The 72089-nt window shown below is 34.9% G+C and overlaps 3 protein-coding genes across 7 annotated transcripts; 1 reads left to right on the forward strand and 2 right to left on the reverse strand.

Moving 5' to 3' along the window:
* Positions 1 to 24905: 24905 nt before the first annotated feature.
* On the reverse strand, positions 24906 to 28659 carry LOC131657150 (DNA-directed RNA polymerase V subunit 5C-like). Of its 2 annotated transcripts, none has more exons than XM_058926628.1 (4): positions 28365 to 28659; positions 25947 to 26117; positions 25504 to 25617; positions 24906 to 25224 (listed from the first exon to the last, which is right to left on the reverse strand). In XM_058926628.1, exons 1-4 carry the CDS (start codon positions 28590 to 28592, stop codon positions 25099 to 25101), a joined length of 639 nt encoding a protein of 212 aa, XP_058782611.1. In that variant the 5' UTR covers positions 28593 to 28659; the 3' UTR covers positions 24906 to 25098. The 2 variants fall into 2 exon arrangements, with proteins under 2 accessions (XP_058782611.1, XP_058782610.1); XM_058926627.1 differs by having other exon boundaries at positions 25947 to 26123.
* Positions 28660 to 36442: 7783 nt separating this feature from the next.
* LOC131593340 (protein LNK2-like) lies at positions 36443 to 47307 on the reverse strand. Of its 3 annotated transcripts, none has more exons than XM_058865815.1 (8): positions 46970 to 47307; positions 41791 to 42100; positions 41437 to 41566; positions 40539 to 40845; positions 39492 to 40193; positions 39231 to 39388; positions 37580 to 37951; positions 36443 to 36970 (listed from the first exon to the last, which is right to left on the reverse strand). In XM_058865815.1, exons 1-7 carry the CDS (start codon positions 46991 to 46993, stop codon positions 37606 to 37608), a joined length of 1977 nt encoding a protein of 658 aa, XP_058721798.1. In that variant the 5' UTR covers positions 46994 to 47307; the 3' UTR covers positions 36443 to 36970; positions 37580 to 37605. The 3 variants fall into 3 exon arrangements, with proteins under 3 accessions (XP_058721798.1, XP_058721799.1, XP_058721797.1); XM_058865816.1 differs by lacking the exon at positions 36443 to 36970 and adding an exon at positions 37113 to 37481 and having other exon boundaries at positions 41437 to 41563; XM_058865814.1 differs by lacking the exon at positions 36443 to 36970 and adding an exon at positions 37113 to 37481 and having other exon boundaries at positions 46970 to 47306.
* Positions 47308 to 63076: 15769 nt separating this feature from the next.
* Positions 63077 to 69072, forward strand: LOC131593341 (beclin-1-like protein). Of its 2 annotated transcripts, none has more exons than XM_058865817.1 (10): positions 63077 to 63280; positions 64484 to 64809; positions 64991 to 65161; positions 66331 to 66455; positions 66645 to 66693; positions 66857 to 67015; positions 67502 to 67587; positions 67896 to 67967; positions 68343 to 68501; positions 68679 to 69072. In XM_058865817.1, the coding sequence occupies exons 1-10, from the start codon at positions 63133 to 63135 to the stop codon at positions 68914 to 68916; spliced, it is 1533 nt and encodes a 510-aa protein (XP_058721800.1). In that variant the 5' UTR covers positions 63077 to 63132; the 3' UTR covers positions 68917 to 69072. The 2 variants fall into 2 exon arrangements, with proteins under 2 accessions (XP_058721800.1, XP_058721801.1); XM_058865818.1 differs by having other exon boundaries at positions 63079 to 63280; positions 68352 to 68501.
* The last annotated feature ends 3017 nt before the right edge of the window (positions 69073 to 72089 follow it).

Raw genomic sequence — 72089 nt, forward strand, 5'->3', positions numbered from 1 at the left:
ATACCCCAAATTAATATAATAAAAAAATATTCAGAGTAAACATACATATAAACCAGGGGCGTCACATCAACGATTTCAAAAAACTAAAAACTTTTAAAAACCAACAAACATACATCCATAAATATACCATTCATCTGGTCATCATAATAACACATCTTACTTAACATAATTCATTTAGAATATGCATACACAGCGAAAGTAACGAATACTCGTGAATTTCATAATGATTCATGTCCCATACCATGATCATATCACAAATAATATCCAAGACTGAATCATAACATCATATCCAAAATACTTGGCACTAAGGCCTCTCACAACAACAATAAACATCATACCAAATATTAAGGTGGTATCAAGATACAAATCCGAATAAAACATGAGTTCAACACCACTAATCCTAACCCAGTGTTACATGACCAGAGCATCGACTCACTACCTAATCAAATAACAAAACTCGGAGCTCTTCGGCTAAGCCACGAACAAGCGACTACTCGTCTGAACCTACACGTTACCAACCAAGAGCAACATTCAAACAGAAGGGTGAAAATTAAAATTATTATAGAAAACATAATAATGGGAAATGCAAACATAAATAAGCATACATTTCATAATTCATCACTCTTCTCAAAATAGACAATTCATATACTATATATCAATCATTATACAAGGCAATCTCATAGATACAAAAAACAATCACATAGCACACAATGTGACTCGAATGTATAAATGTGACTCAATGCATGTGGTACCCTATGAACCCAAAGTTTCACTGCTTTCCGATTCAATATCTAGAATCCAAGCCACGCTTCCGATCCGGACAAGATCAAAGTCAATACGCCTATCTCCAATTAAGGATCACGTCTTCTACGCCTATTTCCATTCAAGGATCAACATCTCTTACCATGTGAACCCAAGTTTCACCGCTTCCACCATAAAGCCGGCCATGCTATGAATGTATGTACAAATAGCAATATTATATGCAATTAAGATTATCTCATCATTATTAACTTACCGCATACCACAATAATCCAACTCTATGAATAATCTGCCAATTGTACACAACATTCACAACACAATTAACAATTATAACAAAGTACTACTACCATCATATATCCAGTCACAATTATCATGAATATATTACCAAACGTCATACCAACAATTGTTATTCGCCACATACCAAAACATAACGTACACAAGACAATTACATGTTATTTCACATAACAACATCATAATTAATCAATCAAGGGCTAATCAATTTTATTATATCATATAGAACATCACAATAGCTTCCTAATGCTTCAAACAGAGCATAAAAAGGAGTTACGGATCAAAAGTTATGATCATTTGAATTTTCACAAAACATGGCATTTTCGCCCGGCGGAAGAAATATCTCGCCCGACGCTCCAAGGCAGTAACTTGGTCACAAAAACCCTCGCTCGCCCGCTCGACTCGCCCGGCGGAATCCCGTAGACACTGGCTCGCCCGACAAAGCAAAACGCTCGCCCGACGCTTTACACCAGAAATAGAAAACGGTGATGCGTTTTTCAGCATCCTAACACCATACCAAATCCGATTCTAACCATCAAAACTTAGTTCAAACATCATTTTATCACATGTTATGGGTTCCTATTCATTTTTTTAGTCATGGGTCATCCATATAACAATTCAAACATGAACAATTCACAAATTCCTATTGTTTTCACATGAACCCTAACATTTACATTTCATGAAATTGAAAGATGAAGAGATTACATACAAAACATACATAACATTACGCAATCATGCAATCCTATAAGAATTTGGATTCTAACCCTTACCTCTATTTCAAACTCCTTCAAGAATCTCACAATCCTCTTCTCTTCTCCTTTCTACTCTTTCTCCAAAATGAATGTTATAGGAACTAACCTAATTTCTCTCTTACTATCTTTCTCACATAATTGGGCTTAACCCATCAAACTATTCTTTCTAACTAAGCTATTATCTTATTATTCTACTATTTACTCAAATAGCTCAATTAACATAAAAACACACATTTAAATAATTATCATACCATATGACAATTAAATAAAAACAAACAATTACTAAAACACCAAATAATGCTAATTAAATAAATATCTAATAAAATTGGGATGTTACATGTCCCATCTTAAGCTCGCCAAAAAAAGAGCAGGACGGGCAAGCCCGCCAAGTGGAAATGGGCATAAAAATCACGCCTTCCCCACTAAAGTAGCGAGTTGGCGGGCTTTCCCGCCTTTATATTTATTTAATTATAATAGATTAATAGGTTTTTTTACCTTTCAATTAATTTTTTCACTTATTTTTTAGAACAAAATTTGTTAATGCATATTTTAAACAAAATTTACTTAAAAAATTATTGCATATATTCACAAATAAATATATAAAATAAAACCATCAAGAATTGGAATTACTAGAATTAACTAAAAAGGGTGGACTTAAGGCGAGAGGGGTTGAACAAATAGGCGGGGCAGGCTTTGGCGGGCGGCAGGTTTTGGCGAGGCAAACTTTGGTGGGCGGCGGATCCAAAATTCCAACCTAATCCATCATTTTACGGCGGATGCGCGGGCAGGCCTAGCGGGCCACGACCCGTTTTGCCACCCCAACTCTCATGGTTGTCCAAGATTTATCTAACATTTCATTAGTTTCTTGGAAAATAAGAAAGTCTTGGGATAACATTTTGAAACTCATTGAAAGTATTAACTTTTTTCTTTCATATTTATAGAGGGGAATAATTATGGAGATGTTTTTGTTAATATAGGTCTCATAATTAATTCTCAACAGTATTTTGATTTTACCTCTTAAAAATTAGAAATGATTTTGTAAAAAATAGATTTGACATGTCTTTTTTTATTCCAATCTTTTATTATGGGTTTTAGTCTAGACCTCCACTTTTTGTGTAACTACCTTTTCTTTGCCTTTATACCAAAAAAAAAAGTAGTTTGTTGTTATCATTAGAGTGAAAATATTTACAACTAATAAAAAATATAAAATAAGTTTAATCAGTATTCAATGAATTTGGATTTCAATATCCAGAACAAACCTTATAGAATCTTGATTCACTACTACAAATAAGACATTTGGTTAAAAGATTTTATATCAAATACTTATTTCCAATGATGTGAAAAATATTTGTCAAAAGATTTTACATCAGACATTTATTTCCAATGATGTTAAAAAATATATGAAAAAATGAAAAATATATAACACAATAGCAGTATTGTAAATAAAATGAAAAAAAAAGACAGTGGTTTAATTGTTAATAAAATGAAAAAAAACACGCGGTGGCCCTCAATTGTAAATAAATAAAATTTTGTTATAAATGGCCATTACATCGGGCCTTAGTGCCTTGGTACTAACCGATGTGAAAGGTTGGCGCTTGCATCGGGCCTGATGTCCAACCGATGTAAGATGTGATCCTCACATCGGTCCATCCCACCAACCGATGTGAAATTTCTACAATTTCACAAAACCCCTAAACGAGTCGCATTCGTTCTTATTCCCAGCAACGCGCTTCATCTCCTCTGTTTGTTCTACCATATCCTTCTGTCTCAGACCGCCGATACTCCTCCCCTTCGTTGTTTTTACTATGTTTCGCCGTTGGTACTCCTCCCTTCCATCGTTTATCCTCTATTTCTCCGCCGGAACTTCCCCTCCATTATTTCTCCTTTGTTCTCCACTAAGAACACCTCCATAACTCTTCCCCTCCGTCGTTTCTCCTTGTTCTCGTTCAAGCTGAATCCATTCCTCTCTTGCTGAATTGATTTCTCTAGTCGCTCACTTGCTGAATCTGTGTTTGAGGTAAGGTTCTTATATTTTTATGCAATATCTTTTTAATTTTAGCATTGTTCATTGTGATATTGATGATGATTCGGTAGACAAATTGGCTGAGAAGACAGAAAATCTGTCGGGTATTGAAATTGAAATATCATTTATTTTGTTGTGTTTTATTAATAGTTTTGTTTTTGATGTTATTGTTTGAGTCTTGTTATTTTATGTCTGTGAATGAATGAATTATTATTCTAATTAGCTTTTCAATTGCAGTTTCTGAGGGGTTTGATAGTACATTAGTTGGTGCGAAAAAGAAGAAAAAAAAGCATGTAAGTCATTTGAAATGATATTTTTTTAGCATTGTTGATTGTCGAAATCAGAAAACAATATTAACAAAAGTTATTTTAGTGTTTATCTATAAAAAAAATTTGGGTGAGTCTTGAAGATAAGAAAGCCAAATAATTTTGATGTCAATTTGGTTCTATTTGGGTTAAAATTGAGTAATAGAACTTTTATGACAATACCATTTTGTTAGGAATAATTTGTGAGGAATTTTTGTAAATCAATTGTTGATTTTGAAGAATATATATATATATATATATATATATATATATATATATATATATATATATATATATATATATATATATAGGGAGCATATCAAGTGAGAGCATTTTAAAATGAGAGATGAGAGGAATAAATATCAACCATTGGATTCATCAAGAGAGAGAAGGTTAATGCATTAATGTGGCTATTAATTTCTCTCTCTTGATGAATCCAATGGTTGATATTTATTCCTCTCATCTCTCATTTTAAAATACTCTCACTTGATATGCTCCCTATATATATATATATATATATATATATATATATATCTTAACTATTTGGTGCAATGAAATTACTCTTTACTGGTTAAAAAGGCAAAATACCCTTTTTCGTCCCTTAACTTTCACTCGGGGTCCATTTTGGTCCCACAATTTTTAAAAAGTTCACATAACTCCCTTATCTTTTAAAATGGTGTCAGGTTTATCCTTTCCGTCTATTTCATTGAAACGTCTGTTTAGAGTTGCCAGCGTGGCGTATGACCTGGATCTTCTTCTCCTTCATTAAAAGGAATGTTACTTCTGGAAAACGAATTCTTATCAATTTGGGGGCTAGGGTTTGTTGAATAAACACCATCGTGAGAATAATTTACGGGCTGCTAGGGTTTTCCTGAAATCCAGAACAATGAAATCGTCCACTTCTTCGTCAACTATGTTACAAGGAAGCCATGAAAGTTTCATCTCTCAGCTTGGTACGAAGTCGGAACTGCCATGGAAACAAGTTTGCTACTGTGGAGATAAGGCCATTCTAAGAAGGGCAAAGACCACTAAGAGTTTTGGAAGACAATTTTGGGGGTGTCCTCATTTTAAGGTACGTTATTTTTCACAGAGTGTTAGTTTATAGTGTTGGTTTATTAGATTTATGAAATTGAACATGAGGGTGTGTGACATGTAGGGGCCTGATCATCCCGGGTGTGGGTTTTTCGAGTGGTTCTGCGAAGAATCTGAAGAAAACAATGGGCAAATCATGATGGTTAGGTTGGATAAGCTTGGAAAGAATATTGAACACATACAAGAGGAGTTTGTCAAAATTAGATTGTCAACTGAAGAAATAAAGAAAGAGACTGATCACATACAGAGTCAATTGAAGAAGATGATGAAATATGGAAAATGCTGTAGCTTGATGATTATCATAATTTTGTTTGTAACCTGTTTTATTAAGGATTAGGTTTTATGTTAGTGAAATAGTATTGTGTACCAGATTTATGAACCAGTTATGTACCAGGTTTAATCTTCAAATTGAAAGCATTATGTTGTGTTCAATTATGTATCAATTGTGTATCAATTATGCACCAGTCTTATGAACCAATTATAACCAGTTATGTACCAGTTTTATGAACAAATTGAAAGCATTATGTTGTGTTCAGTTATGTATCAATTATGTACAATTATGTACCAGTTCAGAATTATGTACCAGTTCAGTTTAGAGTTGTAATTTTGAAAACAAAGTATCACAACAAAATGCTTATAATGCAACCAGAACAGAGCATCACATTAAACAAGCCATGCCATAGAGGTTCAAAAGATACATTAGACTTGCAGAGTACTTATAATACACCAGTTAGGATTCCAAACATTACAAAAGTGCATAAAACCAGACAAATTACCAGACAAATTACATAAAACCATAATTGTTAATAAGTTCCAAAAGTGCTAAATAACTAATATAAAATCTAAAGTGCTAGACATTCTTCTTGAATGAGGCTCTCTTTGTTGGTGTTGTCCTTCTAGTTGTTGGCCCAATTTTTGATGCACCTAGTCTTGTGGTTGGTCCTGGTGGTACCCAAGGAGTCTGTGGCCTTCTCACACCCAGCTTTTTTGCCTTGCTTGTTGTTGCCTTTTTTGCAGGACTTTGTCTTGTTCTGGATGTCTGAGAAGCTGGTTGACTTTGTTGAGTAGCTGGCTGTGCACTAACTTGTTGAGTAGCTGGCTGTGAAGTTGTTACTTGTGATGTTTGTTGAGTACTTGGTTGTGCAGGCCCTTGAGGAGTTTGTTGTGATGTTTGTTGAGTAGTTGGCTGTGCAGGCCCTGTCACCTTACATGTAGCTTTGTTGTGCCCTGACTTTTTGCATCTACTGCATTTCACAATCAGTCCTGTCCTCCTAAGTTTTCTGCCAGTACCATCAAGCTCTCCTTGTTCAAGATTCCTCTTCTTCTTTGGTCTGCCAGGCATTTTTCTGAACTTAGGAGGATGCACATCTGGGTATTGTGTCCTTGCCCATAGGTTAGAACCATTCACAGGATATATAACTGGTTTGTAGACAGCAATGTACCTACTCTTCCTATAGTACTCTGGAATGAAATCTTCAAATCTAAAGTTCCTACTCTTCATACATGACAATGCATGAACACATGGCAAACCAGACAACTCCCACCTCCTACATGAACATATGTGGTCCTTCAAGTTCACAGTGAACATGTCAGCTGGATCTTGCACATGCTTAACTTCAAAAATATGTTCATCAGACATCCTACACAATAGAATAACCAAGAATCACATTACAGCTCATGCATAATTAATTAAATACAAGAGATCACACTTGTTTATACCTTACAATCCATGAGTTGGTGTAGGTACTTGTTTTCTCCACTTGTTTTCTAATGTTTGGCAGCACTACATCATCAGGTAAATTCTCAAACCGCATCCTATTCTTAGCCCATCTCTCCATAAAATAGGTCCCGATCTCTTCCAGCATTGTTACTAAAGGCTTGGTCCTTGACTCAAGGATCACACTATTGAATGCCTCAGACATGTTATTGAGTAGAGTATCACATTTGTTAGTTACCTAAACACAGCATATGAACAGGTTCTTATTATCAAACATATACATCTTACCAAACAAGTAATAGCAAGTAATAGCAAGTTACCTTAAAGTGTGATTTACTCCAGAATCTTGGAGATGTCTTCATCATATGTAAATATGCCTCATCACTAATAAGTCTCATAGACCTCATTTCTCTCTCCCAAGCTTGTACATAGGTTGACCTTGCAGCTTTCCAGATAGCATCTTTCAACATTTTACCAGGATACTTCTTCCTGAAGTTATTATAAAGGTGCCTCACACAGAATCTTTGTTCAACACCTGGCAAAAGTTCATCCATTGCTGGTAGTAGACCCTGAAAATTCACATAAGAATATAATGCATCAATAAAAAAGTGTAATGTGATACTAAAGACATAATTCTGCACAAACAAAATAAACCATGACCTTTTGCTGGTCTGAGATGAATGTGTATGTCAAACACTCTTCTTGACCACCTAGGTCATCAATCAGCAACTGCAAAAACCAGGTCCAGCTATCCCTGTTTTCTCCTTCTACAACTGCAAATGCAACTGGAAGCATCTGGTCATTTGGATCTCTCCCTATTGCAGCTAGAATTTGTCCACCACACAACCCCTTTAAGAAACAACCATCTAGACCAATGATGTGCCTAGATAACTTAAAGCTCTCCTTACATGCTGCAAAGTAAACATACAGCCTTTTGAAATATGGTCTTTGGTCCTCACTACCATCTGGGACTGGATCAACATTAATCTTGATAGTAGACCCTGGGTTAGCTCTTAGCAACTTATGGCAATAATCATAAATCCTTATATAATCCCCTAAGAAAGATCCATCAACCATGTCTCTAGCCTTAAATCTTGCCCTTATAGCCTTAGTCTTGTTAACACCCACATTCCACTTCCTTTGAGCCTTTGCCTTTATGTCCTTAATCTTCATCCTTGGATTGGTTTTCAAAGAGTTTTGAATTCTCTTGCTCAGCCATTTAGTGGTCAACATTTTCACATTATACTCTCTACTGCACTCATGCTTGTCAACCAATTTCCTTAGTTGCCATGTTTCTTCATTTGGCAATTTAGCACAATATGCTTCCCATTGACATCCATCCTTGCATTTAACCATCACCCTCACTTTGTCATTCTTTGTAAACCTCATATTTCTTCCACTTTGCACAACATATGATGTTATAGCTTCCTTGAAGTCATCCTTTGACCTAAAGTACACTCCTACTTCCCACTTATAATCTGCCATGTCCTTCTTCACATTAAACATTGGGTAACTCTTATGTTTAACATCACCTTCTTCACTATCACAGCCACTTTCAAGTTCCTCACTATCATTTGCTATTTCCTCTTCCAAATCATCTTTATCCAACTGTTGTTTGCTTTGTTCCCCCTCTAGATCTTCAAGAAGATCATCCAAATCTTCTTCATCTAAATCATCAAAGCCATCAGATGAATCATCAAATCCCACTTCCATAGCACTCTCATAATTTTCATCAGCACTATCATCTCCACTATCAGTAGTAGACCCATCATTCACCTCACCCACATTGTCCTCATCCCTCACAGTATGTACCTCTTCCCTCACAATAGTCTCTTCATCCCTCACAGTAGTGCAATCTTCCCTCACAGTAGTGCAATCTTCCCTCACAATATTCTCTCCATCCCTCACAGCAGTGCAATCTTCACTCACAATAGTCTCTTCATCCCTCACAACATTGTCATCATCCATCAAAACATTATCTTCTGCCCTCACAACATTATCTTCTGCCATCACAACATTATCTTCTGCCCTCACAACATTATCTTCATCCAGACCAGCAAATTCCTCATTAATTTTTGACATTAACTCTTCTGCTTCAATAGGAATATCAGAAAATTCTGGCTGAGCTACTGTGTGTTGAATATATATGTCAACCTTTAAGTGCACCCTATAAAGATCAGCTATATCTAAGGCTCCTTTATCATCAACTAATTCAAGCATGCCTTCAGTAGGATCTCTGTACCAAATTCTCTCAAACTCTCTATAACCTAATTCCTTAAGAACACCAACAAATTCAAAATAACCCCACGTATCTACATCTATTCTCAACTTTGCAACGTCTCCTCCTTCATACAGACCATTGTTAATATCAACAAATCCACCACTATGGTGAATGGTTAAATTCAGAAACTCGTCCATTACACCTGAAGCAAAGCAAACCCTAAATAAAATTCGTGCTTTAATAACCCTAAATCAGAACAAACAAACCCTAAATTAACAATCCCTGATTTACGAACCCTAAAAGCGGACCCTAAACACGAACCCTAAAAGAGAACCCTAAAAACGAAACCTAGATACGAAACATAAATACGAACCCTAAATGACATACCTGTTGTGATTCAGTGGTGTCAATCCTCGCTATTCCTTCAGATTGCAATGCACAGACGAGAAGGGTACTCAGAGTTTCTTCGAGCTTTTCGTCTTCTATGGACAAGAGAAATGAAGTATTCTGGAAAATGGTACTTAGTGGAAATGAGAAAATAACCCTATAATACTGTATTTGACACATCAACACTCTTAAAATGCCACGTTTATGATAAAATAATGAGACAACTAACAGAACCAAACGGAAGGATAAACGTGGCACCATTTTAAAAGATAAGGGAGTTATGTGAACTTTTTAAAAATTGTGGGACCAAAATGGACCCCGAGTGAAAGTTAAGGGACGAAAAAGGGTATTTTGCCGGTTAAAAAATATGAAAATAGAGACCTAACTGTGGTCTGTGTGATGAAAAAAAAAATATGAAAAATAGCGACCTAAATGTGGTCTGTGTGATGTTAGAAAAATATGAAAAATTAGGTACCAAAAAAATTTACAAAAAAACGCCTTGATTTCACTAAAAAATAGCAAACATATTACATTGGGCCATTGAGGAAACCGATGTTAAAACCTATATATTACATCGGGCCATTGTGGCAACCGATGTTAAAACCAATATATTACATCGGGCCATTGAGGCAACCGATGCTAAATATTAATTGAATATATATTTTCTTTAAATGGATTTTTTTCACATCAGACCTAACATTCAACCGATGTGGTATGTGGATTTTTCACATCGGGCTGTTTTCCGATGTAAAATATCTTTGATTTACTACATCGCTTGGATTTACATCGGACTCAGACCCGATATAAAATGTACTTTTCGCCCGATGTAAAAGATATTTCCTACACTAGTGATTTCAAATTTCAGACTCTATATTCATGTTGCACAAAATATACCAATTTTTTATATGATGATGAATGATATAATTGTACATTATTTGTAATTCTAAATGATTTTGCACTTTTTGATGTCAAAATGCACTAGAATTGTTTGCAAATAAAAGTCTTAATTAAGAACACAAAGAGATTTTGGAAGGGTTTAAGATTTTTTTGTGTTATGATCATAAAGAGTAATGCCATGCAAGGTAGTGCTAAATTAATTTTTGTGCCTGATTTTTCCATATTCTAAAATTTGAAAGGTGTATCTGAACTTAAGAATCTATTTTTTTTTTTTTACATAGAGTGTGTTTGTGATGAAGAGATTTCAATCTCCGATTATGAGAAAAGCCATTTTCAAATTTTTATATTATATAAAAAGTAATTAATTAAATCTATTTTTTTTTAATATTTTATTTGCTTTGGAGTGTCTATGCAGTGTCTAAACAATTGAGTGAGATAGAAAATGTTACAACAACAATCACTTGTAAGAGATATTAAATAATTAAAAACATTATTCAGTTTAGTGATGAGTAGTATTATGCAACGTACTAAAAACACTCACAGAACATTTGAAATTGTTGTGCTAATCATAGAAAAACAATTAATTTGATTGGTAATTTTAAGATTTAATAATTTCTAACTCTATGGTGTCATTCTATTTAATTATATTAACAAAACATTATATAAATAATGTAGTTTGTGAAACGTTTGCATACAATCTGCAGTAGCACACTTGGTTAAATTCTGCTGTTGAATTTCCGGGTTCGATTCCCGGCTGCGGAAAATGATTTTGCCTAATTTTTATTTTATTTAATTAATTTGTATTCATACAAAGTAATAACAGAAAAAGCTATAATTAACTTTACATACTATTGTTTATTCAAATTTGTCACAAACGAAATAACACTTTCAATATTTAAATTTTAAACTTTTTTATCAAACAAAAGAATCATAAGCTACTATACAAGGTTTCCTTCATATTATCATAAAAAAGTCATGATTAAATTTTGTCGTAAGTGTCAATCATCTTTTTACATACATGTTTTTCACACAGATATATAAAGGAGGGGGCTATTACTTTTATTTTATATTTTTTATATTTCCACAATCATCTTTTTATTTACTCAAACCTATTTTTTTCACAATTTTCAGCTATTGACACGAGAATTTTAGTACAATTCTAAATAAAAATAATTTAGACACACGAAAAACTATTTAATACAAAAATATTTGTTATTTAAGTATATTATTTAAAGTTCAAATAAGTGTTAGCGCTTGACAAGTGACACAGTATTATATTTATTTCACATACAAATACAATTGTAAGAGTTTTATAATTATATCACTATTTCAAATGTAAAGTCTTATGTTTTGATTAATTTGAAGTTTTAGTTCTTAGGTAAGAGTTTACACCTCAATTTTAAGATTAAAAAATTGAATCTTTCTAGAAAGAAAAATTTAAAATAGTCATTAATGTCATTTAAATTAATTTTAATTTTAATTTTTCACCTGATTTCAATAGACATGTTTAATGAATAATATTGTTTTGTAACAACATGATATGTATAGTTAGCTAGCTAACTTAAGTATACACTTTAGCTGCATAGTTATAGCTTAGCCTCTTAATATAAATATAAGGATCCAATGTAACAGTAATTACTTTTTACTGCAATAATGAGAAATTTTACTTTACTCTTTCTCTCTTCTTGTGATATCAACATGGTATCAGAGCTCAACTGAGCTCTGGTGACCGTTCCTTTTCCTTTTCTTGCTCGTTCAAGATTCTGCAGTTTCTTCCATCGATTGTTTCCCTCATCTTCTCCAATCGATTTTCTCTGCAATCTTTCTCTTTCTGATTTACCATGGATCACCAGAGCTATGTTGATTTTGCGACGAACTCTACAAATCCCTTTTACCTTCATCCGAATGAAAGCCCAGCCTTGATTCTCGTTGCTCCACCACTGGACAACAAGAACTATCACACCTGGTCTCGCTCGATGCACATCGCGTTGATCTCGAAGAACAAGGAGAAGTTCATCGATGGATCGTTTCCCAAACCTTTCATCACCGATCCTCTGTACGCTCAATGGATTCGTTGCAACACCATGGTGCTCTCATGGATTCAACGATCTATCTCCGATTCCATTGCGAAGTCCGTGTTGTGGATTGATTATGCTTCTGGTGTATGGAAGAATTTACGAATTAGGTTTTCGCAAGGTGATGTTTTTCGCATTTCAGATATCCAAGAAGAACTCTATCGCTTCCGCCAAGGTACACTCGATGTTTCCGAATACTTTACGCAGTTAAAGATGCTTTGGGACGAACTTGAGAATTATCGTCCCCTTCCGTGTTGTACCTGCTCCTTTTCTTGTTCTTGTGGTGCCGTTGATTCTGCCAAAGCGTATCGCGAACAAGACTATGTTATCAGATTCTTGAAAGGCTTGAATGAACGCTTTGCACACTCCAAGTCTCAGATCATGATGATGACACCCTTGCCACACATTGACAAAGCTTTCTCCCTCGTCATTCAACAAGAACGAGAATTGGACTATGCTTCACCCACTGATTCCACAAACACTGAAGTTACAGCTCTTCATGTTGGCACTCCATAAGGCAAACAATCACAACCTTCAAAGGGTAGAGGTTATTCTTCAGCAAAGGGTGCTCATAGGATTTGCACACATTGCGGCCGAACAAACCATACTGTAGATACATGCTTCCAAAAATACTTCCAATGTTCATAACACTGCTCCTCAATCTCAGGCCAACAATACTTCCAATGGTTCGGTATCTACAGATTTTTCTTCAGGATCTTCGTTTGGTTTTACTCAGGAGGAGTTTTAGAGTCTGAAAGCCTTACTCCAGCAATCAAAAACCGCAACAGCTGCAAATTCCATCACCACTTCCCCTCTAGCCATGAACTCTCACACTCCCACGACAATTGGTAAGAATTCTTCCCTCTGGATTTTAGACACAGGAGCCACAGATCACATCACCTCTGATCTTTCAAATTTTTCTTCTTACCATACTATCGTGCCTATATCTATATCCCTGCCAAATGGTTCTCACATAGATGCTTCCATCTCTGGCAATGTTGTAGTTACTCCTAGCCTTACCCTTCACAATGTTCTATTCATTCCCTCTTTTCATGTCAATTTGATATATGTAACTAAACTCACTGATAACATGAATTGTACTCTAAATTTTACTTCCACCATATGTCATATTTTGCAGAACCTTTCGAGGAAAACGATTGGTACAGCTAAGCTGCAAAGAGGCCTTTATATCATAGATACTCATACTCAATTTCCTCAATGTAATTCCCTTACTTCAAATTCTTTTGAAATATGGCATTTTAGGCTAGGACATGCCTCTGATTCATGTATGCATACTTTAGCTAAAAGCTTTCCCATCATTTCTTGTAATAAAAATTCCATGACAGCTTGTGATTCTTGTCATTTAGCTAAACAGAAAAAGCTTCCCTTCCCTACTAGTGTTACTCTTACTCATGCTCCTTTTGATATTCTCCATGTTGATTTATGGGGCCCTTTTGCCACTGAATCTATTCATGGTCACAAGTATTTTCTTACATTAGTAGATGATTATTCTCGTTTTACATGGATCATTTTTCTAAAAACTAAATCTGAAACAAAACAGAGCATTATTCATTTTGTAGCTTCCTTAGAAAACCAATTCAATACTACTTTAAAATGTTTTTGATCAGATAATAGCTCTTAGTTTCTTACCTTAAGCCAGTTTTTCCTATCCAAGGGTATTGCACATCAGAAATCCTGTGTAGAAACACCCCAACAGAATGGGGTGGTTGAGCGCAAACACCAGCATATTCTAAATGTGGCTAGGGCTCTCACCTTTCATTCCAATGTCCCTACAACCTTATGGAACTTTTGTATTAAACATGTTGTGCACTTAATAAACATGATACCTAGCCCACTTCTTCAAAATAAATCTCCTTATGAAATTCTTTTCAAATCTTTTCCTGTCTTAATACATCTGAAATTTTTTGGTTGCTTATATTTTGCAACCACACTCCAAGCTCATAGAACTAAGTTCCAACCTAGGGCTAGAAAGGCTACATTTCTTGGCTTTAAATATGGCACAAAAGGTTATTTGCTTTATGACATGTTATCTCATGAATTGTTTGTTTCTAGAAATGTTGTTTTTTATGAAAGTATTTTTCCCTTTAAGCCTGTTAATCCTCTTGTCCATGAAACCATGCCTAGTCTGTTGGATAATACACCCAATCTTGAGGCAGATTTCTCTCATGTTTCTCTTAATCTCCCTGTCCCTATTGTCACTCCTCTCTCTTCTGCAGCTGGCCCCTCTCCTACTGACACTAGCCTTCCTTCCACTTGCAGCCCCACTTTCATAGACTTTGACCCTAACACTCTTCCTGACACTCCTATCAATGACACATCCCCTGGCCCACCCAGTCCAGCTGTGTCTGATTGTCCCACTGTCCCTGTGCAACCTACCCGAAAATCTACTAGGCCAAAACACCCTCCTTCTTACCTTCAAGACTTTCATTGCAACCTTTTAACTACAACCTCTCAACCTCTTCCAAATATCCCTTATCCTCTCTCCAATTCTCTTTCATACCAAAATTGTTCCCCTACTTACAAAAATTTCTGTTGCACCATTTCTTCTATACCTGAACCAAAGACATACCTTCAAGCCTCCAAACATGATTGCTGGAAAAAGGCTATGCAGGCTGAGATAACTGCTCTTGAAAACAACCAAACTTGGATTCTTGTTGATCTTCCTGCAGGTAAAGTTCCAGTTGGATGCAAATGGGTGTACAAGGTAAAATATCTTGCGGATGGTTCCATAGAGAGATATAAAGCTCGGCTGGTGGCTAAAGGTTACACTCAACTTGAAGGTGTGGACTATTTTGATACCTTCTCCCCTGTTGCAAATATCACTACAGTTAGAGTTCTCCTAGCCATAGCTGCCATCAAACATTGGCATTTGGAGCAGCTTGATGTAAACAACGCTTTTCTCCATGGAGATCTCAATGAGGAAGTATATATGGACCTCCCTCCTGGCTATGGTAATTCTAATCCTTCTAAGGTATGCAAGTTGACAAAATCTCTCTATGGCTTGAAACAAGCCAGTAGACAGTGGCAAGCCAAACTTTCTTCTGCATTACTTACTTTAGGATACACTCAATCTGAAACTGATCACTCACTTTACACAAAACACATTGCACAACACTTCACTGCTCTTTTGGTCTATGTAGATGACATAGTTCTTACAGGAAATTCCCTCCCTGAGATTGCTTCTGTCAAGAAATTTTTGGATCACAAATTTCGCATCAAAGATCTTGGCCAACTTAGATATTTTCTTGGCCTCGAAATTGCTCGATCCACTGCAGGGATATTTCTCAATCAAAGGAAATATGTTTTGGAGTTGCTTGAGGACACAAGTTTTCTTGCAGCTAAACCTGTTTCTACTCCTCTTGATCCCAGTACTAAGCTTACTTCCACTTCTGGTATTCCCTTAGATGATCCTTCATCATACAGGAAGTTAATTGGTCGCCTTTTGTATCTCACTAACACTTGCCCAAACATTTCTTATGCTGTGCAACACCTTAGCCAATTTGTTGCTAATCCTTTTCTGGCTCATTACCAGGTTGCAACTCGTGTTCTACGGTATCTAAAAGCTTTTCCTGCGCACGGTGTGTTCTTCTCCAGTACTAATGCCTTAAAGCTTCACAGTTTTTCAGACTCCGATTGGGCACGTTGCCCAGATTCTAGAAAATCAGTCACCGGTTTCTGTGTGCTCTTAGGTGATTCTCTTCTCTCATGGCGGTCTAAGAAACAAAATACTGTGTCTCGTTCTTCCACTGAGGCAGAATACCGGGCTTTGGCTTCCCTCACATACGAAATTCAGTGGCTTCGTTACTTGTTCGATGACTTTCGCATATCGTTTTCTGAACCTGCATCTGTCTACTGCGATAGCAAGTCTGCTATCTATCTTGCTCACAATGCAACCTTCCACGAATGCAGCAAGCACATAGAGTTGGATTGCCACGTTATTCGCGAGAAGTTGCTATCCAAACTCATTCATCTCCTACCTATCCCCTCAAACTCCCAGCTGGCTGATGTCTTAACTAAGCCTCTACACTCTCCCTTATTCTCTTCTCTTTTGTCCAAGTTAGGATTATGTAATATATACATCCCAACTTGTGGGGAGGTAACAACATGATATGTATAGTTAGCTAGCTAACTTAAGTATACACTTTAGCTGCATAGTTATAGCTTAGCCTCTTAATATAAATATAAGGATCCAATGTAACAGTAATTACTTTTTACTGCAATAATGAGAAATTTTACTTTACTCTTTCTCTCTTCTTGTGATATCAACATTTTGTACGGGTCAAAAGCTTAAATAGTTAAGGTCTGATTCATCTCAAATCCATTTCATTCCATTCAGCTGAAGATGTAAAGTCACTATTCACAAGAGATAAAGTATATTCTCTGATATTTACTTTTAATTAAACTGATCTTAAATCATAAATTGACTTGGTATTGGAGTGTTAACCATGTAGGTCCGCCCCGCATTGTCGTAAAGGAGATCAGTACAACCGTTTCAAGGTTATCAATTTTCCAACTGCGTCTATTTCTGATTCCTGAACAGAACAGTGATGTCGTCTCTGGTAATTGACTTAAGATTCCTATTATTTTCACGATTTCAAATCCAATCTCTGATTTACCAGTTCACGACCTCCTTAGATCACCAAATCAAAAAAGTTCAAAAGCGAACACAAAGTTCTGTCATAGTCGATCTAATCAGTCACTATTTCAACAACGATTAATCATATTCTCAAGTTTGTGATTCCATCGAGAATTTCGCAAAGCAACAGAAGAAAGGATCCTTGGTCCAAATTTGGATCTATGCTAAAAATTGAAAGCAATTTTCTCGAAGATCATGCTGAAGGTTTGCGATCCACCTTCCTGTCAAACGTCACATATACTTCCTGCCATTAACATGGTGTTCACTGTGGCAACATTGAAGATACGACAAGTTCATAGTTACTATCAGACATATATTTGGTGCTGAAGCCCCTTCTATCGGTATCGAAGATGAGTTAAATCACTCTGTCCTTTATAAGTCCTCATGCTTGAGAGAATATGTAGTGATATATTTATTAAAGACTTGCATCAGGGCAATGCGGTGACCGCCTCTATCAGGCGCCCATCTCAGAGAGCCTAAGCATGATTTTCACTCATTAAATAGCTCGCCCTGGTAGGAAAGTGAGGGTGGTGACATGAATACAATATGTGACCATGCAAGGTAATGCAAAATTCGATATGATTATTGGTATGATAACCCTCGTATGCTGAGAAAATTATGGAATGAGTGAGGCTGCTTCCTAGTAGTCGGTCGGGGTTGATATGGTTAGCATAAAATAGGTTGTCATGGCATCTTTAGGAACAATAAAGGAGAGTTTATCTTTGCCTTATTTGAAAATCCCAAAAATACTTCTTCTATTCAATTTGAGTTCAAAGTAGTGACAAGAGCATTCACAATTACATCTAAGAAGAATTTATCTAAACTTTGGATTGAAACAGACCCTCTCATGTAGAAGTGGCAAAACAGGCCGCCTGTCCCATCTTAAGTTCGCCAAAAAAAGAGCAGGACGGGCAAACCCGCCAAGTGGAAATGGGCATAAAAATCTAGCCTTCCCCACCAAGTAGCGAATTGGCGGGCTTGCCCGCCTTTATATTTATTTATTTATAATAGATTAATAGGTTTTTTTACCTTTCAATTAATTTTTCACTTATTTTTTAGAACAAAATTTTTTAATGCATATTTTAAACAAATTTTACTTAAAAAACTGTTGCATATACTCACAAATAAATATATAAAATAAAACTATCAAGAATTGGAATTATTAGAATTAACTAAAAAGGGTGGGCTTAGGACGATACGGATTAAACAAGTAGGCGGGACGGAAATACACTAGAATTCTAAATGATTTTGTGATTTTTGATGTGGAAATACATTAGAATTGTTGTTTGCAAATAAAAGTCTTAATTAAGAACACAAGGAAATTTTGGAAGGGTTTAAGATTTTTTGTGTTATGATCATAAAGAGTACTGCCATGCAAGGTAGTGCAAAATTAATTTTTGTGCCTTATTTTACCATATATTCTAAAATTTGAAAGGTGTATCTGAACTTAAAAATCTAATTTTTTTTACATAGAGTGTGTTTGTGATGAAGAGATTTCAATCTCCGAGAAATGCTATTTTCAGATTTCCATATTAAAAAATAACTAAATTAAATCAATTTTTTTTTATATTTTATTTGCTTTGAAGAAGTGTCTATGCAGTGTCTAAACAATTGAGTGAGATAGAAAATGTTACAACAACAATCACTTCGTAAGAGATATTAAATAATTAAAAACATTATTCAATTTAGTGATGAGAGTATTATGCAACGTACTGAAAACACTCACAGAACATTTGAAATTGTTGTGCTAATCATAGAAAAACAATTAATTTGATTGGTAATTTTAAGATTTAATAGTTTCTAGCTCTATGATGTCATTCTATTTAATTATATTATCAAAACATTATATAAATATAGTAGTTTGTGAAACGTTTGCATACAATCCGCAGTAGCACACTTGGTTAAATTCTGCAGTTGAATTTCCGGGTTCGATTCCCGGCTGCGGAAAATGATTTTGCCTAATTTTTATTTTATTGAATTAATTTGTATTCATACAAAGTAATAACAGAAAAAGCTATAATTAACTTTACATACTATTGTTTATTCAAATTTGTCACAAACGAAATAACACTTTCAATATTTAAATTTTAAACTTTTTTATCAAACAAAAGAATCATAAGCTACTATACAAGGTTTCCTTCATATTATCATAAAAAAGTCATGATTAAATTTTGTCGTAAGTGTCAATCATCTTTTTACATACATGTTTTTCACACAGATATATAAAGGAGGGGGCTATTACTTTTATTTTATATTTTTTATATTTCCACAATCATCTTTTTATTTACTCAAACCTATTTTTTTCACAATTTTCAGCTATTGACACGAGAATTTTAGTACAATTCTAAATAAAAATAATTTAGACACACGAGAAACTATTTAATACAAAAATATTTGTTATTTAAGTATATTATTTAAAGTTCAAATAAGTGTTAGCGCTTGACAAGTGACACAGTAAATTGCATGTTATATTTATTTCACATACAAATACAATTGTAAGAGTTTTATAATTATATCACTATTTCAAATGTAAAGTCTTATGTTTTGATTGATTTGAAGTTTTAGTTCATAGGTAAGAGTTTACATCTCAATTTTAAGATTAAAAAATTGAATCTTTTTAGAAAGAAAAATTTAAAGTAGTTATTAATGTCATTTAAATTAATTTTAATTTTAATTTTTCACTTGATTTCAATAGATATGTTTAATGAATAATATTGTTTTGTGCTGGTCAAAAGTCCAAATAGTTAAGGTCTGATATATCTCAAATCCATTCCATTCAGCTGAAGATGTAAAGTCAGTATTCACAAGAGACAGAGTATATTTTCTGATATTTACTTTTAACTAAACAGATCTAAATCATAAATTGACTTGGTATTGGAGTGTTAACCATGCAAATCCGCCACGCATTGTCGTAAAGGAGATCATCACAACCGTTTCAAGGTTATCAATTCTCCAACTACGTCTATTTTTGATTCCTGAACAGAACAGTGACGTCGTCTCTGGTAATTGACTTCTGATTCCTATGATTTTCACGATTTCAAATCCAATCTCTGATTTACCAGTTCACGACCTCCTTAGATCGCCAAACCAAGAAAGTTCAAAAGCGAACGCAAAGTTCTGTCATAGTCGATCCAATCAGTCACTATTTCAACAACGATTAATCAGATTCTCAAGTTTGTGATTCCATCGAGAATTTCGCAAAGCAACAGAAGAAAGGATCATTGGTTCAGATTCGGATCTATGCTAGAAACTGAAAGCAATTTTCTTGAAGATCATGCTGAAGGTTTGCGACCCGCCTTCCTGTCAAACGTCACATATACTTCCTTCCACTAACGCGGTGTTCACCGCGGCGACATTGAAGATACAACAAGTTCATAGTTACTATCAAACATGTATTTGGTGTTGAAGCCCCTTCTACCGGTATCGAAGATGAGTTAAATCACTCCACCCTTTACAAGTCCTCGTGCTTGAGAAAATATATAGTGATATATTTATTAAAGACTTGCATAGGGCAATGCGGTAACCGCCTCTATTAGGCGCCCATCTCAAAGAGCCTAAGCATGACTTTCACTCACTAAATTGCGCGCCTTGCTAGAAAAGTGAGGGTGGTGACGTGTATTGTAACATCCGTATTTTTCCTTAAATTAATTTAATTAGAATTTAAATTAATTATTGGAATTAATTGGCATTTCTTTGAAAATTATGGAAAATAATATAATTGGGCCTAAGTAGTGTTTAGTAAAAGGAGGGGTGTTACTAATGAGGCCTTTTACTAAAGTTAAGTTTTATTTTTCATAAAAGAAGGAAAAGAGGAAAATTGGAATAGAAGGAGAAAAGAGCAAAAGAAGAGAAGAGAGCAAGAACGTGAAAGTGCAGAAGCAGAGAAAGAGGAAGAATCCAAGAACTTGGCTAAGGTAAGGGGGACTTATCTAATTAGCATCTATTATCGGGTTAGGGGTTGATAATACTGAATAGATGTAGAATTCGGGTCGATTGAGTCATATGATAGATCTAGGGATTGAGTCAAATTGTATGATGTTTGATCCCTATGTTTGAATCCATGATGTTTGTGTTGTTATGATCTCAATTAATGCGTAATTGGTGTATTATGATGTGTATTTCGTGTTGTATGTGCATTCCATTTCCTTAAGTTCGTACTGGTATGAATTGAGTAAGTTTGGAATGTGTAGAATGCTGTTTTCTGCGATTGGGGGTTTCTGAAAATCGCCAGTTCGCGCCGCGTCCCAGGGTTGGTGCCGCGAACTGCTTGGCAGAAGGCGCAGGGAAAATTGATGTACTCAGTACGCGCCGCAGACATTAGTCGCGCCGCGAAGGCGTATTCCCTTTCTCGTTTCGCGCCGCGAACACATGTTTGCGCCGCGAAGTGCTTGGCAGAGATCCAAGGAGTTTTGAGACACTCAGTTCGCGCCGCGAACCTATGTTGGCGCCGCATGCTATTAGTGACAGACCGTTTTTGAAAAGTTTAAAATGCATAACTTTTGAACCGTTGGTCCGTTTGGTGTGCCGTTTGATGATGATGATGATTATGATGAAATGAGTATTTGAAGATGTTACTCATTAGACTTGACGATGGTATAAGTATGTTCATGTATGTTTGCATTCATTCATGTTCATTGATGATGTTGTATCCATGATGATATATTGGATCAGTAAAGGGCATGATTCCCATTGTGTGGAATCTGTGCTGGCAGGGCCGTATCTTGATGATGTTGGATCGGTCATGGGCTATTCCCATTTGATGATGTTGGTACCACATGCATAGTGTCAGTTCATACATATGCATACTTTTATAACATGATTGGATGTATTCCAGTGTTATAATTATTAATGATGTGTTGGTTGATTGTTTTGTGATGATAAAACTTGTCTGAATGTCTGCTTATGAAACAATTGGGTGAACGATGCAGCTATGATGTGTTATTGCTTTATAGCCTTATAACATTTGTTAATTATGATGAGACTCACCCTTACATGTTGTCATTTTCAGATTGAGGATAACGGTTGTTCGACTCGGTGAGGATTAGCTCATGAGTCAGTTATTTAGTTAGCGTCAGGTGTCATGCTCTGATATTTGTAACACTGGGAACGCGATGTTTAGAGTTTATGGTTTATAACTCTGGTTATGTTTTGATGTTTTTGAAGGATAAGTTTTATAGATGTTAGACTTAATCCGTATGATTTGATTTCCACTGTGTTAACATGAAATGTTTTGAATTGATGATGAATACCTCAGTGAATGCATGACATAACTGAACGATGTTTAATTAATTATTGAATTGTGGCACCCTTATTTTCATGTACTCTGAATAAATTCATTAATTGTCGCGGGGTTTAGAAGGGTGTTACATGTATACAATATGTGACCATGCAAGTAGGGGTGAAAATAGGTTAGGCTAGGCTAGGCTTTATAAGGCCTGGGCCTGGCCTATCATAAACTCGAAAGGCCTGAGCCTGGCCTGTGGCCTATAATAGGCTCTCTTTTTTGGCCTGGCCTGGCCTTTTTAAAAGTCTGGCCTGGCCTGAAAGCCTATTTAAAAGCCTATTTTTTATTATGGTTTTCAATTAATCCATATTATTTAAAAAACCTTTTAAGTCGTCCTATATATGCATATATAGGCCGACCTATTTAGCCTTTGTTCCAATATATATGCATATATAGGCTTGCCTATTTAGCCTTTTTCTAATATACATGCAAATATAGACTGATCTATTTAGCCTATTTTTAATATATATGAAAATATAGGTCGGCCTATAAGGCTTCATAGGCTTTTTTAATAGCCTAAGCCTGGCCTATTTTATTAAATAGGCTTTTAAAAAAGCCTAAGCCAGGCCTGGCCTGGCCTTATATAGGCTAGGCCATAGCCCCTGTAGGCCGGCTTGGCCTATTCCCACCCCTACATGCAAGGTAATGCAAAATTCGTTTTTGTGCCTGATTTATCTATATTCTTAAATCTGAAAAGTGTATATGAATTCCAAAATCTAAATTTTTTTTACATGGATAAAATGTGTTTCTTAAAGAGAGATTTCAATCTCCGATTGTGAGAAAATCCCTTTTTTAAATTTCTATATGGTATAAAAAATAACTAATTAAATCAAACTTTGTTATATTTTAGGGTTAAATATATTTTTCATCTCTATAAATATCTCAAATTTTATTTTTAACTCCTATTAAAAAATGATATATTTTAATCCCTACAAAAATTTTATGCATGCGGTTTTAGTCCTTTCTATTTAATAAAATTTTGAGAATTGTTTAATTATCCGTTAACTTTTAAATTTTTGAATATTTTGTTATACTTGTTTAGAATATTGTAAAATGTTTATTTATCAAATTTTATAACTTTTTAAAATGAGAATAATTAAATATGAAATTTAAGATTTTAAAAGATAATGATAAAAGTAATGGAAATCTCGACTTAAAAATCAAGTTTTTAGTTTGTTTTTTTTTTCAAATAACTTTTTATAACGTTCTAAAAGCTCCAAAATAATCATTCACAAGTACATATTGGTTTAACAACAATGATTAAAACTACGTGGATAATAATTTTGTATGAACTAGAACATGTCATTTTTTTTATTGAGACCAAAAATAAAATTTTATAATTTTATAAGAATGAAAAACATATTTAACTCTTTGCTTTGGAGTGTCTGTGCATTGTCTAAGCAATTGAGTGAGATAGAAAATGTTCAGAGAAGATTCACTTGTAAGAGATACTAAATAATTAAAAACATTAATCAATTTAGTGATGAGTAGTATTATTCATTGAAAACACTCATAAAACATTTTAAATTGTTGTGCTAATCATAGAAAAACAATTAATTTGATTGACAATTTTAAGGTTTAATAATTGTTTGCTCTATGATGTCATTCTATTTAATTATACCAAGACAAATTTATATAAATTATATAGTTTGTAAAACTCTTGCATAAATCTGTAGTAGCTCACTTGGTTCATGGCTTAGCTATTGTTTATTCAAATTTGAGAAACTTCTTCCATTGCATATGAAAATCTTGTTTGATCATATCATAGTATCATACCGTCCACAAGTGTGTGTGCAATATTTAGCAAGTTATTCGGATTGGATTTGAGATTTGTCATAGCTTTAATACTTGTCATTCTTTTCTTTTCTTTTGAATCAAAGTCGATTTCAAGAGAAATTGCTTGTCTATGTTTTTTTAAGAAGGAACTAATGGCCTGAGTTACAAAGGAGGAAGAGTATATCCACACATTTCAAAATCTGAATCAAAATCTGGAGATTGAAATCTAGATTGCTTTTGGTAAAAATGGGCCTCACTTCACTGATAAAGTGGTTTTGTTGTAAAATGGACACGTCGTTGCTTTGCACGCCATGGCTAGTTTGATGATAATATATTGTCGTCATTTAATATTGTGGAACCATAAGTCTGTGAGCTGAGTGAGTTAGCTTCAACTGTCTAACAAGCGCTGCTACCCATAGTAATGATGCAGGTAGTGAAAATTTGCTTCACACCTTTTGTACTTAACAGTCAGATATCAGATATACACTGCTCTATAGCAGAAAAATACTGAATGCATAATGCTGCGCGTAATGTTTTTTCGAGATATAAAACATGACCTACATCATAACATGACAATAAAATGCCATATAAGGATCGACGTGATATCTTCTCTATTTTGGCCACGTCCATGTTGAAGTTAAAATATATCAAAAGCTTGAAGGAAAAGACTAACACAATAAGAAGTGATGTCATCACTATCATAAGTTCCAACATCACAAGTATTCAACATATATAGTCACCACATAATGAACTTGCAATAGAACTTGCTAAACAATAACCAATCCACAGTATGTTAGGTTCTAAAACAATAAAATTGGACTTGTGACAGTTTCATCTATGGCAGCATAATATAATAGAACTATTACACGACACAGCGGTAGGTTACCAGAGAATTGAACATCTCGCCACTGTGAGTGATCTTGACAACTTGTCCTTTTTCCAGCCCATAGTAGCTAGCTATGGCATCAGTTCTTAGCATGAGAGGTAGCTAAAAAGAGCAACAAAAATAAGCAAAAATTATTGGTATAATCAATTAAAAAGCTTTGTTTTTACTACGGTATTACGCTTTCAGCGTTAAAATAATCATAATTCTATATGATTCGACACAAACCCTCACCCCTAAAGTTTAACCATAACTTTTCTCACTTTACCTTAACCAGCATTTAATTTTTTTCTCACCTTTACTGAAAGCTACAATTAAAATGAATAATTACTACATAGTGCTAGCTAGTTATAGACAGCCAATAAGCATCTTTACAAACTTTACCTGTTTCGCTTCCACCTTATGCTTCTTGAGCAGTTCTTGCTTCTCATCAGCAGTCAGTATCTCATACTTTGGCTGCAGCACATGCTTTGTTACATTCACCACCAAGTCAGCCAACTACAAACAAAGTACCATGGTGGTATTAGCAGTTGCAAATATTTTTATAAGAATCTTAAATCATGCAATATGAACTTAACAAATTAGGAATCTTATAGATAATGCGTTAAAATAGCTAAGTTACTGCCCTAATACGTAACGTGATCAAAGTAAAAGCTCGAGTCATTTTATATGTGTTCCCTTTCCAGAAAGAGCTATAAGATATGTTCCTAGTTCAACATACTATAAATAAGATTAGAAGAACAACTAACACACTAAAGTAGGTTTATTATATTCTGTACAGCAATATTAAGATTAAAAACTGAACATTTATGGAGGGGCTAACTTACTTTTATAATCTCAACTTTACATTGACAGGTTTCCAAATCTTTACGTGCATACGGAGTCATTTTGCTTTGCACAATAAGTATCAGCCTACTCAGATTTTCTCTGTCAATAATCTGGCTATATATTTCCATCAATGTTTTTTTCTTTATATCTTCATTTCCTCTGAACATAACCTGCACCTGTGCAGCAGAATATCAAAAACAACTTTGTGGATATAAAAAGCTTCGCTCATGCTATGCAATTAGGTAACAAAGGATTATAACACACAAACGGGTAAGTCATTCAGCAGGAGAATATAAGATGCAGCTGATCTTAAATAATAAGTTTTTTAATCATGAAGAATCAGCTTAGTATTTAACAAATTTGTGCATGCCCAATATATAAATTGGAAAGAGATGAAAACAACAGTTAAAAGATAATTCAATTTACCATAACAGTTCTGGTATTATTAACTATAGTAAGATATTTCGTTGAATTGAGTTAGACTGAACTCATATTCTAAGCTTAACTATGAGTATTTATACATTATATGCAGCAAAACTTACAAAATTTTAAAACCACCAAGGTTAGTTATTGCCTTATTGGATCTTGGATGGAGTGGATAGATATATACTATGCACTCTCATTCAATATTCTATAAGCATGTCAAACCATATTGACAAAAAACTCCGGTTGTCTTATACTTTTCATCAATGATTGATTTATTAGCCAAAACAGAATGAATTCTGTAGCAAAATGGATAGAAACCCTGAATATTATTCTACATTATGTCAGAGACTTCTCTAGATACCATTAGATCGTTAACTTTTTTTACCAAAAAAAATATGAACATAAGATAGGGTTACTTTATCTAATATCAATAATCAAGGGTTACTTATCAATAAGAACAATAATGTATAAAAAGTTTTATGAAGGACTGAAGTCTGAAACACACACGAAGATAATAGAAGTGGTTGGTTATATGTAATCACATGTTCAATGTCGTGTTGGTGTCTCAGCATGTGTCAAATAAAACTAGTTGAAAAGTAAAGCAACTAATCAGATTTAGAGGCACATAATCATTGTGAAATTATCCAAATACATCCCCAATTTAGAGGCAAACACCCTCTGCTCTGCCACCGAAACCTTCATATGTTTGAAAAAGTACTCCAAAAACCTCCTAATGTATGAAGCACAGACACTCTGAATACGATACTGATATTGACACATCTTCACAGATAATAATTTATAAAAATAAATAAATTAAATGTAATCATAAGTTTTGGTATAGGTGTCTAACATGGACACCCATAATTTTTTTCTAGAAATGAGTACTACATAGTTCCTAATTCCCACCAAATCACCAATACAGGGCAGGGCCTACAGAAACAAACTCATGCACCCAAACATATTCAAGCAATCCACCTGTATAAATAACTTTTACCTTCTCATTGCAAAAAACTCACCCATCCAAACTTAACTTTAAAAGTAAAAGTTTCCATGTAAAAAATTTGAGTAAGGATTCACTTCATTTCTTTTCCATTACTTGTTTTCTTCTTTACGAATTTCAAAAAAAAAAACGTTGCAATTACCAACTCAACACACCTGGCTTATAAAGCTCAAACATCCTGAACACGACAACGACACCGATATGGCGACACAAGTAAAAATTTGAAAAAATAAATAAATTAAACATAATCATTAGTATCGGTGGTAGTATCCGACACGGACACAAACACATTTTTTTTCCAGAGGTTTCGATGCTAGATATACCTGCAATTGCAGCCTCAAACATAGAAATCAAACACCTTATTTCCACTAAATCACTGTTTGACAAAGTCAAGATCAATTCCTATACAATCCTTAGCGTGTGTATTCACTTATATGGTAATAAAAATTGATTCTGAATAAACTAATTTTGCTTAAAAGTGGATTTAACTTGAGATAATTTTTGTTTGTATATATTAATTTAAATGTGAGTGAAACAAAAAAATATAAAAAATTGCAAAAACTCCAAATCTGAACTTCAAATCATAATCAATATCAAAAGCAAAACTATTCCAACTCCATAACACAAATTTTTCTTTCACCAAAAGTTTCCCATAATAATAAAAAAAAAAAAAACTATGAAAAACAATTTCCTAAGAGAAACTTATTTTAAATAGCTCTAAATTTATTTTCTTATTCACATTGTTTCAGAAACTAGTAACAAATACATTAACAACTCTTATAGATAAATATATCCTTTTCGGGTAATAACCATGCCCTAATTTCACACACAAAATCAATCACAAACTCAACTTCAACTCACAATCGAAACCACTACGCAACCGGAACAGCGAAACTAGCTATAATCGTAAATTGTAAACAAGTATAGAAACCTGAACAATCGTTACGATTTTGAATCGTGATCAAAACAGAGTTGATATATAACTACGTACCTTGTTGGAGGGGTTATTGCGATGGGAAGTGATCAAACCGAGGCTTTCAGGTTTCGGATACTGTCCGAAGCGTGAACGGAACTCGGGGAGAGTGAGAGTGAGGTCAGATTCGGAGACATTGTAGCCTCTGTCACGGAGCATTTCCATCAAGGTTCTTCTGCATTCGAAGTAGCGGATGCTTTCGATGGTTCCTTCGTGGCGGAGACGGACCATGCACTCGCTCGCCATTTTTGGGGGAAATGTTGCAGAGTTTTTTTTTTGGTAGGGAATGGAACAGAGAAATGGAGAAGGTGGAACGACGGTAGAAGACGTGTGTGAGAAGCGTGCTACGAGCATATATAGTAGTACTACCCTTTCCGTTACGATCTTTTTGTCGTTTTCGTGAATATTTTGAATAAAATAAAAATTAATTAATACTAGTGTTTATTAAGGGCATAAATATTAAATACCAAGTGATAATTGTCTTGCTTATATTTTGGTTCAAAGGAGGGGAGGGGAATAGAGGGTAAGGGGGGAGGGAATTTAACTAAATATATGTTTGGTTCAAAGAAGGGGATGGGAGGAGTTTTTAACAACATGTATGTTTGGTTCACAAGGTGGTGGGAGGGATTTTAAAATTAAATTACCTTTTTATCCTTATAAATATTGTTATTTGTACTTCGTAAAAATAATTCTAAATAACAATAGTATTGAGTAAATTTCCCCAAATAAAAACTTGTTCATTTATAAATTATACTATAATAATAAACAACATCACACATTAGTTGAACTATAGATCTTCAACGCAAATCAAACATTATCTAATCTTGATGATTCATCTAACCCAATATGTGATTGCATGCGAACATTCCAAAAATCAAACAACTGCTATTTTTTTAAACATCACCACACTTCTTCTCCTTATGCTTCAATATGAGATTGCATGCGAACATTCCAAAAATCATAATACCATAGAATAAAAAAGGCTGCTTATCACTACAATTGTCTCTAAAAAGTGTTAATCAAAAGGAGGGTAGTGAAAAACATGTAGATAATATGATATAAAGGGAATGAGGTAATGAGACTTAAATGTCACATCAATCAAATATTAAATAATAACTAAGAAATGGAAAAACATAACATATGATACACCACTTCAAATAGGAGATAGGTGTGCACAAAGATGATGGAACAATAAATATCCTTTTAAAACATAAAAATATGTCAATCTCCTTATAATGAAGTAATGGAAAAGATCACATAACACAGAATATAGTATTCAACATGCCTAAGAAGTACTTTTCACTTATACAAAACTAAATAAGGATTCCTTAACTTAACGAGAGGTCGGAGTAAAGCATCACGTCGTCACTGACCCCATTCCTATGGGTACTCTTGAAGTAGTAAAAATTTTAAAACACTACACCCCTATACCAAACCTCGTGTTTGGGGGATGATGGACCAAAATATTACTCTTAAACACTACGTCCCTACCAGGCCTCATACTTGAGAAATGGGGAACTGAAATAATTCATTTAAGTTCCTCATTCCCAGGGGAGGAGCCAAGGCCCAGCTAGCCCGGGCAGGCGCCCGGGCTCAACCCCTATTTTCTTTGTACTCCCCCAATTTAATAGTTGATTTTTAGACAAAATAAGGGGAAAAATTAAGGGCAAAATTAGTAAAAATAGGATGTGAAAATTAAAACAGATCAATAATCAATGGTGTAAAGTTTTTGCCCAGGATGCATAAAATTTCTGGCTCCGCCACTGCTCATTCCTGTTAAGTCTCATGTTTGGAGGGGCAAGAGATATATATTAATCTAAAGAGTCACAAACCCAACCTCAGACAACAAAGCATAAGCTAGAATCCCAATATTAATGGCTCGTTGTGCCATTCATATTAAGCTCATTATAAAGATAGACTAAGATAGAAAGTTAGATTAGTCATCACTTTTCTAATGGACCATTGTCCGATTTAGAACCATGTGATCCAAATTCGAAAGGGCGATAATTCCCAAAAACGGTTACCTTGCCTAAATAAAAAAGTTTTCTACCTCCATGTCAAAGATTGTCGGGAGGAAGAAGCGTTCAATGACAATCCACTTACACTTCTTCATCAATTATAACGAAAGTGTTATCAATCATTACCCATAATAATTGGTCATTGGACATAAATACGAGTCCTTTATAAATAGATGGTTCAGCATGAACCCAAAATCAGTTGATTTTTATCCTTACACAAACAATATATCTCCTATTAGGTGGTTTTCAATGTCCTAGTCACAAGTACATTGCTGACAAAACTCCATCGATTTCATCAAGAACATTTATAATTATATCTTAAAAATAATTATAATTAAATTTTTTACTTAACTTGATAATTATTTAAATTTAATTTTAGAAGAAAATAAATTGAATAAGATAAAGATAGCTAGAATCATATTTATAGATTTGTTACTTCTTCTGTCTCACAATGGTGATTCATTTGATCATTTCACACCTATTAAGAAAAATGTACAAAAGTAAGAGAGAATAATGTTTTTACTATAATACTTTTCATCATGTATTGAGAATAGGTGTGGAAATAGGCTAGATTAGGCTAGGCTTTATAAGGTCTAGATCTAGCCTATGATAAACTTAAAAGGCTTGAGTCTGGCCTATGGCCTATTATAGGCTTTTTTTGGCATGACCTGGCATTTTTAAAAGTCTGGTCCGGCCTGAAAGCCTATTTAAAAGTCTGTTTCTCATTAAGGTTTTCAATTTATCCATATTATTTAATAAACCTTATAGGTCGACATATCTATGCATATATAGGCCGACCTATTTATCCTTTGTTCTAATATATATATATATATATATATATATATATATATATATATATATATATATATATATATATATATATATATATATATATATATATATATATATAGGCCAACTTATTTAATCTATTTTTAATATATATGAAAATATAGGTCGGCCTATAAGGCTTCATAGGTTTTTTAATAGCCTAAGTATGGCCTATTTAATTAAATAAGCTTTTAAAAAGGCCTAAGTCTGGATTTTTTATTAAATAGGCCTGGTCTAACTTGGCTTTAAATATACTAGGCTATAGACCCTTTTAGGTCGGGCTGACATATTCCTACCCCTAATTGGGAATAATAATTTTTTTATTAATTAGAGGGTAAGGAAGGGAGACAGATCTCAATGTCATGATAAAAGGAGCGGGGACGGGCGTTAGAGAAAGCTGGTAAAAATTATGAGTAGACGCCAGTTCACTTGGCGTATACATGACGTGGTGCCATCCCATTTGGCGCATGCATATAAAATTAGGAGCATGCGGCAAATGAACTGGCACATGAGTTTATATGAGTTTTCTATAAATAAGTCTCCTATCTTCCACCATTCTTCACACACCAACTCTGTTTCTACTATCTTCTTTCAAATTTGTTTCTTCATGACATTTTAAATGATTTTCAAAAGAGATGGATATGTTATTTTTTCGGCTGTGAAACTCCAAGTTAAAATGAAATTTTGGAACTTCCATCTGATGGACCATCTTAAGAGGTTCTTTGATGGGTTTGTTAGACGGGGATATCCAAGATGGCGAATTCATTAGAAGAATTTCAAAGACTTCGAACAACCACCTCACTTGCATTGAAAAATCTCAACGTTGATGGGAGGAGGTCAAAAATGACACTGATGATGATGCATGGAGATGATGAAATTGTTTTGACAATTTTAATTTCTTAGATGTGATGATGTTGTGTTATGTATTGTAATTTCATGTTAAGAAGATTTCGATTAGTTGTAACCAAGATGACTAATGAAAAAAGCTACGTTCAGATCTAAAAATATATTACATGGTGTGTGTCATCTTTTTATGTTGTTGAGCTCGTAGCACGATTGGGATAATTTTTTGGTTGTGCCCGACTTGACGACATACACTACACGTTCTCTCTAGCTTGTCAGTCACGTCCATTTCAGTTGTAATATGCTTACTTTTGGGACGACCCTTTTTATTCCTTCGCATTTGGTCGTTGTGCCAAACAATTTCCCCTTCATACACAGGACAATAATCCGCTTTTGCTACCATTAAAAAGTCGTTATTGTATACACTGAGCAAAGTTTCGGCCTTGTAAGCGGGAGATAGAAGCGATAATGCATCTTGATGAGCATACGCACATGCCACAACGACATGGGAGCATGGCATACAAAAGGCTTGAAACTTTCCACAATTGCACCAATGAGATGCCAGTAGAATCCTATACTTTTGTCTTAGCAACCCCTCGTTGTGGTCAATCGTCTCTTTAACAATGAACTTATGGTTATGACGGACGAATATGGTAACAATATGGGTGTTGGCTTTGGCACTTTCTTCCTTCATAAATTTCATGCAGATTTTTTCCTTTTGATTTCACCAGAGCGGTTACATGGAGGTTTTGTATGTCTTTGAAGTCATTGTTCATTGATTCAACAATATTCGTGGTCATGTGGCCCCATCGTTGTCCATTTTCATATGACATCGTCCATTTATCAACTGGAAGATTATCAACCCAACTCCCTGCATCAGGATTTAACAACCTGATCTCATTGCGATATTCTTTGAATGAAGGTTGAGTTAATGCATATCCAGGGTTCACAAGAGTTTGCCGAAGAGCCCTGTCTTTCATCTCCCGCGTGAAATTTTGTGCGATATGTCTAATGCAGTAAACATGAGTAGAAAAGGGTCGTGCCAGCCATTAACAGGATTGTTGTATGCACTCTCAATAGAAGCATGTCTATCGAAAATTACACAAAGACCATATTGCAGAGCGAAGTGTGTTTTGAGATTCTTGAGAAAGAAACTCCAACCTCCATCAGTATCCCCTTCCACTAGAGCGAATGCAATTGGGAAAATGTTATTGGTGCCAACTTGTGCCACTGCCATCATTAACGTACGTTTATAGTTCCCGTACAACCACATTCCGTCTACTTGAATAACAGGTTTGCATAACACAAACCCTCTGATGCAAGGTTGAAACGCCTAGAACAGTCGATGGAGTATTCCATTTCCATTGACACAAGTGTCGTCTGGGGCATACGCCGACAATGTTTCCATAAGAGAAACAGTATCAGGAGCATATGTGCGAAGTGCATGCAAGTAGTGCGGAAGTTCTTTATATGATTCATCCTAGTTTTCGTATAATTTTTCAATCGCCTTTGTCTTTGCTAACCATGCCTTTTGGTACAAAGGAGTATAATTGTAAATAGAGGTGATGTGAGAGATTATGATACTCACCTTCAATGATGGATCATTGCTTGCGAGCGGTAAGATTTCTTGATATATAAGATCATAACTTAGTTTACGATGATCTTCTATTTGATTTGTTGTAACATAAGTATGTTTTTGCGAAATAGAACCGATCACCCAGGAATCGTTTCTCAACCTGTATGATGTTGCCAGCCTAAACATATAATCCTCATTCGCACACATAATTTTGTACTTCTCTGTATTTGTTCGTTTGACTCTAAAATTAACAGATTTCACCATATGTAACTTTTAATAGCTCGCACGCAGTCATCTTTTGAACGAAATTTGTCTCCCTCTTTTAACTATTCATCTAACTCCACAGTTTGGTTGTAGAATATATCTGTTGGTGGCTCATCTTCGTCCAGATTAAAGTTTGTCATGTGCATAGGTGGTTTGTACACATGTGTTGAGGGTAGTGGGCCTTAATCTTCGTATTTATTTTATTTTATTTATATTTATTTATTTATTTTATATCGAGATTTCACATCCATTTACACACTAACATCGCTCCCGACGAGTTGATTGTGCCATATTTAAATGTGTGTGAAACAAAAATATATATAAAAAACTCCAAATCTCAACTTCAAATTATACTCAATTTCAAAGCCAAAACTATTTGAATTCCACAACACAAAGTTTTCTTTCACCAAAAGTTTACAATAATAAAAATAGGATTTAATGGAAAGACACCGACAGTGTAAATCATAATATTCCAAAAAATCATAATATTCACCATAGAATAAAGGAGACTACTTGTTGCTACAGTCGTCTCTAAAAAGTGTTAATCAAAAGGAGGGTAGTGAAAAACATGTAGATAATATGATATAAAAGGAAGGAGGTGATGTGACTTAAATGTCTCATCATTCAAATATTAAATAATGACTAGGAAATGGAAAAATATAACATACACGATACACCACTTCAAATAGGAGATAGGTGTGCACAAAGATGATAGCACAATAAATACCCCTTAAAAACATAAAAATATGGCAATCTCCTCATAATGAAGTAATGGAAAAGATCACATAACATAGAATATAGTCTTCAACATTCTTAACAAGTACTTCTCATTTATAAAAAAACCAAATAAGGATTCCTTAACTTAACGAGAGGTCGGAGTAAAGCACCACGTCGTCACCGGCCCCATTCCTAAAGGTAAATTTAAAATAGTAAAACTTTTAAAACACTGCATCCTTATACCAAACCTCGTGTTTAGGGGGCTGATGGACCAAAATATTACTCTTAAACACTGCGTCCCTACCAGGCCTTGTGCTTGAAAAATGGGAAATTGAAATAATTCTTTTAAGTTCCTCATTCCTATTAATTATCATGTTTGGAGGGCAAGAGGAACAAAGCATAAGCTTGAGCTATATATATAAATATAAAGAGTCATGAACCCGACCTCGGGCAACAAAGCATAAGCTTGAACCCCAATACTAATGGCTCATCGTGCCACTCATATTAGGCTTATTACAAAGCTAGACTAAGATAGAAAGTTAGATTAGTCATCACTTTTCTAATGGACCATTGTCCGATTTGAGAACCATGTGATCCAAATTCGAAAGGGCGATAATTACCAAAAACGGTTGCCTTGCCTAAATAAAAAAGTTTTCTACCTCCATGTCAAAGATTGTCGGGAGGAAGAAGCGTTCAATGACAATCCACTTACACTTCTTCATCAATTATAACGAAAGTGTTATCAATCATTACCCATATTAATTGATCACTGGACATAAATACGAGTCCTCTATAAATAGATGGTTCAGCATGAACCAAAAATCAGTTGATTTTTATCCTTACACAAACAATATATCTCATATTTGGTTTCTAATTTACGGTACCCAATGTCCTAATCACTAGTACATTGCTAACAATACTCCATTGTTTTCATCAAGGGCATTTATAATTTTATCTTTTAAATAATTATAATTAAATTTTTTACTTAACTTATACTTATTTAAATTTAATTTTAGAAGTAAATAAATTGAATAAGATAAAGATAGCTAGAATTATATCTATATATTTGTTACTTCTTATGTCCCACAATGAGTGATTCATTTGATTGTTTCACACCTATAAAGAAAAATGTACAAAAGTAAAAGAGAAAATAATGTTTTCACTATAATGCTTTTTATCATGTATTGGGAATAGGGGTGAGAATATGCTAGATTAGGCTAGGCTGTAGAAGGCATGAGTTTGGCCTATGATAAACTTAAAAGGTCTTAACCTGACCTATGGCCTATTATAGGCTTCTTTTTTCTTTGTCTAACCTGACATTTTTAAAAGTCTGGTCTGACCTAAAAGTCTATTTAAAAGTCTGTTTTTCATTAAGGTTTTCAATTAATTCATATTATTTAAAAAACCTTATAGACTGACCTATTTAACCTCTGTTCTAATATATATTACTAATGGTATGTCTTATGACACTATAATTACATTCTTTCATTTGTGTGAAAACCTTAAACGACATTCATTTTAAAACAGAAGAAAAAATGTTATTGAATTATATGAATTAGGATTTGACACCCAATATTAAACCTTCAACTTCTATAACATTTTATAATAAAAAATTAGTTGATATATAACTATGGCAACGAAAGCTCTCATTAAGTAGATTTTTTTATTAAAAAAAAGTGTTTTTAAATTTTTTGAATAACTAATATATTTTAGGCAATATATAGACCAAATACATTAATTATCTGAGAAACCTAAAAACCAAACTTTTTCTTACAAATATGACCAGAAGGAGGATATGTTTAAGAATGTCTAAGCTATCTAAGATCATGCATTCGTTATCCGAAGATAACTTAAAATTGTAAGTATATCAACTTTAAAACCTTATGTAAACGGATCATATAACTTATAAGCGTAAGTATACCAACTTACCTAATGTAAACGGATCCTATAACTTAAAGTGTAAGTATACCAACTTTAAAATCTGATGTAAACGGATCCTCGACTCTCTAGATACACGCCCGTCCATCATATTTGTTTACAATTATTTACATTTTTCGATTTCCTAATATAAGTTAAGTTCAATCCCTTGACCATTCTCCTCATGGCTTTCATTGTCATCATCCATCAACTATTGATAGAATCTTCAAAGTCAAACAGAAAATGCAGCACCAACTTCATCCAAACTATATATGGATTAGCCATGGGCCTATTAAGCTCATAGACTCTAAGCAAGGAGGAAAACAACTTAATGTAGGCATATTTTTGCACTACATTATTAGAAAGCCAGCAATAATCTTTTTTACCTTCAAAAGCATGGCAAGTAATCAATGTGAAATGAGGTGATAAACTGAGTAAACTCTCCATATATGACAGTCACCCTGAAAATTAAAGTAATTGAGATGAAGACATATATTATGACACCTGTTATATCTCTGTTGAACAGAGTTTTTGGATGAAACCAAAGAGTATTCTTATTATTAAGACCTAAGAAGCAAGAGAGTCATTTTTATGTGAGCAATATGAGTAAATTAATCATAAGTTTATGGCTTTATCTCAAATGGTAACACACAAATCATCATTCCAGATAAAGGACAAGTTTGGCCAGTGGTACATGCAAAAATATGACACAAACTTTAAAGCATGGTTTAAGTCAGGCAGCGCAGCCATTATTAATTTGATACGAGTGGCTTTGCTGCAAATATTTAATGTAGCTATGACTAAAACAACTTAGCACTGGCGACCTTAAGTATGGTCAGATAAAAGGATACACATCTCATGTTTTAAAACAGGTGAAACATAAATATTACTGATAAGTGATAACATGCAAATATGAAACTGGTTCTCGGGAATCTACATTGGTACTTGAGCTTGGTTATATGATCCAGAAGGCTGACAATAAAATAAAACATTTGAATTACCAGTAAATTCTCATATAAAAATTAAACTAGGAAAGCATTGCAATAAGAACTGTAGGAATAAATAATTACCTTCTCGTTCTGCATAACCTCTTTCTTCATTGAGAGGCTTCAAACTCCTGAGGGTTAGATGGATTCTCTGAAGTTATGCTGAGACTGTTTTTAACTTGATTCATAGGCTGGACCACAAAAGATGGACAGGTATTCTCCAACCCAAGTGGAGAAAACTGTTGATTACATCTCAAGTTCTCCTCTTGTAAGCATCTCATGGAGAAGTCTACTTGGTCAGCTGCTTTGCTTTCACATTGCACCTTAGTTGAAATGGGCGACTCCAGTTTGTCAGAATAATTTCCTGTTAACTCCACAGGCCTATGAAAGAGTAAACGAGCCACAGTTCGATCAATGGAATTTGTCTCTGTTTCAACATCAGGCATCCTGGCATATCTGTGATACCAACATGGTTCATTAAGTAAAAATAGCTGTTAAATGATGGAACCACAGATTAAGGAATATAGAATAACATCATTATTAGATGAAAAATGAGCTAAAGCTCTTGCAACAGTAAAATGAAAGATAGAAGTTTAGAAGGGAATGAAACCCAATCTACCCCCGAGCCAAGCTCCTCGGAGATGGAGAAAACTCTATCTGCCTAACCATAATGGTTCATTGAATAATCCTTGTATAATCAGCACAATTCACCCACCTCATTATTTATACTACTAAGGCATAACAAACTTGCCAACTAAGAGCCTACCTCACTCCTTATTACATTTTTTTCCTTATCAACCCTAATTCGGGTTTCTATCATTAAACATCTTGACAGGGCAATCAAGGTGAAGGTAATATACATTACAAAAAATGTTGGAATCGATTGTTTTTGAAAGGCAAATACACGTAACAGTTTTACGGGATAAAATGTCGTTCTCTCAAATAAGATAACTAGGAAACCAAAGTCCTACTTAAGTCATGATAAGTGATCATTTAAATAACCAAGGCCATGTCTATTCTGCACAGCACCAACCAATAATTTACATGGCCTGGCTAACAAGAAGTCATCTAAGTTAAACCTACTCTAATCTAAGTGGTTGTGATTGAATGTAACCATGTTGTGAGATTACCGAATCAACTTTATAGGTATGTATATCCAAATGACTTTTTAGTCCCTGTAGTAAACAACGTTTCCAGTTTAGACCCCAAAAAAATCCTTGTCGATTTTATTCCCATGATATATATTGTTTGGGTTTAGTTCCAAACTTACTTTTTATTCTTGTTTTTACTTTTATTTTTTTAGTCCTTACTCCGCATACTAAACGAATATGGTTCATGTATTACCGGGGGAGCGATTCAATATGGACAAATATTACGGGACTCAGATCAAAATTAAGAGGACCAAAAACAACTATTCCTAAATTTCATGAACTCAAACCAACGGAAATTTTTAAAGGAACAATAGTCGAAATTGATGTATTACAAAGAATAAAAAGTTGTTAAAGCCAATTTATTATTTTAGCTCTTTCCTCTGTTTCCCAACATTTTCTCACACTTCATAAGAGTTTCACTTGGTTCTCCAATACCTTATAGTACTCATTTTTTAGCTTTTGGAGCTGTCCATCATAGATAAAATAATAATACTGAATTCATAATAATAAGTGTGTTACTTATAAACAAAAATTAAGCAGTCATGGCAATTAAAGTAGTGGCATATTACTCTAACTTTTCTAACCTGTTCTGGCTACTGCTTTCTTCTTTTGCAAAAAAATCACACTCCTCTTTGTTATTGTTGTTTGTACTGCTTGTGTCACTAGCATAATGCCTTTTCTTTGCACTTTGTGACAGCCGAAACAAACTATCTCTGATGCAGACTCTTGTTTTGACATCTAACTGTAGAAAAAGTTTGCCTCGGGATTGAAGCCATGTCCAAATTAGTGTACAACAAAATAATTTTACTGCAAGCATACATAAGCAAGTTGCAACTCAACAATACCTTTGATATAACGTCCTGAATCCTGTACAGTATGGTTTCTTCAACAAAATCATCATCAATTGCCAGAGATATTGTATTAGAATCACCTTGTTCAATTGGAGGAAGAGTTCTTAAATCTTCAATTTTAGGATCAGTACCATCGCTAAGATGACTTTGAATTTCTGGGGGGCCTTTTTGAGCGACAGATTTACTAGTGCTAGGAACTTGGTGGCCCAGTACTTGCTGCTGTTTCTGAATAGCAAGCATTGCTTGCATTTGCTGCCGCCGCCTCAATTTTTCAATTTTCTCCTGAGGAGTCATAGTTTGAGGATTGACTGAGCCGGCATAACTTTTCAAAGGATTCACCGAACCAGGAGATGTTTCATACCCAGAGAGCACAGACTGATGCCTAAGATTTCCCGACTGAATCTGTGACATCATTGGCATAACAGGATATGCATTAGTAAGGTTACCATACACAGAAGGAGCAGCATATGGATTTATGATGTTCTGATATAGTGTTTCAGGTCCTTGGAGTTGCTTCCGTTGCCCAAGAATTGAAGACGGGAAAGATTGTAAGACAGAAGGTGTCAATTGATTCTCATATTGTCTTGCCGATGTTGCTGAAGAAGACCAATTACCATAATAATCCTGTAAATCTTTCCCTTCTTGTTTTATCTGTGCTTTTTTCTGGATTTCCAACTGATTCCTTTGCCTAAAACTCTGCATATATATAAAATAACAAAATAAATCTTTTGATGGATTTGAGAAGGATACAGGTGAAATCCTTGGCACATGATTATGTAAAGGTGTGGAACCATTTAGAGAAAATCATGCAAATTAAATCAAACAGATTGCACAAAGAAGGATACAACAAAAATAGTGCTTCCTTAAGAAACTAAAATGCAACTAGAAACTTTTAAATATATAGAGTCAGAGAGAGAAGAAATAATATTTCCTAACATATCGGGACCATGTAGTCTATAGGACAAAATGAAAAATTTATTTGTTCCACTATACAAATAGAGAACTCAATAATGGACTGTCGTTGAAAATTACTTGACATACCTGCTGCCCCTTTCCAGTAAGCTTAATTCTATCTCCAGCACATTCCACATTATCAGTTGTGTGTGAATTTTGTATGCTTTGATATGCAGCAGGACCAGAAATCTTATCGTAACTAAGGGAAAATGATTGGTCACTAGAATGAATGTATTCTTCTTTGATTTCAAAATGCTCTGATCTATTCCTTAAAGCATCGGTGGGATTTGGTGCGTCCAATGATGCTGGTGCTTGATCGTTACTCACATCTTTAGCAGACCAAAGCTCATCAGAATTATCAAGACTTGCATGGCCAAATATAGGGTCATCATTGCTGCAAAATCATCACTTGTGAGAATATTCAGTCACATAGATGCCATTGTAAAATAGAAAGACTAACAACTATAGTCTATAAGGATAGATGCATGTCTGCTATTGTTTACTTTTACTCAGGAACTTCAGTACTTCTTCCCAATGTTGCCCATTGCGTGCACATATGATGAAAGCCAATGGGAAGTAAAACTACCCACTGACAGTCATCAAAGTTCAAAAATTAGAAACATGAAGCCCTGTTTCCTATTTTAAAGAGTAAAGGTGTTCCAAAATTTAAAATCAGAATCATCCCTTTTTTACTTTGAATAATTTTACTCCATTATCTCAGCTACAACTGCATAGCTGCAAATAAGTTTCAAGGAATAGATTTGAAGGGACTTAAACTAAGATGGATCCGTTTGTAAACAACTCTGAAAAGTGGTGAATACAGAAGCTAGGTTAACGGGAGAGTTTAATCCATTTTAGATTTCGGAAATTCTGGCAAAAAACAATACAAAGAAATCCATGACAATTCTGATCATAATGCTACAATGCTGGCAGACATATGCTTGTATCAGATCAGATACAGAATAATATAGATAATCTACTTTACCTGAAAATTCGATCAAGGTCATCAAAACTTCCTATGTTAGCCCAGTCGTAATCAACAAAATCACCTTGTTCTTTCCCTTCGTCAGCATTTTGAAAAAATTCAGCATCATTTTCATGATGTGTGGTCTCTTCTGTCAAACATTTATACAATTAGGAATGGAAAAATATAGCTAATAGCATGCATGTTCATTATTTTTCATATTATGACGGTGGGATGCAAGCACAAAAAAACATCAGCAGACAGATGCCTGCACAAACAAAAACGCATAGACAAATATGAGACAAGCTATCTGCTAATAATTCCAGCAATTAGCAATTTTATCACCTCTTCATGTACTGAGTTTGCTAAGTTCACCTTGAGTTTTAGATGGGTCATTTCCCAGAGAACCCTGGTCAATTTTAGTTGCACTGGATAAAGACAAGTCCGACCATGAGCTTTCTCCATATCCTGTGGCAAGTAGTCTTCCACTATTATCAAGGTTTGAACTGCTTCCTGGTTTAATGTGAAAATCAGTTTTCGTTTCAGGTTGCTTCCGCTTGGTAAGCTTACACGCAGCTGGTTCCTGATTCACTTCTTTCTTGTTTCTAAGATCTTCACTTCTCTCCGGAAAAGGAACAATATGGTCATCACTCTCACCTCCCTCATCCCATATTATATTAGCAAGCTGAAAATTTTCCATTATAAAACACTACTATTATTGAGTGCGGAAGTAAGAAAATAAGAGTACCCTTTAGAGGCTGATAGGCGCAAAATAAGTAGGCAAAAGGAAGAAGGGAAATGCATGAAGAACGAGGATTAGACAATATAAAATTCTACATGAACTTTATAACCAGGTAAACATAAATTGAGAAAGAAAAGAGATGAAATATATGAAGGGTTTTGTGCGTCTGAATATTACAAATGAGAGCCATAATAAGTATAGGTATTCATAATTACCCCCAATTGTAATAATTACGAAGAATCATTTCGGAATTATTTAATTTACATTATTTCTAACACTACCCCTCAAGTTGTGCGCCAAGCTTATTACATACGTAACTAATTCGAGGACCTCAATGACACCTCCCAAATGATCATTGAAATTTACGAAGGAACCTTATATTTTAGAATTATTCTATTTACATTATTTCAAACACTATCCCTCAAGTTGTGTGCCAAGCTTGTTACATACGTAACTAGTTCGAGGACCTCGATGACTGAATAAAAACCCTCCCAGTTGATCATTGAAATTTACGAGGGAACCTCGATTCTTTAAAAAACTGTTTGAGCCAAATAAGTTCATAGGTGGTTTGAGGCTATCGCTTGATAGCATTATGCTTCTTCCTTTACCAAAAGATCAAATTATCACGAATAGAAATGCAACAACTCACATTCCAAGATATATTAAGGGAGCTCTGGGAAAAAGTCTATTTTATGAAGACAAAAATCATACATGACAGGTGCGATGTTCTAGCTGCAATTACATAGAACCAGCCAAAATTACCCTATTCACATTAATACATTATTTCTAACAGCACTATTTCTATAATTCAAAAGACGACAATATGTTTTAGCTAACAAAGGATTCATCAAATTTATTGTTTACTTCAGTGAAATACTAAGCTGTTTCCATACCTCATTAAGATTTGTCAACTTGCTACGACTTACCGAATATAGTGGAAGCTGGACTCGATTGCTAGCATAAAATATTGATGCTCTTAACCTTAGGATCTTGTCCCTTTACCTTCTACCAAAACTATTGTTGGTTGCCAATTGGTCTTGAGGAAAAGTTGACTGAATAAGCAAGGTGTGCAGATTAAGGAGCTTCACAAAAGTGTCGGTCTCCTAGGATACAGGTAAAGTTACACTCTTTCTCAAACATTCACAAAAATTGATCAATCAAGAATAACCGTCCTAAAAGTATCAATCCCCCAATATTGTATAGATAACCTAGGAAAGTTAGAGAAGCCTTTTCTTTCATCCAAAAATCCAAACTCTCCCAACAAACATAGCCAAGGTGGAAATTAAGAATCCAGTAACACTCTGTAACAGACATGTTTCCTTGTTAGGTGTTGAAATTTTTGTTTTTAAGTCATAGCTGGTAGAGAATTCCTACTTCAAGGAAAAAGTTGGTAAAGATTATCACAATCATTGAGTTCCACAACCAGACACAAAAATGAGTCTTCATCATCCAAACGCGCAAACTCTGGGTCATTCTTCTTTGGAGCATTTCCCTTTAATATGATCAAACTTTCTACGACCCTTGAGATTCATGCAAATATGCTGAGCCCACTGCAATTTCCTTTAGGGCTGTATGAATCATGAAGAGTAGGAAAAGCATTCCAGGTACCGAAAAAGTACTACATATCAGGTAATATGACCTGGATTCTCCCTGAGTAAACCCTTTCATAAAACACTTGCTTACTGACTTTTTTGCTCCCTATTCATTATTTCTTAGCAATTATGATCAAATGCATGAGGATGGCCCCTATATTTTCTCATGTCAAATAAAATTTATCATCTGTGAGATGGTTCTTATTTATTCTCTCATTATTACAATTAATTATATGTTGAGCAATTTTTATTTGTTCCCTCAATTACCTGTTTATTTGCTATAAATTCCTTCAATTGGCTACTAACAGTTTTGAGTCCTAATCCTCTACTTTCTGACCTTGCTATGCAACCAACAGAGGTGGCAGATCAAAAATCACCTGAAAAGCTGATAGAAATTTTTGCAAAAGATATTGATATATCACCTCATACTCTTGACTTTTCTTACCTTTCTCTAGGTTTCCGGACAATCATGTTAATCTCCTATTACACCCATGAGTCTAATTGATTTAAGGTATCTGGTACTAGTGACGATAGTCATGGGATATTAACCATAAATTTAGCTCTTTAATTACCATTTCTACATCAAAATCAAAGCCTGAAAATTTACTATAAACCTTCAGACTATGTTTGGGAGTTTGGAGGGGAGGGCTTTGGAAAATAGGAAGAATTGGGTGAAAAGAATAAAAAGATTTTGGGTTGGAGGGTTTTGGAGGGTTTGATTTTATTCATAACACCAAAAACCTCATAAAATGGGGGAACTCAAAAATTGAATTGAAGAAGGGTTTTGGAGGGTTTTGGAGGGCTTACATAAATTTTTCAAATATCTTTTAGGTGGTTATACTATTTTGAAAATTAAAAATTTTGTAATGATAATGACTCTTTTATCATTCTATACAAAATCATTTTTTTTTTAAAATGTCAAATATTTTTCTATATTTTTTTAAAAATTCATTTTCGGAAGCCTTCCCCTCCCCTCCCCTCCCCTCCCCTCCAAACTCCCAAACATAGCCTCAGGCTGCTTCAGTCCTTCACTCAGAATTCTATTGAAACACAGTTCCTTACCTCCTTTCACAATTCCATTGACTCAATAGTTAGAGATGGGAAAATCAGTTTCCACAATATTGCCTGCTTGTTGGATAAGTATAGCCCATTGTATATTTCCCTGTATCTTTTCATCATATAAACCTATATCATCTATACTCAACAGCGGAAAATTCTGAATTCTCACAAACAGAATAGAAAATGCAGAAACAAAATAAAATGATTTTCCCTATCTGAAAAACACTTTCAAATAATTTCCTGACTGTGAGGAACCAGATTCAGATTCAATATATCCTTCAATTATTTCCCCTTTAACTTTCTGTACTTTGTCATTGACTGGTATTAGCTTAAATAATTCTACAACCATCAAATCAAAGGCGGCTTCTAAGGTAGAGAAGTGTCGCATATAGTCTATGGTGGAGCAATGAGTAAAAATTGTCTGAAACTAACAACAAACAGTGCAGCTCTCCGTAAGAAGAAGCATGTGGTACTCTTCACCCTAACAACTATGACAGTGACCTACCTGGTTGAGTGTCGGTTCAGTAAAAAAATAAATTATCAGCACTGATAAGACCAAGGTTGTCAAGATCATGATCTAGATCTTAAAATCTTACGACTTTACGATCTCACTCTTCGCCGACGATTCCGATCTTATGTAGAATTGTATGTTGTGACCAAATTGTGGAAAAAAAATCATAAAAACATTGATTATGTGCGATCTTGGTTAGTTCCGGCCACGATCGACCATTTTCCAATCACTATCATTACAAGTCGAAAAGGATGACAAGATGCCGAGACACAACAATTACGGTTCGGCCGAGGTCATTTTCCCACGAATACACTTGCCAACCAAAATATCATGAAAAAAAATTCAAACATATAATATTATTTTTTCGTTTTAGTAATAACTTACGATATTAGTTACGATCATATGTTTTACGATCTTGCTACCCCCTCCCGATCTTACAAAAATAATTGGGTAGAATCTTCCGATCTTAGTTATAGTCTTATGTTTTATGATCTTACTATCCCTCCCGATCTTAACAACCTTGGATAAGACCAGCCTCTCTTCATTCGTAAGCGCGTGAAATACCCTAAACTTCTACTTAAATGTGACGATGTCAGCCGACACCAAAGTTTTGAGAGATTTTCAATCATCGGTCCACCGTAGACCTCGTAAGACCAATATTGTCAATTACGGTTAGCGGAAAATAGCAGATTATTACAATTCCGCTACACAATAGTGATATTAGCGCCTATTGGACAACATTTTGTACTAAATAGCATATCGTGAAACAATAAAGTAAAATCCAAAAGGAAGTAATACTAATAGGAGACAAAGTTTCCAACTACACAAACAACATCTTCACCTCAATCAACTAAGAATTCCATGTTTAAACCACCACAGCCAAACACACAGCAAATCATCAAATTCTTAATAATAATAAGCTATGTAGCACCAACACCTAAAAAAAAAGGTGTGTCTCTGTCAGTGTCTGTCTTCAAAACCGACACTTGGGATTATGTTTAATTTATTCAATTTTTCTAATTATAACTAGTGTAGACGTGGCAATGTCGGTGTCTGTCTCTGAAACCAACGCTCATGATTACGTTTATTCATTTATTCAAACTATGACTGGTGTCGACGTGTCAGACTCAGTCTCGGTGTCTGTCTCTGAAACCAACACTCATGATTACGTTTATTCATTTCTTCAAATTATGACTGGTGTCGAAGTGTCAGACTCAGTCTCGGTGTCTATCTTTGAAACCAACACTTGTGATTACGTTTAACTTATTCATTTTTTCGTCGACGTGTCAATATCGGTGTCGTGTTTCCGGTGTTCGTACGAAGAATCTCATCAAATCTAATACTAACACCTAAAAATCACCGAATAAAGAGTAAACCAACAACTTAGTCCTAAAATATATAAAACTAATAACTAGTATTAATTCCTAAAGTAAATAAAACCTATCATTTTCGTACATGAAGTATAAGAAAAACTCTAATTCAACAATTAGTTTGAAAACGTCACTTTAAGAACTAAATCGAAAGTTTATTCCAAAATAAATAAATAAATAAACAAATCTCAATTACTGAATCAGAACAAATTTTCAAATAAAATTCCAAACTCAACAACAACACAAAAAGAAGAAAACGAGTTGAAAAAAATTGACTCACCTCTTCGTCGTTCCAATCAAACATTTCTTATAAACTGAACAAAGCAATCCACAAAACTGAAACCAGAATCAAACACTAAACGTCGAATTAGCTCAATCATCGCCGGAATCACCACAATCTCATCGAGAATCGCACACCATCAAATCAACCGGTGAAACAAAACAAAACAAAACGGCGTCGTTTTCGTTTCACAGTTCACATATACAGTAACGAATATGAATAATATTCGAATCGAAAGCAAATACAGAGAAGAAGAAATTGCGAAATCGACGGAGAAAAAAAACGGCACCGGAAATTGAAAAGAGAAGAAGAGAAACGAAGAGAGAGTATGAATAGGATGAAAATGAGTGACGTAAGATTAGATGAATGGTGTAGAAACGGAGGGTGGGGCCCACGTGTTGTAAGGAAGCGTATCTAAAGTAGTGGCTTGAAATGGCTCTATCAAATGCTGTGATTTGATTGGTTTGATTTTTTACTTTTTGGGATTTTATTATTTATTTTTGATTGCGGATTTTCTTCTTTTGGTTGGGTTTTTCGTGAGCTGTGTGGGGTCCATGGAGGACCTTTTTTATGGATGTGGTTGTTTTGGAAGTCGCTTTCGTGATTGTGTTGCCTTTTAAGTTGAGGCTGTGATTGTTCGAAGACTAATACAATAAATCAATTTTTGTGTGTTTTGGGCTACAATAAAGGGAAAATTATAACTTGTGTATTCCAATCTACATTTATTTACTAAATTAAATGTTCATTATGTTATTAAATGAGTTGTAAGGGTCCGTTTTGATGTCTTAAATGGAAAATATAACAAACCAAAAAAGTCGTCAAAAGTGCAATGCAAAGCACATAGATTTATACAAAAGTCTAACATAGCAAACTCAATAAGAGTTCCAAATCAAATTATAAAAGAAGTACCTATTCTAAAGGAAATATAGACGAGTCTCAATAGTAAAATTCATCTTTTAAATAATGGTAAATGAGTTATCATCAACCCTGACAATGCATCGTATTGTTATTCTTTGTAAATTAAAAATCACAGAAATTTAATCGTTTTTTCAAACCTAACCAATTTAGACTGCAGCGAGTAAGTTCAAAGAAATAAAACAACACATCGACAACGAGGTATTAAACAACACGGAATCACTGGTACGATGTTGAAAACTCAATTGCCTTGAAAATTGAAGATTTCAATAGATTTGGAAAGAACCATACATCAAAAGCCAACAACAGTGAATCGCACCGTGAAAATAACAACAGTCAGATTTAAAGCAAAACTACCATATACAAATCGAGTCTCGGCACCGCAAAGATTGGACCAATCATTGATGACAACCCAACCGAAAGAACCAAAGAAAAGGAAAAACTTTAATGGATTGATTAAGAATAAGATTTTTTTTAATAAACATAGTTTTATTATAGTGATAGATTTATTATCATTTTGTCTAGTAGTTAATGACTTAAAATTTCACCTCTTAATGGTGGTGAGTAAGTATGATATCACGGATTCGAACATGTGCACTCGCAATTGGGTGTCTCTATTAGGCTATATTTAGATATTAAGAATTGAACGAGGTGGAAAAGAAAAGAGTGAAGTGAAGTGAAATGAAGTGGAATAGAATGGAGATTTCATTTCATTATTTGAAAAAATTTAAGACCAAACAAGACAAGTTCTTCTTTCTGCCTAAATCAGACGAAAAGAAATATATTGACAACAATGATAACGGATAGAATGGAACAGAAATCCGTATCATTCTATTTTACTCCACTCTATCAGATTTTAAATGAATCAAACAATAGAATACTATTGACTAAATACTCTTTTTCGTCCTTTAACTGTATTTTTGGGTCAATTTTGGTCCTTTATTTTTTAAAAAGGTCAATTTGATCCCCTATTTATTAAAACAGTATCATACAAGTCCTTTCCGTCTAATTCTCACTAACGGTGTTTATTTTTACACCCGTGGCATCCTAGATGGCACCTTGTCATCACCTTCTTTATTTTGCCTAACTTTCTCCATTTTGTCTATTTTATAAAGTGAACAAAAGGAACTTTTTCATAACATTATTCTGTGTAATTAAGATATGAATAGTCATTAATAACTTATTTCCAAATTCACAAATTCAAAATCCAAAACACGAATATAATTTTTTTGAAAATATTCATCTATACTATATTATATATCTTATGCATCAAGAGAAGAACGCAGTTTCTAGACACCAAGAAAAGAAGAACATTGTTTGGACATGCACATTTGTGTGAAGGGTGGTAGTCACACCTCTCAGATTTACACCATCAAGCAACGCATTTTCTGGGTTTTTTAGGTTTTGATTTTTGGTTCACGTTGTGCATTCAAGATTTGGTTTTTGATTCTTCTCTCTACCATCGTGTAAATCTTTAAAAAAGATTTGGTTTTTGATTCTTCTCTCTATCAATTTTTGTTCATTCCAGATTTGATTCATTTATGGAGTGTTTACAAATTCACAAATATCATTTGAAAAGATTTGGTTGATATAGTTTTTTATTCTTCATTATTGATTATTTCCAAATCTGTTGATAGACAATCATGAGAGTAGATAAACTTAATTCTTGATTTATTTATGTATTTTTTTCTTAATAAAAAATTGAGTTTATTTTTAATTTTAATAAATTTAAACAATTGAAATCATCACTTATCACATGGCATTCATTTACTAAAAGAATTGGATTAAATGGAGGTATTTGATGCTAAGTGTACACGACGTGGCATAGATATTTGACTTTGACTAACAAAGTTAACAGAAGGGACAAACGTGACACTGTTTGAAGAAATAAGGGATCGATTTGGTCATTTTAAAAGAAAAGGGACCAAAATGGACCCAAGGGTATAGTTGAAGGGCAAAAAAGGTATTTAACCAAAACTATTTTATTCAGTCACATAGTGTTTCACTCCATTTAATTCCTTGAATTCAAACAAAGTCTAATGTGATGATATTTTTATCATTAACATAATATGATTTCTTTAAAAAAAACATTGAAATTGGTTGGTGTTTAGTAGTATTAACTAAAAATATTATGGTTCTGTCAAAAAAAAAAAAAACTAAAAATATTATGGGTTTCTTAATAATATCTATTAAGAATTTTATAATTAAGGAAATAAAAATTTATGATTTATTAATTGATTTTTATTGTATTTGAATATTTATATGAATATATATAATATTTGTTTTAAACTAATAAAAGAAATTATATCATCGCAAGTTAACATTTTTGTCAATGTTATAATAGTGCGTATTTTTTCATTTGTGTTGGTTCCTTGTTCCTATGTTGGCAAGAATTTTGGTAAAACAAACTTTTGGTTGGATGTTCTTCGAAGATGTCAATCAGGATGTTTGTCTTTGGTTCTTCCGGTTTTGTAGGAGTATTCGCTAACTGATTGCATAAAGGCTTCCGGATTAAGTTAGAACCTTAGCCTTATGTTAAAAATTGGCCCAGGCCCAGTTGTGCTCTATTAATCTTCTGCCGCTCTATAAAAAGGAAATGTTAATCCTAATTGTGCGTGATATAGGTTGACATTGTATTAGGTCTTTAGGTGGGAGTGGCTGCTTTTAGTAAGCTCCATACTTGTTCTATATGTGTACATTCACAAACCTTTAGGTGTTGAATGTTGATTTGATCTCCGAAGCTTTTAAGAAAGGATTTGCATCCTCGTAAACTTTTAAGCATCGAGGAGTAGTTTGTTTTGGAAGAATATCTTCCAGGGTTCTTTTTCTTTGTTCTTTTTTTTGTTACAGGAATTGTAATTGGAAGGGATTTGAGGAGGGCATCATACCTAGGTGAGTCTTAGGTATAAGTCATAGGAAGGGTGTTGATTAAGTGAGAAGTGTAAATTGAGACTCTTTTGCTTCGAATTGATACTATCGTATATTGACTTCATCATGGATTGGTAGCCCCCAGAGTAGGAAGGATTGTTCCGAATTGGGTAAACAAATTGTTGTGTTATTTACCTTCTACACTATTATTATTGCTTTTGTTATATTCGTTCATAAATCAGATATCGTGTCGTGACATCTCATTCGACATCACATATCTGATACCAGAATTTCAATTGGTATCAGAGCTGGCACTCTGCTCTACATCTAAGTGAGATCTAGGGGATGTTACTTCCTGGTACGATGGACAAGGAAGTTGGATTTCTGAACAGACCACCGGTTATGGATGGAAGCAATTATGATTATTGGAAACCTCTCATGGTGACCTTCTTGAAATCTATAGATATCAAGGTTTGGAAGGCAGTTTTGTAAGGTTGGAAACATCCTGTTATAGTGGGAGTTGACAAATAACCCACAAATGTGTTAAAGCCAGAGGTAGAGTGGAACCAAGAAGAAGACAAGCTCGTGCTTGCCAATTCTAAGGTCTTAAATTCCATATTTAATGAAATTGACAAGAACATCTTTAGGCTGGTGAACGCATGTGAAGTAGCCAATGATGCATGGGAAATTCTAAAAACTGCTCACGAAGGGACAACCAAAGTAAATATGTCAAGACTACAGCTGCTAACCACTAAATTCGAAAATCTAAAGATGAGAGATGAGGAAAGCATCCATGACTTCCACATGAATGTGCTTGAGATAGCTAATACGGCTAGTGCTCTAGGAGAAAAGATACCAGAAGAAAAACTAGTAAGAAAGATGCCCATGTCTCTTCCCTAGAGATTCGACATGAAGGTAACTGCCATCGAAGAAGCTCAAGACATTCGTTAGATGAGATTGGATGACCTAGTAGGATCCCTCCCAACCTTTAAGTTGATCATCAACAATAGAACCAAAGAGGAGATAAAAAATACAGGTTTTATTGCTAACTCTGAAGACAACATGAGAAATTATGATCTGGAATCAGAGAAGAGAATATACAATGTCGTAGTATTGCTTGAAAGACAACTCAACAAGGTAATCAACAAGATGGACAGGAGTCCCAAATCACATGTACAGGACAACTCATCTGACATCCTGAGATTGAATGATGCCGAAAGAAGGAAATTCGAAGACAAATCCTTGCAAATAAAAGAAGGATATGAAAACGGGAGTGATTAGAAATCCAGCAAACATATGAAAGCCTTGACTGGGAGATGGGTGACAACTGAAGATTCAAGTGGTGACGAGCTATCCTATGATAAATTGGCTACATCTTTCAGAAAATTATACCTAATGAATGAAAAACAAAAGGCTCTAATTTACAGTTTAAAGACAGAAAAGGAAGACCAAATAATCATTATCTCCAGTCTTGAAGAAGAAGTTGTCTATCTGAAGTCTGAACTTGACAGGGTCCATAAGTCTATCAGAATTCTTAACAATAGTACTGATGTGTTAGATTAGATCTTACAAGAGCTACAAGAGACATAAGTGGATTAGGGTTCAATGAAAATAAGAAATATGTCTCAAATCACACTCGTTCAGGGTTCTTTTTCATATGCTGGGCTACAATTAATAAACAACATTACTTTCGCACTTACAAATTACTGGCTATAATGCTTTCCTTTCCCCAAAGGAGTCATAGATAAGATAGAATCAATTTGCCGTATTTTCCTTTGGACAAGAGGTTTTGAGGGCAGCCGAAAAGCTCTGGTAGCTTGGAAAAGGTTTGTAAACCTAAGAATTTTAGTGGTCTGAACATAATTGATATTGAAGTGTGGAACAGGATAAACATGATTAAACTATCATGGAATTTAAGTGGTAAGACAGATTCTCTTTGGGTCAAATGAATCCAGACGTATTACTTAGAAAACAGGAGCATTATGGACATGGAAGCCAAACATTCTCACACTTGGATTGTTAAAATTGTGCTCAAAGAAAGAGATCACATTAGAAACATGTCGATTTGGGAGGACATCAGTAAGAGTGACGCATTCAAAATGAAGGAGGTATATAGTAATATGTTGAATTGTGGCCAGAAGATGGATTAGAGAAACTTGATGCATTGTAATATAGTGCGTCCTCGTGCGAGCTTTATTCTATGGTTGGCTTGCCATGGGAAGTTGCCAACTAAGGATAGATTACTGAGATTTGGTATGCTTGATAATATGACTTGCTCTTTCTGCACAGATAATGAATCAATAGATCATATTTTCTTTATGCGTCCCACTATGAGGCATGTTTAGATGAAGGTATTGAGTTGGATACAAGTTTAGCACCCCCAAAGAACGGAGACATGAGTTGCAGTGGATAATACAACAGACAAAAGGAAAAAGTAACAAGGCGGCCATAATCAAAAATGCAATTGCAGAGACTGTTTATGAGCTGTGGGCACTCAAAAACAGGAAATATTTTGAGAATAAAGTGGATGAAAAAAATATAAAGAAAAAAAATTATAAATACAATTGTGTATAGGGTTTAGAATAACACGAAACTTAAAAAATATATAGTTATTTTTATGATAGATGAATAATAAGTTTCTATTTTTTTTTTAATCCTAGTGATCATTGCCATATCCACGATAGTGGAGGGATTAAACAAATTTTCAGAAAACTAAAATTGAGGGATAAACAATGTATTTAAACCAAAATTATTTTGATAATATAATATTTTGATTGTATTTTTTTATTAATCAACTTTGTATTTCTATTAAACCTTAAAAAAAAAACTGATTATTTAAGAGAAACCTAATGAGAAAAAAAATTTTAAATAACCAGGTTTGATAAAAAAAATACGAAAAAAACCATGTTTTCGGGGTATTTACCAAACTGTCTAGGTTTGGGATATCTGAATACTGAATACGCCAAATGAAATGGCGTATAAGTATAATTTTAGGGTGCATGCGCCAAATGAAATGGCATGCCCTAAAATCCAATAGGTTTGCGCCAAATGGAATGGCGCATAAGTCTAGGGTTTTTGCCCTAGAAGCCAAAACATTTGGCGCCTTAGTTCTAGGGCTTTTTTTTTATTTTTTTTAATTCATTTTAGTTGAATATATTAAATTTAAATTTTTTTTTATTTTATTTGTTATGATATTTACAGAAATAAATTTGTAAAATATTTTTTTCGCCTTATAAATGTAATGCAGAAAACGAAAATCAAAATTGTAACATCGATTACAATATAATTTAAGAACTAAACATCGATTACAATATAATTTAAAAACTAAACATCGGTTACAATTAATTTCAGAAACGATACCAAAGATTAATGAAAAATACAACAACATGATCAATGACGTCCATCACCAAGATAGCCATCCGTTCCGCAACCTGGTCTTGTAATGACACGTTTACCGCGATCGTTGATTCCGCCGCGAATATTGACACCGCCTCTTGCCGTAGCTCTACCCCTACCCCTGCCCCTTTGTGCTTCTTGTTGGGTTTGTGTCACGGGGGTTGGTACTGGGATGTCGCGTGGATCGCTGTCTATGAATTCGTCGACGCCCCCATAATTATCCGGAAAACCGCTGTTGTAAAGTCGGCTACCCATTCCCTCAAATGTGTTTATTCGTGGTGGTGGAGTGGGGTGGGAAAAGACCTCCGGTTCATAGCATCCCGCAACACTAGAACTACCTTGGTTAAAGCCGAATTGGTTTGTAGGTGTTGCGTAGCCGGAGGGGGCGCCACGGTAAGAGGATTCACCATGAGGACCATCGTCGGGACTAAGATGAAGGCTAGATGAACCGGGAGTTAGGTTTTGGCCGAATCCCCTTGAGGACCCAGCAAATGTTGTAAATCCGAATGGTTGTGAGTGGGTCTGATATTGGTCCGAGGAAGGATGGCGGTCTTCATACCCTTGTAATGGTTGAGATTGGGATTGGAACATATTTGATTGGCGGATGTTGTGTGCGGAACGGGATGGAGTACTGAAAATATTTTGTTGTTGTTGCTGGAGTTGTTGTTGTTCCTGGAGTTGTTGTTGTCGTTGCTGCTGTAGGAGTTGTTGTTGGCGTTGTTGCAGGCTTTGTTGTTGTCGTCGCTGAAGTCGTTGTTGTTGCCGGAGTTGTTGTTGTTGTTCTTGTTGTTGTTGTTGTGGTTCTTCTTCCGGTTGTTGTTGTTGTGGCAAGATGTAGTTCTGTGCACGGGGATCAATCAAATAGAATGGAGCTGCAAGAAACAGGTTAGGGGTTGTGGCTGTACGATACCAACTCATGTACTCAGGAGAAAGTTTCATTTCATGGTCACTAACGGGGAAGTTTAGGACATACTGGCGACGGTTCTTCCACATCTGGCGCTGATCGGGTGCAAAATCCTTCCAGTGTTGGTGTGTCCATTGATGGTTAACTCTTTTTAGGTGCCACACTCCCAAGTCAACAGGAGGGTCGGGTATCCGTTGACGCATCCCAAATTGAAGCATCACCCGGTCACTTTGATGCATTTCTATTATGTTGTACCGGATTAAGCAACACTTTGTCGTCCAGATTTCTGCATCCTGAGCTCTAGGCTCATACTCACACTCGAGATACGGTCGCCATATGAACTGCATGCATGAGATTTATACATTACTTCGGGAAAAAATATTTACGGAAAATACTTATAAAAAAGAAGAAAAGAATTAGAGATAATACTTGATGGGGTCCAAGGTGATCAATTAGGGTGCGGTACATTGTGATATTTGACCGCGGATTACGTGTGAAGTCCATTTTTTTCACACAATATCTACAACAAAAATATAATGATTTAGTTAGAATGGAGTAGAATGTGTAAGGAGAAAATGGTATACTAAAAACTTACCTCAAGGCATACGGAAAGTCCCAACTTCCGTTGTTAACCGGGGCCAGTATGGGCATCCTCCACCACCCCCACACCTGCACCAACAGGGCGCATCCATAGAATGTGCAGGACTCAGCAACCGCGTTTTTGCATAGTGACTGGTACAAGGTAGCCAGTACCGCAGACCCCCAGCTGTACAAACCAACTCTACTAAAATCCATTAGCAAACGAAGATACATAAAGTTAACCGTGTTACCCGTGCTATCTGGGAACAAAACGTTTCCAATAAGCAACAATACATAACACCTAGTTTTCTGCAGTATGGTCTCTTGGGGAGACGCATCATTCAAGTGAAATTTTTTATAATAATCCTTTAACCTCTTGAGGTTAACACCTTGCCCCCTAGCACCAACGGCTCCTTCTATCAAGTCTATTCCAATTGCCTCTTGGCATAAGCTATTCGCCTGCATAACACAACCATTAATTGCCTTACCATCAACAGGAAGGCCGAGTAGCATATGAACATCTTCAAGGGTGATGGTGCACTCCCCTGTTGGAAGATGGAAGGTGTGTGTCTCGGGCCTCCAGCGTTCTAGCAAAGCAAGAACAAACTTGTGGTCAATAGAAGACTCGGCGATCCTGCTAATCGGACCGAAACCAGCAATGTTCAGGTATGGTATAATGCGGTCGTCCGGAGCGATGGTATGTTTACTACTAGTGCGAAAACGTTGAACGTTCTGAAAAGAGTAAGCATGCCCAAAAAAATCAGTTAGTTTATCAGGGACAGTTGCATGATTTTAAAGTAATACTAATACACTTACGAAGGTTGCGATGTTCTGCGGGGTTCCTCTGTGTGTTTCGCCCATGGTTAGGAGTGACATGGTTGAAGGCTGAAAATTCGTAAGCTGATTGCAAAAGGATTGTTCTAAGAGTAGATGAGTGATAATGGTGATGTATCTCCAGAATTCCAAGTGCTTTATATATTGATGAGGAAAAAAACGGTAACATCATGCATGCTTGACATGTCAACACAGCCATAAGTGTTTGGTGTTGCTTCTGCAGGATGTGTTGGCATGCATGCAGTCAAACTATCGGTGACAAGGCATGGTGGGATGCATGCAGCTCAGGTCTAGGTGACAGCTCGGGTAGCATGCATGCAGGAGTAGGAGGAATCCTGGCAGGAAGCTGATCAGGAATCTTATCAGAAATTTTTGCAGTCGCATGCTTGTTAACAGTAACTCCATGCTGGTTTACAGTAACTCCTGGAATCGTTTCAGAACATGCAGGTGGGGACCATGTGGGGCCAGGTGGTGGACCACACCACTAAGGAATGCGCCAAATGAAATGGTTTTTTTTTTTAAAATCCTTCTAATGCGCCATTTCATTTGGCGACTTACTGAAGGGAAAAAACACTAATGCGCCAACTCAAATGGCGCATTAGAAGGTTTTTTTTTTTCAAAATTAGGGTTTTCGTATCACAATTAGGGTTTTGGTAATCTTACCTACGTGGTCTTCCTAGAAGAAACCCTAATGAGGAAATAAGGCTACTGCAAGACGTCTATGCCTCTATAAATTAGGGTTTCGTGCGCACTGGTACCCACACTGAAAAATGAGAACTCGAACTAGGCCAGATGGGTCGCACCGGACTTCTGAGCCTCCACCTCCTGTTAGGCGTCTGAATTATCAACCGGACGTTCGTAGACGGAACGGACACGTTATCTTCTCGGCAGTCAAACCTCCCATGCAAGTGATGTTTTGGAATATCCAAACCATGGATCAGCTTAAGAGAAACATCCTCAGGTTTCTGGACGGAGAGTTCAGTCCAGGCGAACAAATCCGATCTATCAAGAGACTTCGAACAAGGGGAGGTGTTTTTCTCGAAAGGCAGCGTTGGTGGGAGACTATGGAAGACGACATCCAATGCACTCTAATGATGGAGGACAGAGAAGACATTGTTTTAACCGTTGTTATATCCTAGGCGCTACAATTTCTATATCATTTCAGTAACTTCTGTACCGTTCAATTAAATGCTCTTAGCATATCTGTACCTTTCAATTAAATGTTGTTAACGTATTTCAATGAAATGATATTTTATTATTACAAAGTTTCCAACTGTTATTTAAGTTATTAATAATTAACAATAAAATTTCCCTCTGCCTTGCACCCGCTATAAATAGAAGCGTGTGTGTGGAGTTGAAGTACTAACTCTTCTTTCAATCATAGTGTAAACACTTAAAAATGAACTCTGTTTGGGCTGTCGTCTTCTTTGAGGAAGGTAGTCACATGCGGGTTTGCCTTAACCCTCACTGGAATTTCCAGAGAATTGTTAGAGCCATCAACACTGGCTTTCGTCAACTAGATGGTCCAACCAGAAAAGTTAAACAGCTAGATTACCGATGTCCATACATTACGTTGACGGATAATAACCCTGAAGGCACCTACATGTATTATTGGGATCGTGTGAAAGACGATGTGGACGTGGATCTAATGTTTTGGACACACAATGGAGAAGTTAACCGAGGCGTTGAAGATCCCCTTGTTATTGCAGTGACACTTGAGTAGTTTAGATTAACTGTTGTTTTATTAGTTGCAAAAAGTGAGCGTGTACTACTAGTTGTTCTGTGTTCTTTTCTCTTCTTTTGTATTCTGCAACGTAACATCGTGATTTACCGATGGTTTTGTGTTGTCAACGCAGGGTCATTGAATTAAAATAAATGTGGTTGATGTGTTAGTTGTTTTCTTCTGGACAATATTTACCCTAGCGGACGTGTACAATAATTAACATACATATAATTGGTAATTTATATACGTAATTATTAACTATATTTATAATTAGTAATATATGTTATTAAAATACATATAATTATTAATTACAAATTTTTTTATTTATTAAATAAAATATATATACGTAATTATTATTTATATATAAACAGACCTAGATCAGTTTGACTGTCTTTTGTAATCAATTCGGAATCTGGTGGCAGACATAGATCAGTGTGTCTGTCTTTTACAATCAATACGGAATCCTGTTGCAGACCTAGATCAGTGTGCCTGTCTTTTATAATCATTTCGGAAGATAGTGGCAGACCTATACTAATGGGTCTGTAAGAACCACCATATATTAACGTAAATATATATATATATATATATATATATATATATGTATACATATATATATATATATATATATATATATATATATATATATATATATATACATATATATATATATATATATATATATATATATATATATATATATATATATATATATATGTATAAATAAATATATATATATATATATATGCATAAATAAAGATATATATATATATATATATATATTTATATATATATTTGTAAATAATTATTGCAGAACTAGCTGCCAGATAGGGTTGCATGCATGCTCTGCCTAGGGGAATCGTTACAGGAATCTTATCAGGAATTCTGTCAGACGCGTGATGGGGTACAGGACATAGATCAGCGTGTCTTTTATAATCAATTCGGAAGATAGTGGCAGACCTATACTAGTGGGTCTGTAAGAACCACCATTTATTAACATAAATATATATATATATATATATATATATATATATATATATATATATGTATAAATAAATATATATATATGCATAAATAAAGATATATATATATATATATATATATATATATATATATATATATATATATATATATATATATATATATATATATATATATATATATATATATATATATATATATATATATATATATATATATATATATATATATATTTAATGCAGAACTAGCTGCCAGATAGGGTTGCACGCATGCTCTGCCTAGGGGAATCGTTACAGGAATCTTATCAGGAATCCTGTCAGACGCGTGATGGGGTACAGGACATAGATCAGCGTGTCTTTTATAATCAATTCGGAAGATAGTGGCAGACCTATACTAGTGGGTCTGTAAGAACCACCATTTATTAACATAAATATATATATATATATATATATATATATATATATATATATATATATATATATATATATATATATATATATATATATATATATATATATATATGCATAAATAAAGATATATACATATATGCATAAATAAAGATATATGTATATATCTTTATTTATGCATATATATATATATATATATATATATATATATATATATATATATATATATATATATATATATTTATTTATTTATAAATAATTATTGCAGAACTAGCTGCCAGATAGGGTTGCATGCATGCTCTGCCTAGGGGAATCGTTACAGGAATCTTATCAGGAATCCTTTCAGACGCGTGATGGGGTACAGGACATAGATCAGCGTGTCTATGTGTTGAGATAATGCAAGGACATAAGAAGCACAATTTATAAGACATCCAACATATACTAAACATTACAACTCACACCAACAATTTTACCTAATCTGACTTGAGCTTACAACACCCACACACTTTCCCCTCCAAAAATGACTTCATCAACCCAGTATCTTGTCCATGCCCATCTAAACGGTGAGACCTACTCTCATGAGATAGCCGGTTTTGTGATGAGAAACACTCGGGTTGTACCATTGTTGTTGAGCAAAAGAGCAACATTTTCGTACTTCATTCAGCGACTATACTCTAAGATTGCAATGGGTCCTATTGCAACCATTTTTTACCAATGTCCCAATTTCAATGAAGACAACACCGTCAAGTTTTACGAGATGGAGATTGCCAATGACGAAGACTTGCAAGATATGTTTACCACCCACGAATACTCTGGGTTGGATTCCATCGAGCTGTACGTTACTCTTCAGGTTGAGACACAAGAAACTAATGTTGTCCAGTCACAAGTTATTGACACACCAGTCAACGAGCAAGACGAGGTTGACGTCATTGACGAGGAAGAAGACGATCTGGAAACTGAATTTGACGACATGGTCAACGAGGAATCCGACGACGAGCAGCAAACGTTGGTGCCTCCAGCTCATGCGTACGCACCTCCAGCACATATGAGTAACTTGAACCTCCAAGGTGACGAACCATCATCTGACATCTTCTTCACACCTACATCCAAAATGACGAAGAATTAAAGGAAGGAGACAAGTTTCCTTCTAAGGAGGCATGTTTGAGAAGAATAAAAAAATGGCACATGGCGAACAACGTTGATTTTGAAGTAGACCGTTCAAACCTGGAACGGTATGTAATCACTTGTAAAAATCCAGAGTGCGGGTTCAGACTGTTGGCCTCTTATAGGAAGAGAAGTAATGCATGGAAAATAGGGTCGATTACGCAGAAACACACGTGTGTCAACCCTAACAATTCCCAGGATCATACAAAACTCAGTGCCGATCTTATATGTCAGGAGATCTTGCCTCTCATAAGCTCTGATCCGTCTCTGAAGGTTAAAAATATAATATCACACATCGTTACAACCTTCAACTACACTCCATCTTACAGAAAGGCGTGGGTTGCAAAAACAAAGGCAATTGAGACAGTCTACGGCAACTGGGAGGAGTCATACAAAATTCTTCCCCGATACCTCAATGCGCTACATAGTTACGCACCTGGCACTGTTACGATTCTAGAGACACTGCCCGCGCATGCCCCGGATGGAAACCCTGTCCAAGGAAACGGAATATTCCATCGACTTTTTTGGGCGTTCAAACCTTGCGTCCGAGGTTTTGCACATTGTAAACCCATACTTCAAATTGATGGGACATGGTTATACGGCAAATACAAAGGAACCATGCTCATGGCGGTTGCACAAGACGGGAACAGCAACATATTTCCAGTGGCATTTGCTATCGTTGAAGGTGAAACTGCGGCGGCTTGGAGTTTCTTTCTAAGGAACCTCCGAGAACATGTTGCTCCCCAGCCTAACATATGTTTAATCTCTGATAGGCACGCTTCCATAGAGAGTGCTTACAATAATCCAGCGAACGGATGGCATGACCCCCCTTCAAAACACGTCTATTGTATTCGCCACATCGCCCAAAATTTCATGCGGGAGATCAAGGACAGACATCTAAGAAAGGCCCTAGTCAATGCTGGTTATGCATTGACCCAACCCACATTCCAGCATTATCGGAGTGAGATTGTAATGACAAATCCAGAGGCAGGTACTTGGGTAGATAATCTTTCCAGGGACAAATGGACAAGGGCTTACGACAATGGCGTGCGATGGGGCCATATGACAACCAATCTCGTGGAATCCATGAATGGCGTTTTCAAAGGCATTCGTAACCTTCCAATCACAGCACTGGTGGAGGCCACATACTTTAGGATGGCTTCACTCTTCTCAACAAGAGGCAGGAGATGGGGTGATGTTAGGCAAGCTGGTCAACTATTAAGCGATAGTTGCATGAAATTTATGCAACAGCAGTCGGCAAAAGCGAACACTCATCAAGTGACTTCTTTCGACCGATTCAATCGCACGTTCAGTGTGCGCGAGACAATTGACCACAATGAGGGACTGCCAAGGCAACAATATAGGGTTCTTCTTGACGAAGATTGGTGCGACTGTGGAAGGTTTCAAGCTTTTCGTATGCCTTGCTCGCACGTCATAGCTGCATGTGCGTATGCCCACCGCGACGCTATATCACTACTGTCTCCGATTTACAAGACTCAGACATTGCTCAGAGTTTACAGTGTTGCGTTTCCTGTGGTGGCCAAGGAGGATTACTGGCCTGAGTATGATGGAGAGGTGGTTTGGCACAACGACGCAATGCGGCGAAAGAAAAAAGGGCGTCCCAATAGTACACGGATTAGAACCGAAATGGACGTCCGCGACAAAATGGAACGAAAATGCAGCATTTGCCGTCAGGTGGGGCACAATATAAAAAGATGCCCTAATCGTGGCTCGACAACGTCGCAAGTTTAGTATAATCTGTATTTTTTTTAATGCAATGTATCAGTTTCGCTTACCAACTCTTGTAACCGTTAATCGGTCTTTCATCAATAAATTGAGCTTTAGTAAAAAACCGATATCGATAACGCAACCATTATTTAGGGTAAGAGAAACTTTAACGAACTCGATTTATCATACGTTTTTACGAATATACAAGGCCGGAATAAAAAACGGTCCGCGAATATAAGGCCGGAATAGAAAACGGTACGCGAAAATACCCGAATAGGGTTAATTTTGAAAAAAAAAAAGGGGAACACATATGAGCCAAACCATTTGGCGCCTATGTGTTAAGGAATGTCCTAATGCGCCAAACCATATGGCTAGCAATTGCTTGCCCTATTTTTTTGGCCTAATGCGCCAAATGATATGGCTTGTGTGACATGCATGCGTCATTTCATTTGGCGTATTCACTTGTCTGGGGTCCCAAACCTAGACAGTTTGGTATTTACCCCGAAAACTTGGTTTTTTCTGTATTATTTTTATTAAACCTGGTTATTTTAATTTTTTTTTCACCTAATGATTAAGAAAAAGAGGGACGAAAATAGAAAAAAAAACTAGGGTTCAAAAATTTAAATAAAATTTAAAAATCGTTGATTCTGTGATCGAGCAAGGGAGAATGAGAGATACGAAAAAGGGTCGGAATCGGAGCTTCCCGGTGGATCCGAATGTCCCCCGGTGGATTTGTCAGAACTGCCGCAATCCACTTTGCATCGTCGGCGTCGATTCTTATGCCGACAAATTCTTCAACGACCCTTCTCGCTCTGGTTAGTCTCTTACTATCTTAGGGTTTTCTCAATGTTCATATTCACTTAATTCATGCTTCCATTTTTCAATTCAATGCTTCTTCCTTTTATTGCAGCTATTCTTGCTTGCTAATTTAATTTTCGGATTGAAAAAGTGAATTTTATTGCCTTTCTGTGATGTGAATTTTAATTGATTACCGGTTCTGCTGTGAAAAAATTTGATTTTGAGTTGAATATAAAGTGATTTATGTTTGAACAATTTATGCAAAATTAAGTTTAACAGTAAAAAAATCATGTTTAAACTCAAAAGCTGCAAATTATAGCTTCAAGTAGAATCAATTTTGGAGACAGAACCAGTTATTCTTTAGTTATTCTTTAGAAGAACCGAACATCTCAAAATCATTTCAAAATCAATTATACACCTTTGGAATTGCTTTTGCCTCTTTCAAAAGCTAAACCAATCCTACACTAATTCGATGGATTGGGTGTAGACTAAGGGCGTGTTTGGATTGGCTTATTTGAGCTTATCTTATGCCATATGTTTGATGACACGGTTTGAAAGAGCTTATTAAAACAACTTATAACATTATTCATAAACTTTTTTGAGCTTATTTTTATAAGCTCTCAAAGATAACTTACGAAAATAATTTATAGCTCATATAAAAATAATTTAAATTTATTTTATCTTTTGTTAGAAAAATAACTTATGCGAGTTTTTTCATAAGTGCTTATTTTGATAAGCACTTGTGCTGTAAGTTCTAAATAAACTGTTTATCCAAACAGGCCCTAAGTACAACTAGAGTTAGAATGGATTTTCTTTTTTGCTTTTTGATTTTGTTTGCTTTTTCAAGTGAAATTTAGGGTTTTTTATCGCGATCATTGCAAGCGAGAATAATTGTGATGATTTATTTATTTATTTATGATGAAGAGACATTTAACTAGTTTAAGCATTGAGGTTTTGCTGAGTAGTGAGTATAATTATAATGTGTATTGCTATTGTTGATTTCATATGGGTGTTTCTTCAGGTGTATAGTTCACTAGTTCATGCATGAATATTTCTTGTTGATTAGGATGATTTTCAGTTTGCAACTTCAACCTTTTTTTGCGCAGTTGCTAATTTTGATTTTTGAATAGTATTGAAAGAGCAATTTTTTTAATTTAATTATTAGAACAAGAGTTATGGTGATGATTTATACTTGATGGGGATTTGATGAATGAGTGTAGGGATGCAAGGGTCATCTATGCATGGAGCTAGCAGTGTGATGAGTACAACTAAAATGGACAACTCATATGTTGTGTTGCCAAAGCAAAGACCTCAGGCTCAAGGAGTTCCTCCTCGGCCTCGTGGTGATACTTCACAGCCTGGAAAGACAATGGAAGAGTCATTTGTGGTTGTGTACAAGTCGGAATCTGCATCTGATGGAAGTGGGGGAAACTCATCGTCCCCGGGGGTTGATCATGGCGGTCATTTGCCACCTCATAACTCTGGATTCAATTCAACTATTACTGTTCTGACCCGAGCATTTGAGATTGCCACGACGCACACACAGGTTCGTGTACGGAAACCTGCATGTTTGTTTCAACTTGAATAGGATATATACTTGTTCATAAGTGGCAGCGTCTTGAATTTTTTTATTTGAAAAAAACTGGTTATTTCTTAAAATGGAAGTGTTTTGATTGTTTTAGAGTCTAGTAAATCACAGTCTGCATGTTTTCTGTCTGAGGTTCCAGGTTGAACAACCTTTATGCCTTGACTGCATGAGGGTTTTGTCTGATAAGCTTGATAAAGAGGTCGAAGATGTAAATAGGGACATTGAAGCATATGAAGCATGTCTTAAACGCTTGGAGGGGGAGGCCAAAGATGTCCTCAGCGAGGCTGATTTTCTTAAGGAGAAATTGAAGGTGCTTGTCAGGTTTACTATTTCCAATGTGTATACCATTTCTATGTTTTCTTTAAGATTCAAATTCAAAAACCATAAGTGGTATATTCATTACCTATGTTTACTTTGAATTTATGGCTGGATGCTGGTATATTTTTTCTTGCTATATTTGGTTTATTCTGAAATGCTATAGTATTTGATAACACATTCAAAGTTGGAAGCCTTTGAATTCAAATTTATTTTCCTTGGTTGTATGGAGAAGGGGTGACATCACACCATACCTAATTAATCTACTGCAAACTGTTAGATACAATAATAAAAATAAAAATAATTACATAAGCTACTGCAACAATATGAAATACATATCAGACAAAAAATTCACTTGGATACATTTTTCTGGTAATTTGCATTTTGTCAATGCTTCCAAATCTTTCAAGAGCCATACATACTTGATTTGGCAGCTGCACTCTCTCATGGAGTTGTTTCAAGATCAGTTCTGTGTGATATCAATGCTCCTGTAACATTTTTAATCTTTCCTCTCATATAATTCCCGAAGATGGCTCCTTTGTAGGAATAATATATCTATGCCGGAAAACTTGAAAATAAAATAACTCTTTTCCTTACCTATGAAAACTATATGCTACCCTTTTCAATCTTGAAGTTTAAATTCATATGTTAGCAACAGGCCCTCAATTAGGGAGGGGTATGTTTGAAGAAATAATGATGTGCCCAAAGAGCTGTCTGGGCCACCCTCTGTTAGCTAGGTATTGTTTGTTAAAGTTGAATTAGTTAGCCCTCTAACTGTGGTAGCAGACATTGGATACAAATAGTGGTAGATAATGTAAATTAATTCAGTTAGTTGGTTATTAGTTTCCTTTGGAGGGAGACATACCCGTTGGGTAAGAGTTATAGAGGGATATATCATATATTCAATAGCATTCCCATGTTCTCTTTCTGTTATTCCTTAATTACTGGTCCAGTTCTATCAACTTTGTGCACAACAGCTTTAAATTTTAAGGTTATGGCTGTCATTTGTGTTGTGGGGGTTGGAGTTTTTTTTTTTTATAAATAATCAGAAATGTCTTTATTTTAAGAAATACTGGTTTGATTGACATCATTTTATTCAGCGTGCCACTTGTTTTCTTCCAAAGTCTAAGTTTTAAATATTTACTACTTAAATTGATAATCAAGATTGAAGAAGAAGAAAGAAGACTAGAAGCAGCAATTGAAGAAACAGAGAGACAAAATGCTGAAGTGAATGCTGAACGGAATGAACTTGAGTTAAAATCTAGCCGTTTCAAAGAATTGGAGGAGCGGTATATTTTCACTGTACCTTTGTCCTTAGCAGTATTATATTTTTTTCAAATAAAACAATGACATAGTTGAATATACTTAAAAATCCTTAACCTCACCCTCAACCCCCAAAATAAATTTTCTATGAATCTTTTCTTCTTTAGTGTGTATGAATGCTTGATGTTAATAATTGATTTTACATGTCTGAACAGGTATTGGCATGAGTTCAATAATTTTCAGTTTCAGTTAATTTCTCATCAGGTTTGTCAGTTTATTTATTTATTAATAGCTTATTATTGTTGAGAAGTGCTTTAAAAACTTGAAGTAACTTGCATAAGAACTTCTCTGTCCTATCCTGTCTATTTCTGAGGAAAAAATTTAACTTCCAAGTTTGAGCATTGTGCAAAAATATTTTAATCGGCAGGAGGAAAGAGATGCAATTTTAGCTAAGATTGAAGTTTCACAAGCACATTTAGAGTTGTTGAAGAAAACAAATGTGCTCAATGACGCCTTTCCCATATCTCATGATGGAGAATTTGGAACAATTAACAATTTTCGGCTTGGAAGACTCCCCAAAATTCCAGTAAGATGCCTAACATTTTGTATTATGTTTTTTAATGTTGTGACAATATGTTGTTAAGCTCAGTATGTATGGCTGGGTTTCTTCCTTGGAAGCTTATTCGTTTATAATAATTGATGAGATACACGTATATGTCCAAATATTGTTTATAAGGTTGCTGACATGAGTTACTTTTTTTGTTATTATTTCATTAATAACTTGGTTTCTTTTGTACATTGCCTAGTTTTCATATCTAGGTGCACTTGCACATGTGTTAGTTACACCTATTTATATAAACGTATATAGATAACTAATTGATAACGTGTCAACTTAATGAAGTCTGTACTCATCCATCTGTCCTTCTCTCATTTAATGATTTGAATATGTATGGTTATAACTTATAATTTTTCATCTTGAATAATTTTCTCTCATGTATTACTTACTCTTGAATCCCTTTCTTTCAAGTTTAAGATTTTTTTATATGAAGTTTGCTTTTTTCGAAACATATAGGTAGAATGGGATGAGATAAATGCTGCCTGGGGCCAAGCTTGCCTTCTTCTTCATACGATGTGCCAGTATTTCCGACCGAAGTTTCAGTATCCTTTTTTCTTTAAGCATATCAGATTAATAGTATGTATTGTTAATATGGTAAATTTTCTCGTCTCCATGTAATAAAATAATCGTGAATTAACAAAACCAGTTCAAAACAGAATTTTACAACTGCTGGTGGGCGTCTAAATGTTTAAGTTACCAACTTTTATTGATTGAAATCATCTACTAATTAAGCCATTTTACATCAAATGAATCTTACAAGATCCTATTTGCTTGTGTCCGCATTTTCATCTATATTTTACACAGAATTTATGGGAATGACATGAAACATGCCCTTAACTCATTACTTTAGCTATCGAATAAAAATAATTCCTATGGGTAGCTATCCTCGAATCACGGACACCAACAACACTACTTTAGAGCTGTAAGTATGCGTGCTTTGTTTGTCTTTATGATGTTCTAATTTTTATAAGTATATGGCCTAAGTTGAGCGAAAACCTTAAATATAATTGATGGAAGAAAATCAGATGTACCCGCTGATTCGTTGGCAGCAATTTCAATATGTCTACATTTTAGTTTTGCAACCTATACAGCAGAATAAACTTTCGAGCTACATCGTTTTTTTAAAATATTTAGGGCCGTTCCTTTGCCCCTGGCCCGGGTTCTGTATGCCTGTGGCGAGACTGTAATTGATGTTCTGAATTATACTAATATAAATGTTGCAGACAATAATATAACAAATTTGTTGCCTTTAGAATTGTTCTCAAATATGTCTACTGTGCCATTAATAATGGCTAAGGTATCACAGGTTTGGTCCAGTCAACTTGTTCTGGAGTACTCGCTATGACAGAGCAATGACACACTATTTAGCATGTCTTAAGGATTTTGCAGAATTTGCCAAATCTAAGGACCAAGAAAATAACATACCACCCGAGAAATGTTTCAAGTTACCTTATAAGTAAGTTTCATTGAATTTAATATATTTACTAGAGTGGATTTTATCTTTTGCTACTATGTAATCATTTGTTTGCATTGGATAAGCACAAAATTCGCATTGGTACCATCATGTGTTCATCTTTTCTACAGTCAAGTAGTTTATGCATTTTTTGCTAATTGATTATGTGCTGGCTTGTAGGATTGAGAGTGACAAAGTGGAAAACTATTCCATCACCCAAAGCTTCAATAAGCAGGAAAATTGGACAAAAGCACTCAAATACACACTCTGCAATTTAAAATGGGCTCTCTATTGGTTTGTTGGAAATACGAATTTCCAACCTCTTTCAGCGATGGTACCTTCACATGCTGAAGTTCCAGCTGCAGGACCTTTGCACCCGAGGCGCGCCAATGAAGCCAGATCTGAATCCCGAACCTGAACATAACATACACCAGGATTTAGGCAGCATACAAATGTGTACATACAACTATTTTAGTCTTTAGTGGTCCATAATTTAGGATGATTGTAACTATTACCAATAGTTTGTGTTCTTTTATTAAAGCATGATATTATTTGAATGATGCTTTTTTCAAAATCCAATTTTGATATTTCCTTTTACCCTTTTGGTTAGAGAATGTAGATTTTCAATTAACTGTTAAGATCCTTAACCAACTAAAGATATGCGTATGAGGGTTCAGGTGGATATAAAACAAAAACATTTTTTCTATTTTTGAGGATTTCTTAACTCACCCTATGGTTTCTTATGTGCCACATGAAATTCCAAAAATGTATGGATTTTAGAAATACATCTCCGGGACAACTCAAGATTTGATAAGAAATCTATTTTCCTAAAAATGCGTTTTTGGGATACAGCCGAAGTTGCATTTCCGGTACATTGAAACACAAAGCAGAAAAAATTGATTAGAAATACACCAAATTTCCAAACTCAAAATACCATAATTTAAACGTTGATATTATGGACCATAAAAAATCCTATTTGCTGACATGGGGTGAGCCGGAAATGCATTACCGGTTCCAAATTGGATCTACATTTTCGGTAAGTGCCATGGTATAAAAAATAGACATTGATATTATGGACCATAAAAAATCCTATTTGCTGACATGGTGTGAGCCGGAAATGCATTACCGGTTCCAAATTGGATCTACATTTCCGGTAAGTGCCATGGTATAAAAAACAGAAAGAAACAGAAGCATAATATTGAGAAAAAAAATAAATAAGAGGCATATTCCAGCATAATGTTTTCATTCAACATCATAAACCGTCGGAAATCCATTACCGGTTCCAAATTGGATCTACATTTACGGTAAGTGCCATGGTATAAAAAACATAAAGAAACAGAAGCATAATATTAAAAAATAAATAAATAAGAGGCATAATCCAGCATAGAGACCTAATAACAAAATGTTTTCATTCAACATCATAAACCGTCAACAAAATGTTTCATACATTATTATGATAAATAATTACTAAAATGACCCGAAATATCTGTCGCCCCGACAAATCTACCGGTGGTATCTCCTTTGACTTTTTCTTATTTTTCGCTATTTCAATGTTGTTCAATTTAGTGTACTCTTTCATCCTTTCAATAAATTGGTCCGGCCAAGTCTCAAATTCGATTGTAAAATGATTTGCCCACTCCGGTGATGTAACTAGTATAAGGCATCCCAATTTCAAATAAACTTGAAGAAAATGTTGCAGATTAGAATTCCACCCAACACAAATAGAACGATCAACTGGATTTGGAGGTGGAGCAGTACGCAGTGGGAATTAAGTTTCTGAGAAACCATATCTTGTAATATTAATACACGGTCTCTCATACGCACTTGCTATGAGATGTCCCATCTCAAGGAAGCACATCAATTTATCCTCCGTTATTTCTCCACTAACGCATGGTACAAGAGCGTGATAAATTTCTTCAACTCTCTCTACTCCCGAGCACTCGTGTGTATAAGTCTTTATGAATCCTCAACTCTTTTATAAGAGCATGGCAGACAAGTTGGTGATCTTCTTCCCATTTACCGAGCAAAACAGAAACAACACGAAAATCACAGTTAGTGTAACTAGTATACACAACAAGAATTAAGTTCTGGAAATCAACACAGATAATATTGGAAATACATTTTCGGTAACGTCCAACAAACAACCGGATATACATTTTTGGTATTTACGCGACCTTTTTTGCAACTAAAAATCAGATTAATGTGAACAATGAAGATTGAAATGAATTAAGTTTACTTAAATTCCACTTTCTTGAGCTCCTTTTGATATGATGAACCACAAGAATGAAGCTTTGGAGTGAAAAACTTGATCGAGAATGGAAGGATTTTTGGAGAAGTTTATGGAAAGTTGATGGAATGACATGATCATGCTGGTTACTGTTTTAAGCATAATGACTTTTGAGTATACTAGATATACACTTCCGGTTAGTAGGTAAATATTGAGGTTGTAGAAATTTCAATCTTCCCGCATTAATTTATCGGAGATGCATTTTCGTGAACAATTGGAGATACATCTCCGATTTGGTTTTCTCTTTAATATATAGTGGATAGACTTTTGGCCTTGTATTGTATTGTGAATGGTGCGTACCAGAAATGCATTTCCAATTTTCACGGGAGTATTTTCAGAATTTCATAAGACATTATTCACGCAATAAGGTGGAATAAGAAATTTCCCAATTCTTTTCATCACATACAACTCTACTATGGGTCTTGATCAAGATTATTACAATTTTTTTCTAGAATTCACATTCTAAAACTAAATTGCCTTTTCAAGCAAATTGGAATAATAATTGAAAACAAACCAACATAATTAAAAAAAGAGAACATGAAGTTGAATTCGAACCGTGTTTGAGAGTTAGGATTTAGATAATGAGTAAGGAGAACTAATGTAAAAGAACCAAATATTTAGGGCGTATTTGATTTAATTTTGTAAAAATGTTTTTTAATCATTAAAATTTAAAAGAATAAAATTTATTTGATAGTTTAATTTTACAAAACTATTTTGGAAAATTATTTTTTATTTGAAAGTTTTAAAAATTAAAATAGGTTTTAGAGGTTTCGATTTTGAGTTTTGAGTTTTGAAGGAAACAAGAATTATTCGTTACCATACAAGACAATCCCTCTAGGAATGTACTATGATGTTTTGAACTTTTTGGCATGGATTCCTTCTTGCATTTGATTATTGCCCTGATCCCTTTCGACACTCTATCCAACAGTAGAAGTAGATAAATGATTTAAGTTCTTACTCTACAACTTAAAGGATAAATGTCTTTGCTCTGACATGTTTTCTCACTCAGGCTGAGCTGATTGGGCTTGCACTACGGGCAAAGCCTTATATCCACCCGATGACGTTTCTATCGTTACCTCTGCTTGAACTTGAGTGGGATTTAAACAAGGGGATTAATGTATTTTTTTCCCATTAGAGTCTTCTTCCTCCTAAATACATTTTTGAGCTCTTACATTTTATTTGCAAAACAAGATAAAAAGATGATTAACAAAATATTATGAGAATAGTAAAGACAAATGTAAAGATAAATCTTCTCTCTTCACCAAAGAGCTCTTTCCTCTCAAGAACAGTGGTTGCGTCGATAA

The sequence above is a fragment of the Vicia villosa genome, linkage group LG3, assembly GCF_029867415.1.
Source record: "Vicia villosa cultivar HV-30 ecotype Madison, WI linkage group LG3, Vvil1.0, whole genome shotgun sequence".
NCBI classification, from domain to species: Eukaryota; Viridiplantae; Streptophyta; class Magnoliopsida; order Fabales; family Fabaceae; genus Vicia; species Vicia villosa.

Bases quoted from the DNA above. Each gene is read 5' to 3' on its own strand.
- LOC131593340 (XM_058865815.1), bottom strand. From the start codon at position 46,993: ATGTTTGATTGGAACGACGAAGAG. The intron at 40,194-40,538 runs GTATGTCAAGTA...ATATATATGCAG, and splicing joins TTACTGGAAAGGGGCAGCAG to AGTTTTAGGCAAAGGAATCA. The intron at 39,389-39,491 runs GTATTGTTGAGT...CTTTTTCTACAG, and splicing joins TTCAGGACGTTATATCAAAG to TTAGATGTCAAAACAAGAGT.
- LOC131593341 (XM_058865817.1), top strand. From the start codon at position 63,133: ATGAGAGATACGAAAAAGGGTCGGAATCGGAGCTTCCCGGTGGATCCG. The intron at 67,588-67,895 runs GTATCCTTTTTT...TCATTACTTTAG, and splicing joins TATTTCCGACCGAAGTTTCA to CTATCGAATAAAAATAATTC. The intron at 67,968-68,342 runs GTAAGTATGCGT...ATAATGGCTAAG, and splicing joins AACAACACTACTTTAGAGCT to GTATCACAGGTTTGGTCCAG.
- LOC131657150 (XM_058926627.1), bottom strand. From the start codon at position 28,592: ATGGCGAGCGAGTGCATGGTCCGTCTCCGCCACGAAGGAACCATCGAA. The intron at 26,124-28,364 runs GTACGTAGTTAT...TCTGCTGCACAG, and splicing joins GCAATAACCCCTCCAACAAG to GTGCAGGTTATGTTCAGAGG. The intron at 25,618-25,946 runs GTAAGTTAGCCC...CTTTGTTTGTAG, and splicing joins GTAAAGTTGAGATTATAAAA to TTGGCTGACTTGGTGGTGAA.